This window comes from Malaclemys terrapin, chromosome 3, assembly GCF_027887155.1.
Source record: "Malaclemys terrapin pileata isolate rMalTer1 chromosome 3, rMalTer1.hap1, whole genome shotgun sequence".
NCBI lineage: Eukaryota > Metazoa > Chordata > Testudines > Emydidae > Malaclemys > Malaclemys terrapin.
In genome coordinates, this window is record NC_071507.1 from 105,147,525 (window position 1) to 105,219,613 (window position 72,089).

The following is a 72,089-nucleotide window of genomic DNA, read 5'->3' on the forward strand; positions in this document are numbered from 1 at the left end:
TGTGTTTAACCTTCTGTGTCGTACAAATAAATCTTTTCAGTTTTATATATAATTTAAATAAATCATATCAGGACTTTTTCTGTAAACAGTAGAAAAATTAGCCTACTGTAGATTTTCTAAATATCTTATGAAAGAATGAAGAAAACTGTGTATAGATAATATAGTGATGGATGCTCTAGAAATAATAAGTATACAGATTTCATGGGTTAAATCTAACATGGAGAGTGATAATGATGGAGGTCAGTAAAAACTGGCAAGTAGTCAGTGGGTATCTATTGATGTGGAAAGGACCAGGGCTTTAAACTTGTGCACTCAAAGCAGTCTATTGTTTTGAGTTGGGTGAAGCAGGGAGCAGCAGTTTCAGAAAAAGGAACAAACAAATTCTTCAGTCTGGAGCTATATTAGGGCATTCTAAAGATAGCATGTGTGTTGGAATGCTGGGAAACTCCCTGGAACCATTTCTGTAATTTTTGGGATTGAATCCTAGACAAGATGATCAAAGTCATTGTATGTTGGGTTTTGGTCTCTCAGAATAGCTGGAAGTTAGACTGTGTCTCAGACATCCCTTTGCTAGGGTCACTCTGCACCACACAGAGAATATGGAGCAAGTCTATATGTCAACTTCCTCCCATCTCATTTTCTCCCCCGCTGTTTAACATTGAGTAGTTAGATGTTGACTGTCACTTTTCCCATTTGTAAAATTGAAATAATATTCACCTACCTCACAGGCATGCTAATTAGGCTAAATTAATTACTGATTGTACAAGGCATTAACATCCTTAGATAGAATGCCCAAAAGAAATGCAAAGTATTATTTTAATATTTATATTGGGAATAGGCTTTGCTTCTTGCTAACAGCAGGACTAACAGTTGGCATCACATGGTATCTTCACCTCCTGAAACTCATCTTCTCCTTTATTTCATTAAGTTGTCATGTCTTTCTCTCTTAGGTACCACATAGGCTGGGCTCTTTTTAGTGACATTGGGCTTTATCAGAGACCTGTCCTCCTTCAGAAAGTTCTTCCAGCTATCGGGGTGCTCAGTCTCCAAGTGGTTAAAAAAGAATCTTGTTTATAAATAAATAAATTAATTAATGGAGATATCCTATCTCCTAGAACTGGAAGGGACCTTGAAAGGTCATCAAGTCTAGCCCCTTGCCTTCACTAGCAGAACCAAGTACTGATTTTGCTCCAAATCCCAAAGTGGCCCCCTCAAGGATTGAACTCACAACCCTGGGTTTAGCAGGCCAATGCTCAAACCACTGAGCTATCCCCTCCCCATGATGAAGATAGGGTACAGCTAGATGCAGAGTCAGGGCTTATCTTCAATGCCTCCTGGCAGCGATCGGCTTGCACCTGGTCTGATGGGTCCTTGCTGGCAGCAGAGATTCACAAACTGTCTTCCTCACAGCAGCTCTGTTGGAAGAATCTGCTAACTCTGGTGCACCTTTTCTTCTGGTTGCCTCTCCTTCCAGTGACAAACTCTGCCTTTTTAGTATCTGTAGGTATAACTATTTAGTGCTGATTGATTCCAGAGCTGTTCATTAGCCTTTTCCTGATTGGGAAGTGGGGGGAGATGCACCATCACAGACACCAATGGAACAAAAATAAAACCCCTGGACAGGATACTGCATCCCACATCAGTCAGTCATATAAATGTTAACTGTACCTGCTTTAACTCTTCCCTAAGTTAATTTACCATTGTTTTAGAAAAAGATTCAGATGACCCACAAATGACCCAACTTGGGGCATCAATACATTTTAAAAAATGTAATTTTCTTGCTTTCAGTTACTGCTTTAAATAATCTTATTTTTACCAGATTATATGGGATCTAGGATCACCCAATCTAAGACAGGCCTAGATAAACCTTGCTACTTATCTAAATGAAAAGCATTTTTGTCTAACAGCCTATCTGCTATCCAATTAATGCTGCTGTTAGCATCCCCATCATTGGTTTGATGCCACCAAGTACAGATTATTGCAATGTGACTGTTTTGGCTTCTTTCTGACCTCTTGTCCACACTATAAACCAAATGTTACTCCACTGAAATAAAACTAGTATGAGATCAACTAAGGCTCCTGCTCTTAAACAATCTGTGCTTGGTTTCCTCCACCTTACCTCAGTTTAGAAGCTGAGCAATTCCCCCAAGGTCAGAGGAGTTATTTCAGTGTAAAACTGGTGGGAGAGCTGAAATAGGCCCTCTAATTTGTTTTTGTAAGCAACTATTTTTTCTGGCATAGTGATACCTACATAAGATTCTTTCTTTTTCAAATTAAACTTGTTAATGTTCCAAAACATCTGCTGCCATTTCTTAACATACTGTACCAGCAATAAGCCACAACAAGATTTACATTACATCGCTATTGGTGCACTTTCAGTTCATTGAAAGCCCTTAACTTTAGGCGCGGGGCCTCAAACCATACCTAAAATATATCAAGTAATGCACAGCCTAACCTGCCATTGCTTACGGCTGCAAGATTCAGGAAACAGCCGGCATATTTGCCCACTTTGAGATTTCCAAGGCTATCAAGAGGGGCAAAAATAAACCATTCTGACATGAACAGGGAAGCTCAGTGATAATCATCTCCTTCTTTCTTGCTTGCTGTTGTCTATTTCTACAGTGATTTATCATCATAATCCAGGAACTGCCACCTACTCTAATGGAAACTTTCTTCATAAAAGGAAGAATAAGAGATGTTGTCATAGAGTTTAAGGCCAGAAGGGACCATTAGATCATCTAGTGTGACCTCCTGTATTTCAAGGCCCTTGAAGTTCACTCAGTTACCACTGTACTGAGCCCAGTAACTATGTCTGACTAAAGCATAATATATTTGGCTAAAGCTTATCTTCCAGAAAGTCATCCAATCTTGACCTGAAGCCATCAAGAGCTGGAGAACCCACCTCTTCCTTTGGTAATTTGTTAATTGCCCTCACTGTTATAAAAATAATGTGCCTAATTTCCTATTCGAATTTGTCTGGCTTCAGCTTCCCGGCGATTGGTTCTTGTTATGCCTGTCTCCTTTAGACCCTTTAGTGCCAGGTATTTTCTTCCCATGAAGGTACTTATACACTGTAATCAAGTCACCTCTCAATCTTCTTTTTGATAAACTAAACAGATCTTTAAATCTTCCACTGTAAGGCATTTTATCCAGCCTTCAAATCAATTTTGTGGCTCTTTTCTGCATACACTACAATTTTTCAACATCCTTTCAAAACATGGACACCAGAACTGGATTCCAGTATTGATCTCACCAATGCTATATCTAGAGGTAAAATCACCTCCCCACTCTCCTGTTAATACATCCAAGGATTGCATTATCCCTTTTTTGCCACAGCATCGCACTGGGAGCTCATGGTGAGATTAGGGGTCCACTACATCTCTAAATTCTTTTCAGACTCACTGCTTTGCAGGAGACAGTCCCCCACCTCTGTAGGTATGGCCTGCATTCCTTCTTCCTAAATGTATAACTTGCCATTTGGCTTTTTTAAAATGCATTTTATTTGAATGGGCACAGTTTACCGAGTGATCCAGATTGCTCTGGATCACTGTCCTATCCTCCTCATTATTCACCACTCTGCCATTCTTTGTGTCATTTGCAAATTTTATCAGCAGTGATTTATATTTACTTCCAGATCACTGATGAAAATGTGGAATAGCATCGGGCCTAGTACCAATCCTGCAGAGCCTTACTAGAAATACCACCATTCGCTGATGGTTCCCCATTGACAAGTACTTTTGAGATTTGTCAGTTAGCCAGTTTTTAATCCATTTAATATGTGCTTTATTGATATTGTATAGTGCTTTTTTTTTAACCGAAGTATCATGCAGTACTAAGTCAAATGCCTTTCAAAAGTATATAACATCTACACAGTTACCTTTATTAACCAAACTCATAATCTCCTCAGAGACTAAAGTCAGGTTTGTTTGACAAGACCTACTTTGCATAAAATCAATTGCCTGGCATTAATTATAGAGCTATAATATTGCTAGGATTTCTTTTGTTCCTTTTAAACTTTATAAAACACCTTCTTCTTGTCCGTAGACCTGCCAGCACTGGATTTTCTTCTGATGTCTGTGAACCTAGACTTGGAAGGACCACCACAAGGTTCTGAGAAGGAAGTTAATCCTCTATGTACAGATAAACTGTTGACCCATTCCACGAAGGATGCTCATTTTTATGGTGTATTTTTGTAATATGAAACTTAGGGTGACCAGATGTCCCGATTTTATAGGGACAGTCCTAATTTTGGGGTCTTTTTCTTATATTGGCTCCTATTACCCCCCACCCCCTTCCCGATTTTTCACATTTGCTGTCTGATCACCCTAGTGAAACTAGACTGAAAGGATCAAGTCATTTCACATAGGTCATCAAACAGTCTGAGTTTCAGGCACTGTCATCCTGAACGAAAACTGGACTACCAGCAAAAGGTTCCTTATAACTGTGAATAACCCTCTTAGCCATCTAATCCTTCATTTCAAGTCTCTAAGTTTGTTTAAAAAGACTCAGTTTTAAAATGAAAGCAATAGGCATCAGCAATAGCATGGTTCTATAGCCATATAAATAAGAAGAAAACAAAGAAAGAAGAAGTGGGACCACTAAACACTGAGGATGGAGTGGAGATTAAGGATAATTTAGGCATGGCCCAATACCTAAACAAATACTTTGCTTCAGTCTTTAATGAGGAGCTTAGGGATAATGGTAGGATGACAAATGGGAATGAGGATATGGAGGTAGATATTACCACATCCGAGGTAGAAGCCAAACTCGAACAACTTAATGGGACTAAATCGGGGGGGCCCAGATAATCTTCATCCAAGAATATTAAAGGAACTGGCACATGAAATTGCAAGCCCATTAGCAAGAATTTTTAATGAATCTGTAAACTCAGGGGTTTTACCGTATGACTGGAGAATTGCTAACATAGTTCCTATTTTTAAGAAAGGGAAAAAAAAGTGATCTGGGTAACTATAGGCCTGTTAGTTTGACATCTGTAGTATGCAAGGTCTTGGAAAAAATTTTGAAGGCGAAAGGATATTGAGGTCAATGGTAATTTGGACAAAATACAACATGGTTTTACAAAAGGTAGATCGTGCCAAACCAACCTGATCTCCTTCTTTGAGAAGGTAACAGATTTTTTAGACAAAGGAAACGCAGTGGATCTAATTTACCTCGATTTCAGCAAGGCATTTGATACGGTTCCACGGGGGGAATTATTAGCTAAATTGGAAAAGATGGGGATCAAAATGAAAATTGAAAGGTGGATAAGGAACTGGTTAAAGGGGAGACTACAACAGGTCATACAACAGGTGAATTGTCAGGCTGGAAGGAGGTTACGAGTGGAGTTCCTCGGGGATCGGTTTTGGGACCAATCTTATTTTTTTATTATACCAATAAATTTATTATACCAATCTTTTTATTACTGATCTTGGCACAAAAAGTGAGAATGTGCTAATAAAGTTTGCGGATGACACGAAGCTGGGAGGTATTGCCAATACAGAAAGGGACCAGGATATCCTACAGGAAGTTCCAGATGACCTTTGTGGCAGAGCTCTGACCTTGTCCCCATGGGTCCTGTGCTTCTAGGCGGTATATGCTAGCCTCAGTGGCTCTCTGTGACCCTCCATGTAGCCCTTCTCTCTCTAGGGCCAGGGTTACAGACTACTGAGCCCTTTTCATCATAAGCCAGCAAGGAGGTTGGTGAGAGAATTTCCACAGTCTCTGTTGTCCCTAGGGCTTGTTTTAGAACAGTTTAGCCTCCTGTCCTGACAGGGGCCTGACTTCCCCTCCCAGGAGGTGTTCCTGTAGTGGTGGGTTCGGGGGAACCCGGGCCCGCCCTCTACTCCGGGTTCCGGCCCAGGGACCCTAATGGTAGCAGCTGTTGGCAGCCAACCTTTCACTGCCAGAGTTGCTATATTTCCCTGGGCCACTTCCCCACAGCTCTCCTGCTTCTCCCTTCTTCACCCTTACCTTAAGGCTCCCTTATCAATAACTTGAGGGTGTCTTCGTTAACCAGTCCTTCAGCCGCACTTCCTCTCCTCTGCCTGACTGGAGTGAGCCCTTTTTATAATATCAGCGGGGCCTTAATTAGAGTCAGGTGGTCACATTAGCTTAATGACCTCACCTGACTCTTTGCAGGTTAATTGGAGTCAGATGTTCTCATTAGCCTGGAGCAGCCCCTGCTCTGGTCAGTCAGGGAACAGAAAACTGTTAATCCAGTGGCCAATATATCTGCCTTCTGCTATTCTGCTGTACCCAACTGGCCTGGGTCTATCACACCTTGTAAACTGGAGTAATAGTAATAGGATGAAATTTAATAGTGAAAAGTGCAAGGTCATGCATTTAGGGATTAATAACAAGAATTTTTGTTATAAACTGGGGACGCATCACTTGGAAGTAACAGAGGAAGAGAAGGACCTTGGAGTATTGATTGATCACAGGATGACTATGAGCTGCCAATGTGATATGGCTGTGAAAAAAGCTAATACAGTCTTGGGATGCATCCAGGCGAGGTATTTCCAGTAGAGATAAAGAGGTGTTAGTACCGTTATACAAGGCATTGGTAAGACCTCATCTGGAATATTGTGTGCAGTTCTGGTCTCCCATGTTTAAGAAGGATGAATTCAAACTGGAACAGGTACAGAGAAGGGCTACTAGGATGATCCGAGCAGGGCCGGCGCTTCCATTTAAGCGACCTAGGTGGTCGCCTAGGGCGCCAGGATTTGGGGGGGGCGGCATTTTTCAGCCCTCCACAGCAATTCAGCGACGGGAGGTCCTTCCGCGCTCTGGGTCTTCGGCGGCAATTCTGCGGCGGGTCCTTCACTCACTCCGGGACCCGCCGCCAAAGTGCCCTGAAGACCGGGAGCACAGAAGGACCCCCCGCCACAGAATTGCCGCTGACGACGACCAGGAGCACGGAAGGACCCCCGCCTAGGGCGCCAAAAACCCTAGTGCCGCTCCTGGATCCGAGGAATGGAAAACCTGTCTTATGAAAGGAGACTCAAAGAACTTGGCTTGTTTAGCCTAACCAAAAGAAGGCTGAGGGGAGATATGATTGCTCTTTATAAATATATCAGAGGGATAAATACTGGGGGGGGGGGGGGGAAGAATTATTTAAGCTCAGTATCAATGTGAACACAAGAACAAATGGATATAAACTGGCCATCAGGAAGTTTAGACTTGAAATTAGACGAAGGTTTTTAACCATCCGAGGAGTGAAATTCTGGAATAGACTTCTAAGGGGAGCAGTGGAGGCAAGAGACATATCTGGCTTCAAGACTAAGCTTGATAAGTTTATGGAAGGGATGGTATGATGGGATAGCCTAATTTTGGCAATTAATTGATCTTTGACTATTAGCGGAAAATATGCCCAATGGCCTGTGATGGGACACTAGAGAGGGTGGGATCTGAGTTACTACAGAGAATTCTTTCCTGGGTGTCTGGCTGGTGAGTCTTGCACACATGCTCAGGGTTTAACGGATCGCCATATTAGGGGTCGGGAAGGAATTTTCCTCCAGGGCAGATTGGCAAAGGCCCTGGGGGTTTTTCACCTTCCTCTGTAGCATAGGGCATGGGTCACTTGCTGGAGGATTCTCTGCACCTTGAAGTCTTTAAACCACAAGTTGAGAACTTCAATAGCTCAGACATAGGTCAGGGGGTTGTTACAGGACTGGGTGGGTGAGATTCTGTGGCCTGCATTGTGCAAGAGGTCAGACTAGAAGATCATAATGGTCCCTTCTGACCTTAAAGTCTATGAGTAAGACTCACATACAACATAATAAGGGAAAATCCCCACTTCGTCACAGGGGAACCTCAGAACCCAGGCTCAAGCCTGAATGGGAACATCTTTGTTGCTAATTTTAGCCTCATAGCACAGGTCCCACAAGCCCAAGTCAGTTGACCAGGGCTCTTTGACTCACTGCTGCAGTGATGGTGGGTTGTTTTGTTTTTGGGGGTGTTTTTTTGCAATGTAGATATATGCCATGCTGTCTGGAGAGCTTCACGACCATGAGTGCCAACCTCAGGGCAGACTGTCAAGAAGGAGGGCTGAGACTCCAAACTGGTTGTATATTCTGTAACTAGATTCCACCAACCTGTTAATAAATGTGAACTCAAGCACTATAACAGTCTTACCATGGAGTCACAGACAGTCCCTTGGGCATTCCAGTCTATCTTGCCACCCAGGCAAGCTGGACTTAGTAACAGTTAGTTGCTATACACCAAAGATCACAAACAATTCAGGTTGCTTCCAGTCTCCAGAGGCCAGTCACGTACCACAGGTCAACTGGTACTGTAGTTCTCACACCAAAGACAAACACTTGTAGCTAATTCTACAGCAAACTAACTAAGGATTTATCAAAAAGAAATGAGAGTTGTTTACAGGTTAAAGCAGGCAAACATATTACACAAAGGAGTTCCAGTCTATAGTTTCAAAAGTTGACAGAGTAGTAATCTGTCAGCACTGAATGTCTTTTTGGGCTAACTCAGGTTGACCCTGGGGATCTCTGCTGCTGTTTCATAGTTCTAGCCCTGTCAGTGTCCAAACAGCAAAGAGATGAAGATTTTTGTCATTTTTTAACATTCAAGCTGATGGGATGAGCCCCTTTGCATGTTGCCTCTTCATAAATGTGAAGGGGAAATTAACGAAGACTTTGTATTGTGATTTCCCACTTAGTTTTGATAGGCCTTGTTGATGAGCAGGAGATGATCCCTCCTGATAGGTTCACAGTTCCAGAGCAAAGGTTTTTTACAGTTATAAAGCAAAAACTTAAATATGATTGTATAGCATGTCATCAAGTGAGATTAATGCATGAAGCAACATACAAGCATTTCATAAAGTCTAAACACTAAACAGTGTGAGAAGTTCAATACCTGTTTTAATCATATTAACACACAGGTGAACTGGACTAGTTTCCAGCAATGACTATGTCAGTACTTGACTGAGGCCTAAAGCCTTGGCAAGAGCAAGCACCTGGTCTGTCAGTGTCACAACACACCCTTTGATAAAAGGTATTTTGCAAGATTTGGGTTTTGGAGAAGCAAAAGTGTGTGTGAGACAATAAGGTAGCTCAAAGCTGCTCACATGTTTGCAGTGGGCAAGGGAGTTCAAAAAAACCCCCAAAAGACAAAAAAACATGATTTCATTTTGTAAATCATGATGGGAGGGGTCTGATGATTTATGAACTTTCAGGGTGTATGTTTGAATCCCAGTTGAATCTTATTTCCTGGCTTCTATTACAAAACGTGGGTGAGGGTTTTGAAGGCAAGCAACTTTGTCACTGCCTCCAGTGAGTATTCTTTTTTTAAAAAGCTCTGAAAATGATCATTTTAGCACTAATGCAGCCTGGCATGTGTGTTTTAGAAAGAAACCATGCAGCACTATAATTTTATATTAGACAATGGATTACAATAGACAAGTAAAATATTAGAAAATCTTTTTCTTTCAAATAGAACTTAGTATTAGTCTATTTTAAACTCATGATTAACTATTTTAGTTTTTATAAGAGGTTTTATATACAGAATTAAGACCCTGATTCAGCAAGGAACATAACATGTACCTATCTTTAAGCACGAGTTGTCAATGAGACTACTTAGCCTTAAGCATCTTGCTGTATGAGGACTCGAAACACTGCCCTGATGCATTGATGATATTATATATATTTATTCACTCCAAGTTGCACAGAAGGAGACAAGAAACCAAATACATGAGACAAATTCTGATCTCAGTTATACCAGTGTTAGTTTGGAATAACTCTGTTGAAGCTAATGGAAATATTGGAATGGTCTAATTATTACTCAATCCTGCCTTGAATGCAGGGGACTAGACTAGATGGCCTATTGAGGTCCATTCCAGTCCTATACTTCTATGATTACAAATTTAGACCACTATAACTGATCAGAATTAGTCTAAAATATCTAGCAGGTTTCTCTGCAACATGCAGTTCTCTCCCCAGTGATTTAGGCAAGAGGTAGTGAAATGACTCCTATAGAGATTTATTTTAGTAAGAGGGGATTCTGTCTGTGTGACATCATTCTATTAAAAGTTTAACACACTGGGCCAAATTTTGTTTTAGTTACTTGATGTATATCCAGAATAGCCAGTGGAAAAAGAACTCGGACCAATGTATAAAACATTGAATAGAATGATGTCACACACACTGAATCCCCACTTCAGTCAGTGGAAGTACTCTGGATTTACACCGGTGTTACTGAAAAAGAATTTGCCCCACTATGTTAAATGACACTAAAAAGGCAGTAAAAATATTTTAAAAATTATAAAACTCTAGAGAGATTAAACTAGGCCAGAACATTTGGGCAAGATGCACATATTTTAGTAGCTCATGAATCCCTTGAAATAAAACCATAACCAGACAGCAAAACCTAAGTTCCCCAAAGCGGTAATTCACCAGGGGAAATCTTACTTCCTGCCCAACACTAAGTATTTGTATAATCATTTAACTAAAACACCAATAGCCAAAAGAATCATCATGGTTAATCATCAAGGAGTGGGGAGGGGAGATGGGGGGATGACACTTTTCTACATGTCACGTTATTCAGACAGCACAGGCTGGAGGAGGGGGTAGTCTAGGTAACATGACGTAGGTTGTCTTTCAAGATGAGACATATGGAGTTTTTTGAAAATTAACATTGGAACAAAAGGCAGTCACCATAAAACTCCCAAGTAAAATTACCTGATCTTATTTCATGTTTCTTTTTGAAACCCAGAAGTTATCAAAGAGGATACAGCAGGTTACCTAAAGCTACTGCTTGAGAAAAACCCTTCGGTCCCCAACAAACACTAGTGTCATGACAGTATTTATCATTAATGAGGGAGAAAACATGCACTAGGACATAAATTGCTATATCTAGTCATGCTAATTTTTAACCCCTTCACATCTACAATATGTTTGCTGTCTGACATGTAACTCTAGCAAGATGAGAAACTGACCAACTGGTTTTTAAAGCCTCTATTTTTAATCCCCTTAAAAAAAAGCCTTGTCAGTATAACACAAACTGAAATTGTGACTGTTCGGTGGTGTGGTTTTCTATTGTGTTATAGTGAAGTATGCTGGAGTAAAACGGTATGATTCCTGTTCCCCTGGGGCCCTCCCCAAACTAAGATATGCATCTCACACCTCCTCACTTAGGCACACGCATAAGTTTTTGCAAGATCAGCACCTAACTTAGTGCGGGGTGGTTCTAGTCACACTGTATAAAGTTAAGCTCAATGTAAGGATTGGGGCCTTACATACTACAGTGCTGTATACCTTAGAAATACTTAAGCTAGCTAAATAGACACGGCTATGCCAATAACCAACATTGTAAATAAATCAAACTTCTATGTTAGGTACTTATATGGCTCCCCACATATCATAGTATCTGAGAACCTCACAAGCTAATAATGTATTTACACCACACCTCTGAGGTAGAGAAGTGTTATTATGCCCGTGGGAAAGTGAGGGTATGGCTACACTGCAATTAAACACCCAGGGCTGGCCTGTGTCAGCTGACTTGGGCTTGTTAGCCTGAATCAGGTGACATGGGACAGCAAGGGGTATTTGACTGCAGTGTAGACATACCCAAATGGCCCAGAACCTTAAAAGCATCTAAGTATTTAGCTGCCTCTTTAGGCACCTAAGTCTACCATTTAGACACCACTGATATTTTCAAAGCCGCTTCTCAGTGGCCCCCTAACCCTAGGCACCTAAATCCCTGAGATGCCTATGTTTCTGCTGATGGGTGGCTTTGCAAATGGTAAGTCCTGACACTGCTCCATAGCTAATGAGCTACTCTGAGCCCTAACTCAAGTCAAAGCCCCAGAGGCCAGGAAGAGGGATTTTCAAACTAGGCTGGGGAACAACTATCTTACCAGCGAGGCCCAGTCCCATAGGCATGATCAGAGCACACCTAACATCGGTTACCTGCCCAGTCCCCTCATCAGGAGGCGGGCAATGAGTAGGTTGAAGGGCAGCAGCTGGGTACACAGGCACACCTAGGGCAAGCCTGGGAGAGGTACTGAGTGAGAGCAAGAGACAGAGAGATAGTTTCAGCTGCTAAGGTATAGGGCCCTCCAGGAGAGGGTTCGCAGCTGAGGATCATGAGCAGAGGGAGGCACCTAACTCTGGCTCATCAGTGCACTGATTTCAATGGTAATTTTGAAAATTCCCTCTGAAAAAAATATGAAAATCAGGCCACTCATGGCATTTAGTTTCCTAAAAATTAATATAGATGTCTAATTTTAGGTGCCCAATTAGGCTATAATGAACATAAACAGGTAATTTAGGAAGTAGCTACCCTGCACGTTATGGGCAAGAATCTCAGGTGTGTGAATAGGGACAGCTCTTCTGAAGGCCATGGAGCTATGCTGATTTACACCAGCCGAGAATATGTATCATCTGCAGCATACAGCCAGTGGAAACCCCTTACGTTGCATGTGGGATCACACTTTATTTTTAGAGATCACTGTATGTGCCAGGGCCAGGCGGTGGGCAGCTAGACCTAGGGATTAGCATCAGTCACAGACCAAGGACACAGGAGCCAATTAGCAGGAATTAGGCCAAGTCAAGATACTGGGAGGGTAGGTTACCAGGAGGCCAGGATCGGATGACAGAACTGGAGGACAGGAACCAGGAGGCAGTTACCGAGAATCAGGCCGAACCAGGATACCAGAAGACAAGAACAGGCAGGATGCAGCCCCATGGTTCAGAGAACTTCCAGTTTCTGCCTCTTTCTTAATTAGGGGCTGTGGCCCAATCAGGAGCCTTGGAGCTCTCCCAGAGTGTAAGGGTAGGGCTTGTGCCCCAGTTGGGCTTCATTGACCCTGGTCCCAGCTGCTGCCTGCAAGCTGCCAGGTGGAGGATTGGTGTGTGAAGACTCCCAACACCCCATGTCGTGACCCCAACACCCTCCCGGCCATGGATCTGGGTTCAAGACCTGATATGTCATAATGACTTAGTATTTATGGCCACCCATTTGGGAAACTGGAAATCAGTAATTTACTTCTAGATTTCTATTAGCACTCACTGCTGTCAGCGAGTTGGTGTGCTGCTGTCTTCACAACCAAGAAGAGGGGATGGTTGATTACATTCTCATTGACTTGAATAGGGGCACTTGTATCCTGCAGCAGGAGAATTAGGCTTTGGACATAAAGATTTTTTTCTGAAATAATTTTTCCATACTGCTAGTGTGTGGGGAAGGGAAGGAGGGAGGGGGCGGGGGGCGTTTCTTTGTAATGAGATCTATAGTCTGTAAAGCACCGATGGAGATTTCAGAATGAAAGACTGCTATGGTGTAAATTACTATTATTAGGTAGTTGGGATTAGGTCAGGCATACCATTAGATTAACTCAGTCAGACAAACACACCTCACTCATTTCCGTTTGATTGTATTCCTGATTTTCAGAATCCTTAACTTCAGAGACTGCTAATGGATTAACGACAGTCTCTGCACCGAGGTGTATGGGGACTATAACAAGACAGGCTAATTAAATAAGACATTTGACCACTGGCTGAAGGTGATGATGGGAAGTATTGACACAAACCCGTTTACCCCTACTCCCATGGCTCCATGGCCCAAAGTAAAAAAATGTGAAGTTTTATGCTCTTGTGTGGGTGTACTACCTCAGCCATGATCTGGCCCTTATACTGCAAGCGCTTCAAGATAGGGGCCACCTCTCCTGAAATTATTTGCCTGGTAGTACCACAATGTGGCTGTGACCCTGAGTGGGGCCTTTGGAATATCAGTGTTAAAGAGTAACTGTAGTTAAGTGAAGTCTATTTCTTTCATGAGTCACATGTAGTTTCATGGTTTCATGCTGTCTCACTGCACTGTTTCCTCCCTCTGCCTAAATGGTCCATTACCCTAGATCAGCATGCTGAAAGCTGTCTTGCAGCCTAGTGAAATATCAACACCAGCATTTCTTCTGTGACCTAGGCTAAAGGATGGCATGTGACTTTCTTCTTTTCTGGACCAGAAGTTATCTACTAGCATAATATTGCATCACAATGAATTGCCATGTCTGCTGGTGTTTAACCTCAAGGTCACAACTAACATGCTGACCATTCATTTTCCCAGCTTGACTCACGTTAGAATCACTGTGTAGGTAATAGGGCACCCTGGCCCTACCAAAAATAAAAAATGACTTGTGTCGCACTGTATTACAGGGATTTATAAAGCTACAAAAGACGGGTTACTTTTTTTGGTAAGAAATCTGGCCAAACTAGGGTTTTTATTTAGTCATCTAACAGCAGAGATCTTTAGTAGTGGTCAAAAAGGGAGAAACCCCAACTATTTTCATCTTTTGCAGTACAGGAAAGAAAAAGCATAGAAGCCCAAGGAGAAATACTAGGTGCTCAGGCAGAGGTCATGAAGCTTCAGATGATCAAAATCTCCCCCCCCAGAAGATTAGGGAAATACCACGGTGTGTAAAATATATTTGCTTTGTCGTTCCCCCACAACGAGATCACACAAGACAGAGTATGTGGTCATTTACATAAGAGACATCAGAGTGATATAGAACTTCATGTGACTTTAGAGTTATGAGTAATGGCCCAAAAAGCTGCAGAGAATATATCATGGGGATTTAATGCTTTCGGTTGAAAGAACTTCCTCCCCGGGCTGAGAAGTTCCAAGCAACATGACCAACTGTTCTGAGCTTTGCTTTCATTACTCACCATGGGTTCAGGTCCTGAACTCTCACAGACTTCAATGAGAACTGAAGCTACTCAGGATCCACGTCCCTATGGATGTTTGCTTCACGTGCAGTATCCTGAAAGGCTGGAGTGCTTTTTGCAAGGGCACAGACTTCAGTAACACTTGAGTATGCTCAGCAGCACTTTGCTCCTCAAAGGATTGGGCTACATGGTCCCAATTCAGGAAAGCACATTCTTAAGCCTTGTTCAGGACTACGCTTCAGGGCAAATTTAACTTTAAGCACATGCTGCACTGCTGTCCTGAATAGAGATGCTTTCCTGGATCAGTGCCGGTGCACCTAACTATATGTTCTTCTCCCACCAATCATGGATGTAAAATATCAAAAGTTAATCCTTCAATAATTTATTTCTTTATATTGGAGAATTTTTTTTCAATTATACATTTACTTAATCAAAGTTAATGAGTAAATTATTATACTAAAAATATTCCTAAAATGTGCAAATTTCAAGTTACATTATTTGAATAATATAAATATCTTAAGTTTCACATTTATTGTACAAGTTCACAAATATATATAGAAAAAGTTCAATAACACACAATAGCAAACGATTCCATTTGAAAAGTAGATCAGAGCAGCTGTCGTACATGCTGCTTCCTCCAAAATAATAGCAGCAATAAAAGCTGAAAAACTGAGGGATGGGGTGGGATGAAAAGCAGAGGGAAACAAGAGCAATTCTGGTACAGCAATCAGACAAGTTTGCTAAAGAAAAATGTAGCTTGAGAAGTGGAGGCCTGAACTCCAGGAGTGAAATCGTGGCCCCATTGAAGTCCATGGCAATGCTCCCTTTGATTCCAACCTCAAACAGCAGCAACAAAAGCCAGGCCATACCATTCCTGCAAATGTAAATCCCAACCTCATTCTAAAACCAGGAGGGATACAAACTCGCAATCATTAGACATGGACAGCAGCTACAGGAGCCACAGAAGTGGCCATTGTTGTGTACCATGGAGCTTACTTTTAAAACCTTCCTTACATTTTGGGGTTGGTTACAAAGTAATCTCTAACATATGAAAGAGTAAGCGGCAGAACTGGTCTCTCAGGGCATGGGCTGGATCTCATGAATGTCTGTACGTATATATTACAACCAGGATACCCTGCTGCTGTAGAAAACCAAGTGTTACAAAAATAAAATAAAGTCCTTCAGCTGAACAAACAAATACCCTGGAAGACATCTGAGAATATATCTGACCAGCAACTGCAGAGATAATCAGGGCCCAATCCTGAGATGTGTTGTGCCCTTTACTCCCAAAACAGGAGGTGACAGTTCCCAACTCTGCACAAGAGGCGCTCATCATCTTGCAGGATCGGGCCCTCGATGCCAGAAAAACGGGGGTGGGTGGGGGAGGAGGGGAGGCGCAATAAAATAAGAAAAGAGCAGCTTGCACAGCCCTGACTGCTACTGTGCTTCCTCCTACACCAAAGCAGACAGGGTCAGTTTGGCATCAGCATCAAAACCTAGGGCTGTTTCTCATACCTTGTGGTGGCATTTCCATCCCTAGGGGATGGGGAGGGGAGTGTTCAGACCTCCCTTCGCATAAATGCATTTGTAGCCAATGGTCATGGGCTTTCTCGTTGGGTCCCTATTATTTTTGTGTTTTGGAAAGGGAGGTACATTGGTTAAACATGTTGACCGGCAGGCAGCGAGTTGTCCTTCATTTCTGACTTCTTTCTGCCCAGAGCTCAGCAAATGCAGAACCAACCAGAACACTCTACATGCAAGACAGAGCTCTTAGATGAAGGCAACCAAGCAAAAGCAAGTTTCTTAACTACATCCTCACCCCCAGCTTGCACCAGACTCCCCTGGACGAGAATGGAGTCCTCTCAAGAAGGGCCAGCCTCACCTTGAGCAAAACACTGACGTAGGCCAATTCAAGAAGCTCTGCATCTCAGACATTGGTTGAGTGTCCTTGCACTCTGAATGGTCAGTTCTGACAAGGTGCAGGGGAGGTATTAGTACAGAGGCAAAGTTACAAAGTCCTCTGTATTCAAATGCTTCATTCTGCCACAGTACGCACTCTAGGGATTTTGAAATCCGAGAGGAGAGGGAGTTTGGAGTCAACATTATAGCAGATCATTCCTGCAAGATTCCTCTGTGCAGAAAGCAGACTGACTTCTCATTGGTCCATGTATGCAGTGTTTGTATTAAGTGGATATTCATTCATACCCATGGACATAAATATGTACAAAACCAGACAGCTTATTTTCCCCCCAAAGCCATATATATGTCACACCATTCAAATGGACCTTGCCATGGCTGGCCTCTTAAGTGTTTTGGACATAGCACCATTTCAGCGAGGTAGAAGCAGATGTTGCTTCCTTGCTCTTTGCCGGCACTTCTCCGCTAGCCATACATCTCTTTGAATTGGTAGCATTCATTGCAGTAGCCATTGCACTTATTATTGCCATAATGATCACAGCCAGTGGCTCGGCAGCACTGTTTCGGAGGCTCTTCTGCAGCTGGCCCTCTAGGATTCCCAGACTGAACTCGCTGGCACTCCTGACACAGCTCATCGTTTCTGCAGGCTAAGTTGTTCCTACAAGAAGCCGTGGAACACTTTCGCTTTTGGCTCCCCATTGTTGATACCAGTAAGTCTCTGTGTTGCCCAGTTCTCTGTAAAGGTTAAAAAAATTGTCAGTTGCAATGCTGGCAGCATAAGTGGCTTTTAATTGCCTTGGACGCTGCTATGTTTTGATATTTAGCCACTTCAGGTTTGTTCAGTATATAGTGGCCACAAGAAGTGCTGCAGCACTATTTACAAGAGCTTTCCAAGAATCTGATTTCCAAAGCACCAGTCTTTTCAATTTCTAGGTAGAGACTTCCTTCTTCTCAGAATACAGTAGAACACAAAGCTCCAAGCTTGTTATGGGCCAGGATTTATCAGACAGAATCTTAACAGGCTTTCATTTATTACAAAAAGTTTCCTCCCTGAAAACTCTCTACTCAACACTTCCACCCCGCCCCCCCCCTCCAAATTAACTAAATAAAGGTGGTGCTGGACATAATTAAAGCTGACTAACTTGCCTGATGTGGTTTCACAGGGGGAGAAGGGGTGAAGGGGGAGATCTCCAAAAGCACTCAGCACTGGCCCATCTGTTCCTAGTGAACTCGATGATAAAACTCCCATATACTTAAATCTGAGTAGAGTTAGGGCAACACTGAACATGGTTGAAAAATCTTCTCCCCCACCTTGGAATCAATATGAAGCAAGGCTAACTCCTATATACAGTAAACTTGATGTGTTGTACTAGATTTTAGAAACTGCAAAATGGTTTGGCTGTGTTGCTTCTTTTATTTTCATTTTTAAATGAAATCTCAAAGGAGTAAATTTGTTAGTCTCTAAGGTGCCACAAGTAACTCCTTGTTCTTTTTGCTGATACAGACTAACACGGCTATCACTCTGAAAGGAAAATCTGTAGCCACTGATGCTGTTCTTCTAGGACTGCTCCAAGGCTTTTCATGCTAATGGGACAAAAGCTCTTGCAAGATATTTTGTGGTGTTCATCACCACAGTGTCTGCTGTAGACGTAACATGGGAAAGACTTATACACCTCCCTGGTGCTCAGTTCTGGAAGGCAGAATAGTGACTGAGGCTACATCTTCACTACGGGGGGGAGGTGTCCATTTAAGATACGCAAATTCAGCTACGCGAATAGCGTAGCTGAATTCGACGTATCGCAGCCGACTTACCCCGCTGTAGGGACAGCGGCAAAATCGACCTCTGCGGCTTCCCATCGACGGTGCTTACTCCCACCTCCGCTGGTGGAGTAAGAACGTCGATTCGGGGATCGATTGTCACGTCCCGATGGGACGCGATAAATCGATCCCCGAGAGGTCGATTTCTACCCGCCGATTCAGGCGGGTAGTGTAGACCCAGCCTTACTCAAAATTTTCCTTTTCAGAAAGTGGAGGTGCAGTAACATGGGGATTTTCTATTCTACAGTTGAAACTGTTCACTAAGATATATTAGGTTGAAGGGTACAGGGTTCAACACTGGGGGAAGATTCCCATATGTTCACTTACTTCAGATTGTCCCACTAGCTGCTGTTCAGTCCTTATGGCTTCACGGAATCGCTGAGTCTGTGCTTCAATAAAACATTTCTGACAATACCCATCAAGCATACTGCTGCCCAGGGTGCCACATTCTCTCCCCAGGCAGGAAATGGTGTTATGGAATGTGGCAGCAGAGGTCCCAGGCTGACCAGAAGCAGAAGAATTCCTTTGAGACCTTCTCTGATGAAGTAGTGAGGCACTGCCTACCATACAAAGCAAGGAGAGAGAGGTTATTTGAATGAGCACAACACTTTTGATGACAGAAAAGGAAACACAGAATTCTTTGGTCTCCAAAACAAGTCATCTAGCCTCAAGTAGGTATGAGGCCACCCCAAATATTCAGAACAGATTCACCTTTTTTTAAGATATATAAATAATGGTGGCTACTAATCTTATTTTTAAATCAAAAGTTGTTGAAGCAATTCAAAGTTTGCCTCCTTCTGTACTTTTAAGTTAGATCACAGTTGCTAAAAGGACCAGGAGCATAAACCTGACCTCATTGAAGTCAAGGGAAATTTTGCTGTTGACTTCAATGGATCCAGGATCCCAATATTCCCCCTCAATTTCAGTGGAATGTTAAATAGAAATGGTAGCGCAAAGGACCAGCAATGAATGGGTTACATTTCACTGGTTTATTAAAAAGCCTACATATACAGATTGTGGAATACATCATACACAATAACAGGAAAAAATTATGTTGTGAATGACCTCTGAAAATAAACTACTAGCACACAACTGCTACCACATGATTTACCAGGGAGCTTCCATAACTTGAAAGTATGTGAAAAAGTTTCAGACTATAGTCCACTAGTGTCACCAGTGAGCTATTCTGCAAGACAGATGCATTATTTCCCCTCCTACATTCATCTCTCAGGTACTACGCCTGAGAGTTCTTTGTTCATTTTAGAGAAGAGTAGTAACAGGGTAAGGACTGTATCCTTTGATTTAGCTACAGAATATTGCCCATATGAGGGCCTGACTTCACATAAAACACAGCACTAATAAAAAAAATGGTTAAAAGAGGTACATTTGAATAATGTAACTTCCCAAACATGACCACTACTAAAGTGACTGCTGATCTTCTAATATAACCACATTTCTTACAGAGACTTTCTTACTTAACTTGCACAGGTAACGTCAATAGCTACATCAAGGATGAATGTGGCCCTTGCATTACTAACGAAACCTGACTTTAGGCAGTGACAATGAAGTGGTATTTGACTGATTCCTACAACTCCTAATCACTCTGACATTAAAGCACTTTAATTATAGACAATTCACACCAAAACACAACTGAAAAGTGGTTTAGGGGGTGAGATTTTCAATAGCAGTCAGTGCTGGCCCACCTCTCCTTCCACAGTAGTCAATGGGAATTTTACCATAGACTTCAGTGGGAGCCAAACTGGGCCAATCCTGAGTGCTTTTGAAAATCCCACCCTTTTCTTGTACCATGGTTTACACAAAAATAAGTGTGTCAAGGATATATTCTCATCACATAATGCCTGCTCTATACTACAGTTGGCCCATCCTTTTTATTTTTGTATTAGCACCACCTCCTTCCAACACCCCATCTCCCCCACAAAAACACGCTGTATCTTCAGAGACAATGACCTGAAGCTAAGGTGTTAGGGAACTAAAACTAGCTTCACTTACCATTGTTTTCCTTGTACTCAAAGAAGCATAGAGTGCAAAACCCTTCATTCTGAGGAGTCCCAAAAAACGTGCAGCCAGGTTTTCTGCACTGGCTACTTCCATTCCTTTCCAACGAATTGTGAGGAACCTGAAGCATTTCTGAAGAAGACAGCTCCTCCAGCTCGTTGCTGGGTGCTGCATGACAGGAATGCTGGAGGAAGCTCTGGGATAGCTGTGAAGGGTCGGAGTGAGATCGCCGATGGAATGAAGGCACGAAGACAGGATTGGCAATTGCCGGCTCTGTAGTCCTTTTGAGACAAGAGGTGCAGATGCCATTAAAGGTCCTGTTTGTGTCCTGAAGGCAGATTTTACATGTCACACTGTTTAAATGTCGCAGGTTGTCCAAGTTGTTAGAGGGACTGAGCTGTCTGGAATTGTAGCAGCGTTCACAGAGTCCATTGTGTTGCACATTTAATGTAAAAGGGCAATCTGGAGTCCTGCATTTCATAGCGGTGGTTTCACTATACAGAAAAAGGCTTGGAGCTGTTGGAGGTGCAGAATGAGGCCCTGTCACTGGGTCTTCAGATAGCCCTCCCCCGGGCTCACAAAACTCAACCCTAGATGGGCCTGCTCCAGTCGTCCGTGACTTTTCAGATGCTGTTTTGGCGCTCGGTCTCCTTGGTTTATTTCCCTGTTGCCTCCGCTCAAAGCACTCATGACAATAGGGCTGGGTGTTCACAGACATAAAGAAGGGGCAATTGGGAGTTTCACATTTCACCTCTACAAGAGACAACTGGGGTAAGGGCAGTTCCAGTATATTCCCGGTGTAGGGCTCCCTCGTAATAAGCGTATTGTTCTTTTGCCATTTCTTGTACTCATGCTGTACCAGTTGAAAGTAATCTTCCACCAGATTTATCTCTTTGGGTAAGTTGCCTTCATCTAACCTGAAGGCCAAATAAGAAAACAATCAACATGTATATCAGTGTCTGAAAGGGACAAGGAGTGGGCATGGCATTGAATACAAGCAACATTGGATGAGGAAATGTAAATTTAAGGAGGTAAAGAGATAATTATTACATATCCATATTGCTGAATTAAAAATACATGATGGTAAATTGTAGCTTAGAGTGACCTATTTTGAAAGTTAGGTGTCTAGTAAAGTTAAATGGAGCCTTTCACCTCTAAATAAGCGGTTTGATACAATCCTAGTTGATAGTATTCTTAGAATGCTGGCCAATGTGGTTTTCAGCATTTAGTAGTAGGCACATTACAGCTAATTTGTGATGGAGTAAATTGATGTTAAAAAACTCCAAACTCTTAGCTGCCATTGAAGTCCAGCACTCCAGGGTTCAGCTCAGAGTAAACTGGAAGTTTTGTAGGCCCCACCAGCCCACTTTGCAAACAATTTCCATCTCTAAAGATGTTGGTATATATTTTATAAACACCTACTCCCATTTTTGCTTTGATATCTAAAACTGGAAATTCTGCTTAAGTGAAATGAGCAGATGGTGGCTCAGAGAAGTTCCTATTTGTCTAATGTCCACATCACAAAAAAAAACCCACACTGCAATTATGTTAAAGGCCACAACTGAGCAAATGTGAAGAAGTGATCCATTCAGTACAGGGTTGGGACACGAGCCCAGCAAAACTGGGGAAGTGGTCTTACTACTGCCCATGCTGCACCTGGGTGGGGGATTTTAATTTTCAAGGCTGTCAATCCAGAACCTTTCAGGAGCAGAAAGAGCTCTTCCTCCACAAGGGGACAGGAGTGAAAGGGAGGTTGCAGGGAGTCTCTCCCTTATGCATCTGTTCAGGAACTGGGCAGAATGTTGCTGTTAGTGTGCCTTCAGAGCAAGGAGAAGGTTAGCAGAGCCAAAAGCCCTCTACACCCAAAGGGGCATATACTAAGCATAAGAGGGTGGGCATGGAGTCAGTCTCCTGCTCCTCCACACTACACCCCCGCAGTGTCCTGCCTGCAGCTGCACTGCACAAGCAGAATGCCGGAAGCCACATGCACTTGGTCACAACACCTGCACACTTTCCCCAATGTAATGAATGTGCTTCAAGGCACAATTTGCCCAAAAGCTGTTTAAATAAGAATGTGAGAGTTTAATTATTATGTCTGAGTTTTCTCATTTTCAGTCACACCCCTTTAGCTACCTGGCTGACAACAGGACTAAATTTATTAACTACCTTCTGAAACTGAAAACTGGAAATTTCAGAATTTAAATTTGAGCCTGCTTCAAGCTAGAGTCTTATGCCACAAAAGGTACATTATTGTTATTATTATTATTATTAATTGGGACATGATTTCATAATGGTGTATATAAATATTCATGTTGCTGAGAAAGAAATAAAAGATTGAATACATTATCCTATAAGACTTTTATCAGCAACAACTATAAAGCTGTAGGAAGAGAAGAACACCACTCACTTTGCAGCATAAATTAAATGAGTTGTACCATGGTCCCAGCCTTGCACTGGAATCTCTATCAACATCAAGTATTCTTTCAGTAGCTTCTCCTTTCCCATCTCCTCAGTGTCTGTCAGAAAGTGCACCTTCAAGTCTTCAAACCTGCCTCGTTCACTGCTGACCAGTGGGACAGCCCGGATTTCTGTGTGAAACAAAACGGGTGAGTTTTACCAAATGGGAATAACCGTGAAATATGATAAGCAAAATATCATCCCCTCATTTTGTCTATTCTGAAATTCAGCAATAGTGCCTGTAAAGAGCATGCATGATTACATCTGTGTTCCCAAACAGTCAGATGGAATGAAGATGCTCACTGGGGCATGCTGAGAACCATTTGGTGTTTCAATGTCCTAATACATTTTTTTATACTTAACGTGGAGAGGACAGTAGGTTTAGTTTCTTGAACCTTATTACAGGACAATTTTCCCAGTATGGATCTAGAAATGTATTGTCCCATCCACAACAGGATAAACAAAAAACACATGGACACAGATGTCACTAACCCCAACCACATGATGTAGATGGGCCCTAAAAAGTGCTTCCTCTGCTGCAGGGCACACAATTAAAGTCAGTGCATTGCAATAAATTTCAATACTCTGCAGCAAAGGCAATGCTATAGATTGAACCCATCTATAGTTAGCCATCCACTAAATGGTGCTTTAGTAGCAATAGGTACTTTGGCTCCATATGATGCAACCTTTGATTCCTCTCTGGAAGCCCTAGCACAGTGGTCCCCACTCCCCTTATCTGTAATGTAATCTGTCTGTGCCCGCCTCCTGGGAGTCGGGACTGGGAGCGGGGCCAGGGGCTGAGCCTGTGCCTGGAGCTGCTGCTGGGGCTGTGACCAAGGCCAGGAGCTGCAGCTGGGAGTGGGAGCCATGGTCGTGAGCAGGGCCAGGGCAGGAAGGCAGGAGCAGGAGATGCATCCGGGAGCAGGGCCAGGGTCAGCCCAGCATTGAGGCTGGGAACTGAAGCCAGGGCCGTGGCTAGGTGCGGGGCTGGAGCTGGAGGCAGAGCAGTGCTCCCTCCCCGCCCCCCACACTGGCTGCCCCAGGCCCCTGTGTGCTCCCCAAAAATGTTCCTCTGCACCCCCTCCAGGAGGCATACCCCACAGTTTAGGGACCATTGCCCTAGCAGGCTATATATATCATGTAAACTATTTATATTTTGAAGACTCTGTCGAACATTTAAATAGGAATATCTCATTTACATTTGTTGTGTTCATTTTAAAGGTAACACTCGATCAGACAATATTTTAAATGTTTTACTGTCAATAAGGGGGGGGGGAAGCAAATACACAAATACCAAAAATCATACAAATCCTACATACAGCCCAAGTAGATAGTTTAAATACAACCAACCTGGCCCGCTGTCCTTCAGAGTGACCAATGGTGTGAAATGCATTCTGTCATAGCCCAGGACAATAGGATATCTATAGCATTCTTCAGCTGGCCAGTGGAGAGGCAAGTAAATTCCACCAACGTTCAGAGGGGCAAAGCTTGAACCGGACTCCAAGCTTCTCAGCATTTTATCTATTTAAGGAAAAAATACTGAATATTAGTAAGGTCAAATTCCTTTCAACTATGACAAGTGTAATGTCTTAGTTCTAGGGTTTTAAAACACTGCAACAGAACATTTACAAAGACATATATATTTTGCACTTAATGATACCGTCCTTAACATTAGATCATCAAAGGCAACTGGCATGGAGGACTCACCTGCAAGAACTATGATCGGCCTTCTGAGAATGTTAACAAGGACAAATATATGGATTTCTTCCAGTGCATTGTACTGAAGCCCACTTCGGGCCACTGATGTTTCTGGGGATGTCATACTGATGAGGTTCTCCCATTCCTCTTCCCAGTTCTGAGGAAATAATTAAATATTCGTTAGCACCAGCTCACAGACATGTAGATCAAGAACTGGTTGCAGCACAGCACGTCAAAACCTGTCCCCAAGATATTTATCTTTTTCCTTTTCTTCCAAAGAAGAAGTTACTCAAGCTATCTACATACAATCCTTTTTATTTTCTTAGGATTGTTGTCATAATTGTTTCTCAGCCTATAGTCCCACCCGAGCAAACCTAACCAAGTCTTCACACTCCAGTTAGCTTACCCCAATGTCATAGCATTATGCAGTCAAGTTAATTTACCCTGGTGTTATAGAGGAGTCCTGTTTCTACAAAATCCTGCGATTTAACAGTCTCTAGTTGCCAACGAAGCTTAAAGTTGCGTGTATCCACTTCCTGCAGAGCGAAGAACAGTGTTTTCCTCAGGACCAGGTCCACATCTTGAACACCCCACATGTACTGAGATGCAGCATGCAGGAGGCAATTACCATCACCTATGGAAAAGTTACTGGTTAATTTTAAAAAAACAATTCCTTAAGAAGTAGAAAAAGGAGCAACTGGCCCATAAAGCACAATGAACAAATTCCAAATTATATAGTTCAGACCTGATCCTGAATTCCTCTCAACAGCCTCCACTAGTGGGGTTCCTAAGGTGGAGATTAGAGCCCCTCTCTTTAGGAAAACCCTGAGGGAGGGACGGAGGGGATGCCAAAAACTACCACCCGTTCCCTCCTCAGTTGACTCTCCACTGGATGCAGGGGGACAGGCTGTGGCAGGGAGGTATAAATCCCACCTTTCTCCAATGTGGGTAAACTAGCCCATTATATTTAACACTGATGGGCAAAAGGATGAAAAATTACAATAAAGCAACATGAGCTAAATTTTGGGGTTATCTGCAAATACCTCATACATAATTAAATTTTTCTTAAAGGATAAATCAATCATAAATTTAAACAAAACTACAAAGCTTAAGAGAACATATTAAATAAACCCAGTAAACACAGGGATTTCCTCTGCTCCACAAGCACTATTTACACTTGTTTAAGATGCAACATAGAAGACAGGGATTGAAAACACACTGGTCCAGATTTGGGGAATGTACCAAAAATGTAATATTGCCTAGCCGGGAGGGCCAGTCTAGGGCTCAACTATAATGGATGACACTGCACTGCATTTTGCTTTGATATTTATGACAGAAGAGTCCTGTCAAGAGGAAAAGCAAAAAGAAAGTTGTAAGTGACCTACATGAAACAATCTCTGCTGCTTTTCTAGGGCACCTCTCACTCTAATACTGAAGTGTATTGTTCAATGTCAGGTTGGTGAAAAATGTCAGAGACTGGTTTCTTTTTGAAAGACAGAATAAAAATGATAAATAAATAAAATAATAATTTGGTCTTTATTTACACATAGCCCCTTCCATTTAAGGATCTCAAAATACCTTACAAACATTATTGACTGAAGCCTCAACTCCACGGAGAGGCAGGAAAGTATTATCCCATTTTTCAGAAGGAGAAGCTGAGGCTCTGGGTCAGGGGTGGGAAAACTAGGGCCTGTGAGCTGCATCCGGCCCCTCAGACCTTTTAATCCACCCCCCGGGAGCGGGGTTGGGAGCTTGCCCTGCTCTGCCTGCCCGACGCTCCCACGTGTTCAGGTGGGACCTGCATGAGGGCACACATGTTACTGCGGCTGCACAACCCAAATGTACCATCAGAGCCTGGAACGTGCAAGCCCACGTGCCTGCTACTTGTTAGCTTAGGTGCTCTGCTGTTTAGTAGTGTTAATTTTCCATTGTTGAGGATAAAACAAAGAGTAGTTGGCCAGGGAGTGCCAGCTGCATTGTTCACATTAATTAAAGAGGGCGTGGAAAGGAGGCAAGTTTGGTTTAATTATTGTGATACAATTATAAATATACCATCACAAAGAAGTAAATAAAGTTTGTTTGAATATCTCTGAATTGTTAATTTCATGAGCATTCATGGCCCACCATACAATTTCCATACCCAGATGTGGCCCTCAGACCAAAATGTTTGCCCATCCCTGCTCTGGGCAGTTAAGTGACTTGCCCAAGGTAAACACAAGAAAGTATGTTAAGAGCTGGGAATAAAACCCGTTTTTAACCCCTCCCCCAATCCTGGGCTTTTAACCACATGCCCCTTCTTCCTCCCCAAGGGTATCCTGAAAGGAAGACACAAAGAAAATATTCTTGGACACCACTTGGATTCAAGCCTGGGATTTACTGTTCACTACAAAGGTCCTTAAGTCATCTAAGGACACGATGACACATTAGCCTCCTTGCAATGTTGTAGTACAAGGAAATTAACAAAGCACCAAGAATTTGTATTTGTGGTATTTAAAAAAAAAAAAAAAAATCCTGAAGATATCAACACGAAATTATTTCAGATTATTTCCAATGTATCAGTTTGTTAAATACATTAGGAGCGTTAAACCCCTTCCCATTCTCATGACTGCTGTTCTCCAAAGGCCTAATCAAATCAAAGCCATGCACAATTCCCGCACAAGATCTTGAGCACTCTATGAATCCTTTAAAAAGAACAGGAGTACTTGTGGCACCTTAGAGACTAACAAATTTATTAGAGCATAAGCTTTCGTGGGCTACAACCCACTTCTTCGGATGCAAGAAGTGGGTTGTAGCCCACGACAGCTTATGCTTTAATAAATTTGTTAGTCTCTAAGGTGCTACAAGTACTCCTGTTCTTTTTGAGGATACAGACTAACATGGCTGCTACCCTGAAACCTATGAATCCTTTGTAAACTTGTAATTGGTTACAGACTTGCTGCATAAATTTCAGACCTTCTGAATAGGGTGAAATTCATTTTCTGATTTCCTAACCTCCTCTTGCAAAATCTCTTTTAAAATGAGACCACACATTTTGGGCTCAATCAGGGGAAAAATACACAATATTAACAGAAAAGTCTTCTGCCTGAACTAGAAGAAATTTGACATAAAAGTAAGACAATTAATACATCCTGTTAAAATTTTCCCTTTGCAAAATCGAGAGCAAAGATAAGATTTTTTTATTTTATTTTAGCACTTACTTTCAGTTCTTTATTGAGAACCACCAGTACAAAATTCCCTATGCAACACTTGGAATTCCCCAGGGTTAAGTTATTTGACTAGCAATTGAGCAATAGCTATTGTACTTCTTGTTCTGATGTATTCACATTTGAACTATGAAGTACATACTGGACTTTCCAAGTGGGTGTGGTTAGGGTGAGCTGGAATGACTGCCTAATCATTATACAAGTGAAATCTCTACAGCCAATAGACACTGGAATTTTTTTTTAAAACATGGTTTCAATTTTTATACCTCCTACTCCCTTCCTCATTTACTCCATTCTCATATCCTCAGAGCATACATGGTGAATCACCCAGATATATACTCTTTTGTACATATTAGGTAAAGTTAACGTTACCAAAATCCTAGAAGAAGCATTTGTTTCCTTGGCTTTCAAAAAACTGCAGCCGTAAGGAGTTCTAAATAGCAAATCTGTCTTTGACTAAAAGAACTGTCATATTCACTCTGTACACTTCTAAAGGTTAAGTAAACCAGCTCCCTTAAAAAAAAATTTATGCTATGTGAAAAACTTGTTCCATTCATTAAGACTTAACATTGTTTCCAGGGAAATTAAGAGGTTCCTGCAAGCCCTACTCCTACTCTGAAGCATCCTTCCCTCCAACCCACACTGTTTATCTTCTTTGTCCTGAACAGGCCTTGTGTGGTGGTGATTTTGCATAAACCACAGAAGGTAACGAGATGCATTTCTTCTTACCCAATCCCTTGCAGTACCAACAGCCCCTCCTGACCTGGGAGCAGTGGACTGAACTCAATGCAATTTAAAAAAAGGGGCAGTTTTAACATTCCAGAAATGCCTCTAGTACACATATGTACAGGTGGTATATAAGTCACATCCTGAAACCATTGCATTATTTCCATTTCAAATAATGTCCTCCACTCCTGATCCAAGCCAGTAAAATGTATTCAGTGGGTGCTGTGCAGCTTCTTGTTATTTTAATAGCAGAATTGGGCCTAAAATGTTTCTATTCATTTCAGGGAGCAATCCACTAGATTATACATTTTCTTAGTAAATCTGTTTGACTGAAATATATTGTGGGTGAGGTAATATCTTTTATTGGACTCCCTTGCCTCTCTAATATTCTGGAACCAGCATGGCTACAATTATACTGCATAAAATAGATTGTGTGATACAACACTTGTGACAAGATTACTTATTTAGTGTTTGCAAAATGCTGCAACAAGTGCTAAATGTGGCCTCAGTCCTGCGATGAGCTCCACATGCGCGGACCCCATGCAGAGGTTCACAGAAGTCAGTGGAACTCTGTGCAAGTACAGTGGACAATCTATGTGGGGTTCATTGTGGCATTGGGGTTTCTGTTACAGACCTATATTGTTTTCTTAGTTGTCGTGTTAGTTACCACTAGATGATGCTTCTATGTTCATGATTAAATTTGTATTAGTCTTTGTAAAATTTAATCATACGTAGGAAGAGTAGCAGTAATAGGACACTGTAGATTTTGAGAAAGAAATATGAACTAGCAGGACTGGGTAGTGTGCATGTATGTCCATATGAAAAGAAATGATTGAGGAACACGCAATATTTCACAGCTCACACTCTCATATCCATTAGAACTTACCGCTAATTAATTTAAATACAAGTCTCTTGCTCACAAAATCTTTGGACTCTAGCCCCATGATCTACTATATTTGCCCTGTTTTCTTTAGGGGATATTATAAGACACACATTTATGAAACACCTCTCCCAAATCATCCCTAAGGCCCTGAAATAATATAAAAATATATTAAAAGCAGCACCACGTGCTACTTTTCTTTAACTCTCATTTAAAATCAAGGGAAATTATGCACCTTTGATACATGTATGTACCTGTCATTAATGAAAATAGGAGCTATGCATAAGAAGTGGGGGAAAAAAGAAAGCCCTCTTATCCCATAATGCAATTTAGCATTAGTTAGCTTAATCAGGGGCTGACTCCACAGCCAGAGAGCTAAAGGCTGGAAATCTAAGACACTCCAACTGATACAGTACTTAGAGTTATACCAAAAAATCATTAGCAACTGAGTTCAGCCTGCAAACTACAATGATGAGGGGTCATAATACTATACTAACTACTATTTCAGAATCAGGTCCTTAGAAGGCATCATGGAAAATGCCAGCATTGTAAGAGTTGAGGTCCTCATCGATAAGGACATATCACTCTACCATACCAAAGATTTATGGTATTATTAAACATCCATGAAACTTTCAACCTGTTGATATACCAGTGACGTACACTGTGCATCCTTAAGAGATTAAGAATTCGTTTGGCATATTGTGTTAATAGGATTTTAATTTGTGTTGCTAAAATAAAAACAGACATGTTTATTTTAATAAAGCAACTATGTTTTTATCTCAGTAATGCAAACTACAAGCCTATTAACACAATGTGCTACATCCTTATGACCCTGTCTTAATACTAGTGGAGTGACACACACATAACTTACCATTAGTCTTTAACGGCACAAGTTTCCTAACTTCCCTGCACCAGTTCAGCTTCCTCTGATGTTCCAGCGAACTCTGGGTGGATCGGTCAATTAAAGCTTTCTGAAGGATCTCCCGAAACGGAGGACAAAACTGGCACATTCTGAACATTTCTACTGTGTATCTGTACATCGTTTTAAAGTGATGAATTATTCCATTGGTGGGTATGACAAGGTCTTCAGGAATTCTCTCCCTAATCTTCACGGCTTTCAGCATATTGCTCAGATACAAAGCTTGGGGAAGAACTTGTTGGCAAGCCATTTTCCGAGAAGAAACCTGAAGGAAAAAAGAAAAAAAGACAATTCTTTTAGTCTCACTTAATGTACATCACAGGACTCTTGCTAGTATCGAGATTTAGACTGCAAATTCTTTAGGAAGAGATCTTGTTTGCAACTCTGTCTGTAAAGCACACAGTCCATGGTGAGCACTATAATATGAAATCCATACCCAAGAATCTCCTAGCATTACTCGGTTATAGATCCTCAACTACTAATCACAATCTCTTTACTCTGTCTTCTCTTTAATAAATAAAAAAAAGAATATATTCATAATGAAATTACAGCACTTTTAAAAGGAGAAGTTTAAATGGAAGTGGGGTGAAGAGGAGGGGAGATCAAAAGGAGGGGAAATTACAAGAGCTTTGTCTAATTAACAATGGAGCAGGGTAATCTCCAGTGAACCTGCTGAACTTTAAGCATACTTTAAGCTTTCAACTTAACCACATGCCAGAGAAAACAGATTCTGACCACTTCAGATTTCCACATGAGTAGCAGAGCATGCATAAAGCAATGTGATGCACAGTGCAATATTAAAAAGTGCCCAGACATCTAGAATAGTAATGTTAGCACCCAGCCCAGGCTTATAACTTCATATGATGTTTAAAACTAACCAAGTAGCAAATGAAACATTTCTAACAAGGCAGGCACCTGGTATTGAATAAGACACCTACATAAGAGGAACATTCCTTAGGTTATGTTAATGCTAGAATTATTGCAGAGGCACATGCGTGTGTGTGTGGGGAGGTACAGAATTAGAGGCCCATTATTACTCAATGGTAAATCAACAGAGCTGAAGAAGCATTTCCACTTTGCTCAAAAAAACCCAATATTTTTTCCATTGTGGGGCAAGTAATGCTCACCGCCGTTTGCCCTTTTCCTCATCACATTGGATAAGGCGAGGAGAACATAAACCCATAGATATGAATGGCATTCCACTGGGGACCCGACGTCTCACGCTTATTCTAGGCAAATCAGGTCTTTTCACAGTATCAGGCTAGAGCCAAGTGTGAACACAGAGTACATCCACATGCATGTACTTTCACTGGTTCGCTCAGTGCTCACCCCCATTCAATGTTTTAAAATTAACCTTTTTCTAGGAAAGTAAATACATATAAACCTTAAATGTTCTAGCACTTGAGAACTCAGCACGTCTTTTCTCATCAAATGTCCTAAAAGAATATGACACCTATATTGTGATTTCTAATTTTGGGCCAAACAGAGAGGGGCCAATGGCAAATGAAAACCAAACTTCACCCGTCAGGAAATTCTCCTCTCTAGTGATAAGAACCTGGAGGGGCACAGAGCAAGCAGGGGGAAAGGTATTACGGTCTCACAGATACACCAGGAAGGGAACCCCGTATCTGAAGAGGCAAAGATACCCTGCATGGAAGACTGCTTCTCCACATAGCTACATATATTGGCCTCCCTCTACATCTGCCTGTATCTGGTAGCTGCCACTGAGATAGTCCCCCTGCAGCTCGTCAATAGCTAAGAAGAGAACTGCCTAGCAGTTATTATTGCCCCAAACTGCTCTGCCCAGAGCTGCTTTGTACATCCCCTACCAAGAATCTGTGACGGAAGACCTCGGTGGGCACACTTATAAGAGCTTCTATGGACTCCTGGGTGGAAGTGGTGGGGTGTCTGATGCTGAAAAAGCTGTATACCCCATTTCTGCTCAACCCGCGGGAATTCTGTCCACACAGGATCTCCTCTGCTCATACAAATGGGGGTGGGAGATTCGGCCATTTGTCAGGGCCATTATGTCTTGGAACATGCAAAGAAGGCACCTTTTATAAGCAAAGACTGCGTATTAAAAACATACACACTACTGGATGTTTTTATAAGGTATATATGTTAACTAACTCATTTCCTATCTTGTCCATTTCCCCCAGTCCTGAGCATCAGTGGAACTGCACCTATTTTCCACATCATACTAATTTTTAAAGTTAAGAATGGAATGAGACAATATAAACAAAATATAAAAATGTCATCAATTATATACTGTAATCCCAGCTGCACTTTTCTTTACCCTCTTCAGCAGCTTCCAATCCCTGATCCATCAAACCCTTACGTACGCAAAAGACTCATTGAGTCAATAGAATTTTTTGCATGAATAAGAACTCCTCACCTGATTATGTGTTGCAAGCTTGGGCCCTGGAAATGGATCTTTCCAATATTAAGAAACAATGGAACATGAAATTTGTTTATCACTAAAGAAGGTACATTAAATCTATGGATTATTCAGAACTAGATTTCCACCTCCCCTTTATTCTAAGTGCATTCTCCCCCACCCCCCACTACATGTGAAAACTGCTGTCTGTGCCAGTTATGATTATTAGATGTCAATTTAAAAAGAACGATTCTTTAAAAAAAAAAGATAATGCTTAAAATAGTACAATTTAAAAAACAAAACAAAAAGCAGTTTACACCCAGATAAGACAAAGAAACCAAAGCACAGAAAATTCTTCAGGTGTTAAAAAACAAATAAAAAAATCTGATCTAAGTCATTTGTAAGAACTCTGTGAAATAAAGCAACGAAAATTATTTAAAAATCAGTCTTTGTATTCAATAATACTTTTCATATTTATGTAACTGTACACAGAGCATTGGATGGGACTCAGGAGATCTACGTTGTATGCCTGTCTCTACCCTGGGCCTGATGAGTGACCTTGGGCCAGTCACATCACTGCTCTGTGCCTCAGTTTCCCCATATGTAAAATGGGGATAGGATAATGCTACCAACCAAAGCACTTTGAGATCTACTGATGAAACGTGGTATATAACAGCTGGGTATTATTAGGGTAATCTTGCCTGATACTTAGTACCCTCAAATTTCATTGACTTCAGCTGGGCAGGGATGGTCTTTGTGTGGGCCTTGTACAGTGCATGGCACATTGTCAACGTTTAATAAATAATAACAATTTTAAAAGAATAGGAGGTGAGGGTATTTTACATCTCACACAAGGCAATCAACATCTAGCTGGATCTGGCTTGTTGGTGCACTATGATGGTCTGATTGTGAAAGAAACAAATGGGTGGTTGTGTAATTCACCTAGCAGATTGAGGGGGCATTGTTTCAAGGTGAAAAGTTGGTTTTCAGGCATCAGCAGGATTTGTAAACCTAACAGAAATATAATAGCAGAGAAAACAGAATAAGGCCTCCCTAGGCCACTGGGTGGCAGGATGTGGGATACCAGGTCCAAACAAAATGGGCTGGCCAACAACTTCATTATAAGTCTTTTAGGTAATGAGTGTATAAACCAACAAAAATGTAACATCTCTGATTGCTAACTACTGTAACACTGATTTTTTTATTAGTTTTTATCCAAAGTAATACCAAAAATTGTCATTGCTGATATATATCAACTGTTTTTAATCTTCATAAAGTATCATAGTATGCTTTACAGCAAGTGGTGGAATAAGGAAAGAACACTTTACAGAACTGGGTACAGGTAAACAACCAACTATGCTCGCCTTTCCATGCAAAATTCCTATTAATTTATACAGTGTTCAGTTATCCTGTCTTGCCAGTTTCCTACCTAGCTCATGAGCATGATACGAAATTTGATTCACTGATATTTATAAAGTACAGTACAAATTAGTAAGTGTTTAGCAACTTCCATTCTAGGGGCTCAGATAGAACATGCTATGTAAGTGAAAAGTATTATATATGAATGCACTCTGTAAATAAGGCCAGATTCTTATTTTTAAAAGAAACCCAGAACTACTAAGTAATAACAAGGAGGTGCTTTTTTTTTAAAAAAAAAAAACACAAATAGAAGGTTTAAGCATATGTTTACATATATTATACTTCTGCTGTAAGGTTTTAATAGAACAGACCCTGGCTCTGAGTTTGCAGACCAGCTCTGTACTGCATAATTTGACATGTATACATGCAGGTTGTTTTTCTTCAAAATTTCTCACTGTTGCAACCTAGCAACAGTGTAGACAACCCACTGTGTTGTTGAACTCTACCCAGTGCAGGCCCAAATGACAGTGGCAACCTGTCTACACTAACACTCCACCAGTGGAACTGCACTAGTGGTGTTATAATGGTGGGAAATTAGAACAAAACTGATAGTGTAGACAAGACGATAATAGCCAATCCACTTCTCCCCATCCATCGTTAGTATCCCATAACCCACCAAATAGTTATACAAGTTTTTAAAACAATCAGAACAATAGGTCTTTTATAACTACTTAAGTGAGCTGTCATCAATAATTATGTAACTTACACCACCACAGCGGTGTGTCAGTGCATAACTACACGTATACCTGCCCCTCCGTCTGTCTGTTCTCCAAATCCCCCTTCCTCCTCGTATTTACGTTCTGGAATGGCCAGCGAAGTTTTTAAAGTTAAGAACACAGCAAACTTCCCGAGGTGGGGGTCGGGGGGGGGGCATTAAAACACAGCTCTATTCGATCTGGGCGACATCCTGCTGCCACCGCGCGAGTCTTCCCTCCAGTCACCAAACGGCCCTCTGAACTGCACCCTCACCCACAGAAACAAGCCAGAAATCCGCGCCAGGGCATGCTCCGGGGCCACCCCCAAAGCCCCTCGGTGCTCCGGAGCAGCCATCACGGAGCCGGCAAGCAAAGCCGTTGCAAAGAGCAGCACAGAGCCTGGTACCTTTCTGCAGAAGGGCTCCTCCAAACGCGCAGCGCGGCGGATAAAATCCTTCTCAAATCCAGTGCACCAAGGTTAGGGCAGAGCCAAGCTTGGCAGCCATGAATACCCGACCAGACGGGGTTGCAAGAGAATCAGGCTCCTTAGCAGCGCCTGATTGGGCTTCCCTCAGCCGCCCCCTCCCTGCTGCTGCTGCTGCTGCTGCTGCGCTGGCTATAAACTGGAGTAAAGACTCTTGTTTTTTCCTTTCTATTTTACTAAGCAGAGAAAAAAGCCCCAGCAGAGTGGGGATTTCCACCCCCAGCGCCAGGGACTTTCCGACATGTGACACGCCGCTGAACAGCTGCCGCCTTCCTGCGCTGCCGCAGAGAGGCCCCTAGGTGGCGCTGCGCGAGCAGTCCGGCCCCTGGCACCGCACCGCACCGCGCCGCGCCGCTGCGGCAGATCACATGGCCCCGCCCCCCCCATCCCAGTACGTCTGAGCCGGAGAAATTCCTCGCCGCTCGCAGCGGGGCTTGCCCCGTGTGAGTCACCGCGGGGCATTTCGGCGCCGGGGCTGTAAGTTTTTGGGCATTATTCCTTTTTTCCTCCCCGCGCAGCAGCAGGGCGGTGATTAATTGGCCAGCGGGCTTCAGCCCTCCCTCGCCCTGCAAAGCACAGCTGCCTGCCGGCAAACCCCCGGGGGCAGGCTATGACCTGTGGCTTGTCCTGCACCCCGCACACACACAGCCGCGTGCTTAACTAATGACAGGACTAATTAAGTACAAACATGACGCCGTCGTTAATTACTTGTCAGGTGCCCTGTAGGTGAAAAGTGTCCCAGCCTCTGGTCTACCCACCAAAATTGTCCCTGTTTATACGGGTATAGTTAAAGCGGTTCAGCCTTCCCAGTGTGTATGTAATGGTGTTAATAGGGATTACACCAGTTCAAGAAGGCACCCTCATACAGGTATAACTGCATTTGTGCTGGTTTAACTACCTTAGTACAAAGTTACACCGCTAACCCACAGATACACCCATACAAATGTACCTCTAACTCAGGCCTTATTTGCACCATTAACTACCCGGGGTGAATAATGGCAGTCGGGTGCCCTAGGCGCTGTAGCTCTGCCCGCATGGCCCTGCCCTTGCACTGGTGACTTTTCCTCTCATTTAGAGTGGCACTGATATGGGGGAGTGGGGGCTTTCTTCCCTTCCAGAAAGGCAGGGGGCAGCAACATGGGGCCCTCATCTCTCCCTTGCCAGGAATGACACTTGTCCCCCCTTTCATGATCAGTGTGGGTTCCCTCTCACCCGCAAGACAGGTACAGATGGCGATGGAGGTTCCTAGTATTTACCCCACCTGCTGGGATGTATCTGCTTAGGTGGGCCAGGACCACTGCACTCTTCTCTTGCCACACAAAGCTCTCTGCTGGCAGGGTCCCCCAGAAGAGTAGGTTGTGGAGTTGACACTCTATTAAGATGCATGGGCATTTCACCCCATTCATAACTATTGTTTCACACTGTCTGCACATTCAAATAGCGTCTCTACTTTGGTTATACTTGGTTCACATTTTCAAGCTTTGCTTGGTAACCCTGATAGAAACTACACTTGACCAGAGCTCAAAGAGCCAAGAAGCACCTCTATCTCGATATAACGCTGTCCTCGGGAGCCAAAAAATCTTACCGTGTTATAGGTGAAACCGCGTTATATCGAACTTGCTTTGATCCACTGGAATGTGCAGCCCCGCCCCCCAGGAGCACTGCTTTACCGCGTTATATCCAAATTTGTGTTATATCGGGTCGCGTTATATCAGGGTAGAGGTGTAGTTGTTTCAATGAAAGGTTAGATTCTGATGTAATCCCATGACTCCAGGGGGCCTTAGGCGTGGGCCTATAATGCTTTAATATGCCTTAATCTGGGTTTGCATGTGAATTTTTCCATTGTAATTGACCACAGAACTGCAGGACTACTTGCATAAGTAAAGTTACTCATATGAGGACTGGGGCCTAACACTGTAAATTCATCAAAACAGAGATCTGTAATTTGTATCTTTTTGTAAAGAGTCAGTTATATTTATCATGCTATATACATATCATGTTAATTAATAAGCACCAAGTATTTTTTTAAAGCAATACTCTCAAAACTGTGTGTTGGAAAAGCCCAATTGCCACCTTCTAACATACCATAAACAAAGCAGCCACCCATTATTGCTGTTTGTGTAAGTGATTTGTACAGAACAAACAACAGGTTCCTGCTGAGAAAGCTGACAACCTAAAGGTACACACACGTGTAACAGAATCCCGCACAATGGAATGTCATGTACTAATAAAGGGCCTGATCTCCCAAAGCGCTGAACTCCTCCCTGGGTACTGAGCACCCCCCATTGACTTCTCTGGGAGCTGGGGTTGCTCAGCACCTTGGTGTATCTGGCCCAAAATCTGGAATATTATCACAGAAAAAATGGATATTTTTAAGGAGGAAAGTGGGACTCAGGCGTCCATATGCCCCCCCCCCTTCTCTCTGCCCCGTGTTCACTGAGCCAGGACTGTGCTTGGGAAAAGGGTGATCCCCATATAGATTAAACTAACTGATTTATTTTTACTTTTTTCACTGCAGTTCCACCTTTAAGGTGCCCTGCTGCCTAGTGTAATCCGCAGCCTGGAGTTATTTGCACAGGCTCCCTACACAAGGCATGGAGAGAGTTAGGCGCCTAAGAATAGGAAAAGCCAGCAAGATGAGCAGGGAGCTGCCTAACCTAGCCAGTAGGAAATGCCAGTGTAATGGATGGGGCTTAAAACCTGCCCTACAAAGAGACGTAGGTGCCTAACTCTGGGCCGTCGTCTATTTGGGATTCACAGCCACGAACCCTCTCCTGGAGTTATGCAACACAGTCCTTTCTCAGAAAACGCTGAGGAAGTGGTGGTGCCCCCTCCCGCTATAACCAAGTCCTTTGCTCAATCACTCATAATGCAGGAAACCCAGGTTCAAGTCCACCCTCTGTGTGCTTTGGAAGAGGGACTTGAGTTTATATCTCCCACATCCTGGGTGTGTGCTCTAACTCCTGGGAAATAGGGTAAAATGGGGCTCCTCCTTCAGCTGTGGTTTGTGCAGGGTCCAATCTGGTAGGCAAGCCCCATAGATGAGAGAGGCAGGGGAATGCCTAATTTGAGAAGTTCACTGGGCTCATGCCCACCAGCAGAAATTTAGGTGCCTAGAGATCTTTGCTAGTAGAAACTTAGGCACCATAAAGAATTTAAATGCCTTCAGGGTTAGGCATGAGCAGGGCTTTGGGGGAATCTACATTTTGGATTTAGGCACCTAAATGGTAGTTGGGTACTTAAATTCCTTTGTGGATCTAGTCCTAAGTGATTTACCTGGTAAGCAGGGCAGACCTAGAGGTGTGGTTTATCTAATGTACCTGATATGTGCAAGAAGCAGCAGCAAGTGGCACTGCTCCCCTTTGATTTTAGTCCTGGAGGGAAGGAAGAGTGAAGATGGGTATGAGTAAGGAAATTATTTAGACCCTGTCAGGTATTACCTGTCTGTTGTGAATAATGGGAGTGGGGGGCTCACAGTGAAGTCACTGACTATTAGGAAATACCTGTCAAGACAAGAGGTCATTATTGCTATTACAAACCATGACTATATCTAAACATGTATAATAATCTTCTCAGCCTTGATTAGCTTAAAGGTGAGCTGCACATAGCTATGGACAGGCATTGTGTTTATAGGACAGGTCTTTTCCTAACAAAGAATGACTGGTGCAGTAACCAACAGCACAGCAGGAATTCTTTTGGGACTATCTTTTTGTTCTGTTTCTGTACAGCTGACTGAGATGAAATTACTATAAGGCAGGTGCAAAACTGGTTGAAAGACCATACTCAGCAAATAGTTATCAATGATTCATTGTCAAATTGGGGGGGGAACGTATCTAATGGGGTCCTGTAGGGGTCAGTCCTGGGTCTGGTACTATCCAATCTTTTGCTAATGACTTGAATAAAGGAGTGGAGAGTATGCTTATAAAATTTGCAGATGATACCAATCTGGGAAGCACTTTGGAGGACAGGATTAGAATTCAAAACAACCTTGACAAATTGGAGAATTGGTCTGAAATCAATAAGATGAAATTCAATAAAGACAAGTGCAAAGAACTACACTTAGAATGGAAAAATCAAATGTATAACTACAAAATGAGGACTAACTTGCTAGGCAGTAGTATTGCTGCAAAGTATCTGGGAGTTACAGTGGATCACAACATGGAATCTGAGTCAACAATGTGATGCAATTATGAAAAAGTTAATGTTATTCTGAGGTGTATTACAAGAGTGTCATACGTAGGACATGGGTGGTAATTGTCCTGCTTTGCTTGGTACTGGTGAGACCTCAGCTGGAGTATTTTGTACAGTTATGGCTACCACACTTTAAGAAAGATGTAGACAAATTAGAGAGAATCCAGAGGAGAGCTACAAAAATTATAAAAGCTTTAGAAAACCTGACCTATGAGGAAAGGTTAAAAAAAACTGGGCATGTTTAGTCTTGAGAAAAGAAGACTGAAGGGGGACCTGATAACAGTCTTCAAATATGGTCAGGGCTGTTATAAAGAGGGCTGCAGTTGATTGTTCTCCATGTCCAGTGAAGGTAGGACAAGAAGGAATGGGCTTAATCTGTAGCAAGGGAGATTTAGGTTAGATATTAGGAGAAACTTTCTAACTATAAGGGTAGTTAAGCTCTGGAACAGGTTTCCAAGGGAGGTTTTGGAATCCCCATCATTGGAGGTTTTTAAGAACGGGTTGGACAAACACCTGTCAGAGATGGTCTTGATATACATGGTCCTGCCTCAGTGCAGGCGGCTGGACTTGATGACCTTTCAAGGTCCTTCCAGCGTTACATTTCTATGATGTTATGACCAGAGCTCCTAGAAACTATGGTATACAAATAATTATTATAATAATAATTAATAATAAATTTGGGTTATAATAGCCTTCTCATTAGCCAGCCCGTCGAGAGACTTTTTAATGCCCCAGACAGTCTTGGAAAAGGTGTGACTCACCTCTAAGGGAGAAGAGGGTGAGAGGAAAAAGAAGGAAATTCCTTCTATTACAATACCACAGCCTGAGGTCATGCTTGAGTTCGGCATCCATGACTTCCAGGGTTCATGTGGCTGCTTCACTGCTTGTCCTGACCAAAGAGCGCTGATGAGACATGCCTGACTATGAATGGGAGAAGGAGGGAGGAAAATCCCTAAAATATCTGTCAGACAGAGAACTGGTACTTACTACTGAGTCAGTTACTACTGGTAGAAATTACCCAAACTCACCGCCGCCACTTAGCAAGAGCTAAACTGTTTTGCTAATTTTCCATTGTACTCATTTGAATACAATAAAATAAACTCAGGATTCCCAGTGAGGCTTTTGGGGAGCAGTCAGCATTAGAGGATAAATTAGAATGTAGGGCATTCCTTGGTCCCTGATCCTGAGCTTATATCACTGGATTGTGCTTTGCTCATCTTTTTGCCCCCCCAGCACACTGTGGAAGTTTGGGAAATAGTAACAATTCTAAAAAATAATATCTTTCCACTTTGGTATCTGAACACCTAAGGCTCAAAGGCCTCTGAGAGTTGCACAAAAATACATAGCTAAAATTTTACACTTTGGACAAAGAAACATGACTCAGTATTAATAACCAAATGCAATATGCGAGCCGGTGTAGAAAAACCTAACAAGCCACCAGCAATAAAGAAGCAGCGCAACACACAACAAAAATGTTTTTAGCCTTATCTAAAAAGATGCCATGAATGGATTTTGATATCTAGTCAGAGAAGTGGAATGGTTGTGTGGCTAAGCTACTTGACTGGCACTCAGTTCTGAGTTCTATTCTCAGCTCTGCCAAGGCTTCCTCTGTGACCATGGGCAAATCAGTTAATCTCTTAGACCCAGATCCTCAAAAGTATTTAGATGCCTAAGGCCCATTGATTTCAGTGTAACTTAGAGCAGGTCTGCACTCACAGCGTTCAGGCACTGCATGCCCCCCAGCCTGGGTATAAATAACAGTGTAGATGGTGAGGTCCTGCTTAGGCTAGTAGGATTCAGTTAGTATTTGCCAGAACCCTAGAGCATATACCCTGTGTGGTTCTCTACATGCCCGAGCAGCGTCTCCCATGTCTACACTGCTGTTTTTAACAGCGTAATGTCCTGCTGCTGGAGCCTTTCCCCTCAGCAGTGAAAGACTCTGGCAGTGGGGAAAGATCCTGGCAGGGGGGAGGCTGCCAGAGTCTTTCCCAGCTGCTTGCCTGCTGCCAGAGCCTTTTATTGCCACATATACTACACACCGCAGCTTGCCTTTTATTGTGTGTGTCTACACATGCCCTACATGCCTTCTCAAGTGTTGACAAGGCCTTAGGTGCCTAAATACTTTTGAAGATCTGGTGCCTCAGAGTATGTCTACACTTCGAGCTGGGGGTGTAATTGAGGAGACATACATACACTTGGTTTTTTTTTCTCTTACTTAATTGGCCTCTCAGAGTTGGTAAGACAACTCCCACCTGTTCATGCTCTCTGTATGTGTGTATATATATCTCCTCAATATATGTTCCACTCTATATGCATCCGAAGAAGTGGGCTGTAGTCCACGAAAGCTTATGCTCTAATAAATGTGTTAGTCTCTAAGGTGCCACAAGTACTTCTGTTCTTTTTGCAGATACAGACTAACACGGCTGCTACTCTGAAACCATACACTTGATTGAAATAGCAGGCAAAAATAGCAGCGTAGTACAGCAGTACTAGTGACAGGAGGGGCTAGCCACCCTGAGTACATATTTGTCCAAGACACTAAGCATGTACTTAGGTGACTATGCCCTCCCACCCGTCCCGCTGCTGCAGCTGCACCCTACTTTTAGCACACTAGCTTGATCAGAGTTAATGCAAGTATCTCTCCTTAAGCAGCGAATTGCACCATCAGCTCAAATTGTAGACATTTGTAAAGTGACAATAATATTTCCTTTCTCCTACTTTTATCTGTCATTTCTGTTTGTTAGATTGTAAACTCTTCAGTGTAGAGGCTATTATTTATTTTTTGTATTGTAGTAGTATCTAGAGGCCCCTGCCCCATTGTCCTAGGCCCTGTACAAACATTTTTAAAAAATCCTCTCTGCCCCCCCAAAAGCTTACAATCTAAATAAGCTAACTTTCTCCGATTATGAGCTTTTGTATATCATAATGGGACCCTGATGTAAGTTGTGAGCTTTAACCACTGCTGCAATACAAATAAACATTTGAAGGGAGAATATTTCATGGTTGTGGGTTCGTGTCAGAGATGAGCCTATCTTCTCAAAATGGGATGATTAGCATTTCACACCCCTCAACTGCACAGAGCAACTGACTGTCCCTTAGCTAGAGTGGGCCAATGTTATTTGAGGTTTTATATCCGCTTACATGCTGGGGTTCTATTGCCCAGATCACAGTAGGGGGCTCCAAAATAGTATCAGGAATTCCAAGAGAGAACTCTCACTTCAGTGAGCTGCTTTGCTGCTGTGGAATTGCACTTCCTTAATAAGAAAATGTGCAACTGAGGCGAATTATAGACAGTCTCATCTAAAATGTGACCTAGTGTTACCACTGTTTTGTTTTCTTCTGGGTTTCCTACCTACCTGTTCACCAGACCTCATGAGACTTCAAGACCTCTCATCCTGTGGCTATGGTCTATGAGACATCATCAGATCAAAGATATAGGGTTAGGAATTATCAGCAAATCAAGCTATTAGGCAGCCCAAAATTGCCTCTGGAGTTGCCAGCTCTGTGAATCTCTTGTGCTATGTAGCCACAAAGACCAGCCCTTCTTCTGAAGGAGGAAGTTCCTCCTTGGCAGTGCCCATATTACATGACCACTAACCAAATTGTGTAGGTAGTTAGGTTAATGGAAATGGGGTGCAAGGTCACACACATTCAATACATTAATATGGATGAGGGGTCTGCAATAATTGACTCATACCAGTTAGTCATAGACAAAAATGTAAAGGGATTCCATGGCATGAAAACACATCTTCCTGGAGGAGAAGAGGGATCACCGGGCCACAAATTCCTCCCTATCAGTGGGAAAGTGGATGAGGAGGAAGCATTTCTCAACCAACCACGCCAGCCCAGCGTAGAAAATACCGTGATCAGGGGGCAGGAGTTACCTTGAAAAAGCTAGCAAGGGAGGAGAGTCCCCTTCCTCAAACTCTTGTTTTTATTAGACAAAAAGGTAACCGGAGAGAGATCCATCTGTGTGACTGATAGGATCATTTCAGGGAGTAACTCCAGCCTTACGGTTGAAATAATTTGTGAGGTCGAGGCAACCCAATCAGGGAAGAGGATTGGGTCCCGGATCTAGCTGGGCAGTTGCAGAGCTAATAAAGGCCTTATTTGTTCTGTCTCCCATTCCCCGTACAGCTCCACAAGCATAATGAAACAGGCTGAGTTTCCTTAGACAGGTCAACTCGTTGCCTCTTTAGCATTTTCAGATTTCCTGGTCATACTAGCCCTGGCCTTTAGCACTTTGGCTGAATGTCCCTGAGTCCTTTCCAGTCACCTTTCAGGGTGAAATCTGGTTTCTCTGGCAGCTATTATTCTGTGCTATAACAAATGCAGTTTATATAACCTGAATGTGAAGATTCAGTATCACTTTTTCTTACTTTTTTCTGATGTTTCCCATTGTGTTTTCATTTCTTAAGCCATCATTAAGCTCCCCTTTGCAATGTTTTATTTTTTTTATTTTTTGTGTGTGGTTCAAATAACACTATTTTAGGTAATTTCCATATGCTCTGTGAACATGTGTATGAATGACTCTGTATCATTCCTTACTAATGCGGAAGAAGCAGCGGAGCCTCTATCAGGATGGAAACAGCCCCCTCTCCTCATCAAAAATGGAATTGTTTAGGGCCTTCTTCATGAATCCGAAGTGATCACATTAGGGTAACCATTAGTGGTGAGTCACTTCCATGTTCCCCTTCCTCCTATGTAATTTACAGTTTTCCCCTGATTCATCTTGCTGCTTTTCCTCTTGGCCGGGTGCAACTGTTTGTCTTTTGCTAATGCACTCCAGATGAAGATTATCTTGTTATTGGTGCTTTTTTAAAGAAGCACACAACATTCATAGAGTTTCCATTTAGAAGGATCCATTATCATAATCCATTCTGATCACCTAAGTAACCCTAGCCAAAGAACCTCACCCAATCATTTCTGCGTCCTGTAAACCCACAACTAGACCAGGGTGGAAAATTGTTTTATCACCCTTCAAAAAAATTTAAGATTTCAAATAACTCTCCCATTCTAGATCTTGATGAAACTGAGAGAGAGAGAGAGAGACCCGTCCCGAATAGCCAGGTGGTTAGGGCAATCATCTGAGATGTGGAACAGCTCCAACAGGTAAGATTGAAAAGGAGCCACCTGGTTAAGCACTCCCCTGGGAGGTAAGAGACCCACGTTCTAGTCCCTCCTCCAAATCAGGTTGAGTAGGGATTTAAACCTGGTTCTCCTACAGGCCTATACCTAGACCACCAAGCTGTTGTCTCTTCTGGGGGCTGTTGCTCTTTTTAACCAGAAAGTCCATTCTGAACCTAAGAGACCTTCCCAATGGAAGTTTTATCAAAACCAAATCTTCCCACCAAACATTTCCATTTCAACGATTCAGCATTTTCCAACAAAAACAATCTTTTCAACAAATTCCCAACCAGCTCTACCCTTAACTTCTGTTTGAGCTATAGCCTGTCATTTCAAAAGAGATTCAGTCTTGATTTAATCAGTGTGCAAAGAGTTCTCTGACCCAAAAAACTTACTCTAAAGCAGGGGTCTCAAACTCAAATGACCATGAGGGCCACATGAGGACTAGTACATTGGCCGAGGGCTGCATTACTGACACCTCCCCCCGCCACCCTTGGCCCCGCCCCCACTCCACCCCTTCCATGAGGCCCTGCCCCCATTCCAACTCCTTCCTTGAAATCCCCACCCCAACTCTGCCCCCTTCCTGCCCCCAGGGAGGGCAGGAGGGGTGTGGTGGGGTCTCAGGGCAGGGAGTTGGGGTGTGGGGTGCAGGAGGGGTGTAGGGTACAGCAGGGGTTGGGCTGCAGGAGGGGTGCGGGGTATAGCAGGAGGTTGGGCTGCAGGAGGAGTTCGGGGGGCGGGCTCCGGCCCGACACACACTGGGGGCAGGGCAGGCCGCCTGTCTGCTTGTCCCCGCACCGCTCCGGGAAGTGGCCGGAACCTGTGGGAGGAGTGGCACAGAGGTCTGTGTGTTGATGTTGCTTCAGGCACCACCCCCAGCAGCTCCCATTGGCCGGGAACGGGGAACTGCGGCCAATGGGAGCTGCTGGGGGCGCTGCCTGAAGCAAGAGCAACACATAGAGCCCTGTGCCCCCCTCTTCCCCACGTTCCGGCCACTTCCCGGAGCAGCAGGGGGCAGGGCAGGCAGGGAGCCTGCCTTTCCCCCGGTGCTCATCGGGCTGGAGCCGCTCTAGGTAAACACTGGTGGGGGGGCCGCGAGAAGCTCGCGGGCCGCAGAAAACAACCCTGAGGGCCGCATGCAGCCCGCGGGCCGCGTGTTTGAGACCCCTGCTCTAAAGCCTAATTCAAAGTAAGTCTAGGAGATACAGACAGTCCTGACAAGACCAGCAAAGCAGTGTTTTGCCCTAGGACTGGTATCATTTTGGACCCAAGAGCTTGTATTTTAACAGGTTAAATAAACCTGGGTTACGTTCAAAGTTCAAGTACGTGGATACATTTTATGGCAATAAGGAAACATAATTCATTCCTGTCCTTTGGAAAGACATTTCCTGAATGTAAGGCATATCCTGTGCATGGTGGTGTCCAGGAAATCTAGCCTAGCATGTCATATGGAGAGAACTGAATTCATCCTGAATCAATGCAATCAGAATTTTCCCAAGAAAAATCCTTCAAAGAAGGATGTTTGGACGTGGATGGGAATTACAGCACTTTGTTCCCAAATGAAATAACAAGAGTGCCATGGTTTTGTTAATTTATACGAAATAAACCTTTTGAGGGGAAATCAGATATTTGCTGTACGTATATGGGTTCAATATAATCAACTCCAGTGGGCCTGATTCTGACCTCACCTGACCAAGTTTTATGCTAGCTTAAGTCTATTGTGTTCAATGGAATTTCTTCTGATTTGCACCAGTGTCAGAAAGAGGAGAATCAGGCTCACCATCTTGACAGTGATAGTGTTTATTGCTGAAACTAATAATATCCTTTATTCCAATCTAAAATAGAGATTTGTGTGTAAGATCTTGCCATCCCCAAATAGGGAATGTTTTGGTAGTTTTGTTACATGCCCCGACTTCTATAATTGCTGCTGCTACAAACCACAACCCACAAACTGCCTGCTATAAATTACTATTAGCCTGGTGCTCTCCTCTACATATGTGGGTGGAGGGAAGCAAAAGCTGTTGAAGATGGTTTTGAGAACACAGAAGATGGGAGCATCTTCTCAGCATGCTACCCCATTCATGGGATCCCATGTTATTATTATCATCGTCACACCTATGAGTCCCAATTATGGACCAGGATCCCACTGTGCTAGGTGCTGTACAAACACAGAATAAAAAGCCAGTCACTGCTGCCTTCATCACTGCTTCACATGGTTGGCAATATCTGGGTTGAAAGAGGGTTTATTGCTCTCCTTTCAAGTATTCCTATTAATTGCCTTTAAATCATCAAGGTCCTCATGATGGAGTATCTATCCTACACAAGGCCTGAAGAGGTAAAATAGACCAATTAACTTTATAGGTTGTACCTGGAGGGAAGCCAGGGACTGATGAGACTAATGAAGCCCAGCTGGGGGAGGAGTGAGGCTAGGTATAAAGAGAGGAAGTTGTGGTAAGAGAGGGCTGTTGGGGAGCTCTGGAGTCACTCCTTAGAGGGGAGGGGAGGAGAGTCAGCTAGGTATAAGGAGGCAATCTAGGGGAAGAGTAAGCCCTGGAATCCTACCTGGGACTATAGACTGTGGCAAGAACCTGAGATGGGGTGAAGTTGCCACACAAAGCGGAAGCCCAGTTGTAACATCATAGGCCGCACCCATGAAGAAAAAATAAGGGGTGCTCAGCACCTCCGGGGTTAGCTGGGGCTACTGCTCTGGTGGCCCTGGGGCTGGCTGGCAATCAGCTACTCAGCATCTGGCCCTATGCTCATAGCAGCTCTTCAGCGGTTGCCTCACCCTTTAGCTGTTGAGTGGGGCAGCCCCACTACTCGCTCCTCTCTGCCCCCTCCCTGTCCTTAAGGCAGGAGGGGGCAGGAAGGAGAGGCAGGTGGGAGGTGCTCAGCAGAGGGGGTCTTGGGGGAGGGGGCAGAGCAAGGGTGGGAAGAGATGGAGTGGGGCAGGGCCCTGGGGGCAGAGATGGGGTGTGGCCTTGGAGGGGGCGGAACCAGTGTGGTGCACCCACTGGCAAAATAAAATGTCAGCACCTATAGGTAGGGCCAAATTCAAGGTCCATTTTTGTCAATTTCATGGTCATAGGATTTTAAAAATAGTAAATTTCAGAATTTCAGTTATTTAAATCTGAAATTTCACGGTGCTGTACTTGTAGGGATCTTGACCCAAAAAGGAGTTGTGGGGGGGTCACAAAGTTATTGTAAGGGGGGTTGCAGTACTGCTACCCCTACTTTGCTGCTGCTGCTGCTGGTGCCAGCACTGCCTTCAGACCTGGGCCGGTAGAGAGCGGCGGCTGCTGGCCGGGAGCCCAGCTCTGAAGGCAGAGCCAGCAGCAGCACAGAAGTAAGGATGGCATGGTATGGTATTGCCACCCTTACTTCTGCACTGCTGCTGGTAGGGTGCTGCCTTCAGTGCTGGACACCTGGCCAACAGCCACCGCTCTCCAGGCACCCAGCTCTATGAAGGCAGCACAGAAGTAAGGGTGGAAATATTGCGACCCCCCCCAAAAAATTACCTTGTGACCCCAGTGAAACTCCCTTTTAGCTCAGGGCCCCCAGTTTGAGAAATTCCAGTCTCCCCTGTGAAATCTGTATAGTACAGGGTAAGAGCACACAAAAGGCCAGATTTCACAGCCTGTGATAACGTTTTTCCTGGCCATGAATTTGCAGAGCCCTATGTATGGGTAACCTGACGGGGGTTGGAGGGCAGAAGATGGGGAAGAAAGGTAGGAAAAAGTCATGGGAATCAGCAACAAGGTCAGAGTTTGAGTAGACCATGGTTGCTGGGCATAGGGTCCCTGGGCTGGAACCTGGAGTAGTGGATGGGCCTGGGTTCTCCTGCTGGCCACTGGGAAAGTGGCACAGGTTGGATCAGAAGACTGAGACTGCAGATAGATTGTTTGTCTGGTGGATCTTTGCTACCCTGGAAAGGGAGGATTATAGTGATGTGGCTGGAGGGCTGAGCCCAGAGAGAGGGAGAGCAATAAAAGGAGGGGGCATCAGTCTGGCTGAGAGCCAATCCCCAGATGAGTTGCCAGGATGCACCCCAGTGATGAGTAGTAAACCCTGTGACAGTCCTACAGTATAAAAATGAGGCTTGCTGATTGTTCTATATCAATGATACCCAGCAAAAGCACCAGTCTGACTGTTTCCTGTATTTTTAGGGAATAGAAGAATTCCATTTCAGAAGATATTCCAAACTCTGCGCTGCAGGGAAATTTTTGTACTTTTTGAGTGGCTAAAGTTATTTGGCCTTTGGCATTGAGCTATAATTGTTCATTGTTCAAAAAGGCATTATAGGTTTTGTTTAATTTTGTAATCAGAGAGATGAATTTAGACCACTATTTAGAGTAGGAACATTTTATTTAATACACTGGATTTCTGTGCCTTTCCTATTACTAAATTAGATCATTTAAGCTGGAGAGCTTCTAAAATGAAACTCAGTCCATTAATTTTCAGCAGGCTGAAAATTCGTTTCCACTTGAAGTCTTCTTTCTATAGAAGAATAGCTATTGCGTGTAAGAAGATTTAGCAGATTTTTGTTGTTGTTGCTTGACAATTGGTATGAATCTAGGGATATTTCCCATTGTGGCCTGTTTCAAGGCTGGTCAAAAGTTCAGTAGTGGAAATACAGATACAGTACCTAAGACTTTATTCCAGTAAGTGCTTGTCTGCCTCCTGAAGCAGCAATCAAACAATTAACCTAAAAGGCCAGTGCACAGCAGTTTCAAGTTGCATTGCAAGTTGTTCTTTGTACGTACACTTCCTCTCTTCTGCTGATGTCATTTTTCCCTTTTATGTTTATATGTATTACAAAAACAAACATACCCAAAAAACAAAACACCCCCCCCAAAGTTTTTAAAACAGATACAAAAGAAAAACTAAGTAGATGATTAATTTTCCAAAACGTTGTCATGAAACTTTATGAAAATACATGAGACATAAACACAAGGTTTTCATGGTCATTAAAGATTCCATGGAATTTTTTTACAATGGTAGGGTTATTAACTTTGCAGTCTTGACCAAACTTCAACTTGGGTAATTACAGTACATCTCCTACCTAGGTTCCGCTGGCAATTTCAGTTGGGTCACAGCATTTTTTCATTTCCTGTCCTAATGTAATGTCCTTGTGTAATTTTGTGCACTGTTTAGCAGCTTCCTCATTCCACCGAAGAGGAGGCTGTGTTTTAGTGGTGAATGTAGCTCAGAGGAAGAGGGAGAGATTATTGATTTGCATTACCTGGGGACAGACAGATACAGATAGACAGTTTTATGTAACGTAAATAAGAAAGAGCTTAGCAGGGCCAAGTGGAGGGAAAATAAAATGACATAGTATAGTATGCCACCAAAACTAGGGCTGTCTGCAGCATATGTATGTCTGTAAGGCACTGTGGGAACATGGATGACATAACCTTCAAGAGGTGGGAGTCATCAGGGAGCAGCTCCTAAATGCAAAACTTTGTGAGATCAGAATGGATTTCCTGTTTAAACTGATTCTAAATGAATTAGTAACTTAGCCAAGAAGAATATACAATGTAATTCCTGTGTTTGTCAATGGTTTTATCATCACCAAACAAATACAGGGACATGAGGGTGGGGAGGAAACAAAGGAGGCCAGATGCCAGGGTGAAAGAAGCAACCGAACGTGAATGACAGGAATAGGGATCCTGGAGCTCTCCCACACTGAGGGCTGACACTCCATAGTTTGGAGAAGTCATCTCCATAAATTTCCCAATGACACTTTTCCCTTCTGATGCACTCAGCAATGGGTTTTCTGACCCTGCCCCATGAACCCTTTGACACCTTGTGATTTGTGAAATGTTGTGTGCATTCGTTCTACTCAAAAATGATTGCTACTATTACTACAGTAACAAAAATGATCCAACCTGAACTGAACTTTCACATCTCTCCATCACTGCTTCTGCATCAGCCCTCATCAACCTGAACAAGAAAATACTCAATACCTGAACTCAAAAAATTTTTGAGTATCACATGGGTTTAAAAACATTGTGCTCAGTGATGAATGTGATTCAGAGCTAACACACAGCCAAGGCAATAACCTGATTCATTTCAAAGTGACAGAAAATAAGTGTGGTGATAAGCTTCAGACTCTTCTTCTGATACCACCAGATCATCTGTTCAAGGTACTGTTTCTCAACTTTCATATGGCTCAAGAGGTGCCCTGTCATATAGTCATTAAAGGTGTGATTGTACAAATTATACACACCCTGGAGTAAGTGGTCATGTGGAGCTGAGATACACTGCCTCTGAGGCAGAATTCCTCCATCATTGTTACTAGGAGTGGTAGTAGCAGCAAGTAGTGCCCAGAAGCCTCATCATGAACCAGGGCCCCATTGTGCTAACAGTGTACAAGCACTGGACAAAAAGACAATCCCTGAGCTCCTGCCGCTACACACCTTCAGTGGTGCAATCGCAGCATACTCTCACCCTATGTGCTGCTCCTCTATGGGCTAGAATGAGGCCATAGGCGGGCCTTCACTTGTCTCCTTTTGTGGTTGATTGCATCCCTCTGGATGTAAGGAGGGAGCAGTCTCTGTTTCCCATCTTGCATTTTTGGCTGCCTCTTATACATCTTGCATAAGAAAGGTTTCTTGTGCTTTCCTGACTCCTGTGCAGCTGTGTAAATACGAGCTACAATCTGGCCTTAACAAAGTAAGGATCATAGCAGTCACCCTGTTTTACAGTGGAAACATCTTATAGAACAAATGACATTGCAGCAGGTTCTGTTTACTTAGAGTTTAACCACAACAGCTCTTTTACTCCAGACTCCAACTCTCACTGGCTGCCACCGTCATTTTAAAGCACTGTGTTGATTATTGTTTGGAGATGCCTGAGACAATGAATCCCAGCGGGGTAAGTTAACATGTCAAAAAATGATTTGCAGCCCTTACTCGCAATTATAGGCCTGGCTAGCAGCGCCGCTTATTATTAAGGTTGCCCAGCACTTCCCATTATAAAACTGGCTGATAACTTTGCCAAACTTTAACCTTTTGTACTGAAATTTTCCATATCAGGTGTCTGCCTCAAGCTGAATTTTTTGGAAAATTTCAGCCAAAATCGTTCAGCTGTTCCTGAGAATAAGAGTAGGAGAAATTACATTGTTTTGTCCATGTAAAAAAATTCTGGTAACCTTTTCTTTGAACAGCTTTAGTTCTTCTTTGCTTTGGATCAGAGGCTTGAAATTTGGCAGGGATGTGTTAGGAATGTACCTTTGGCAGGGTTGGATTTCCAGTTAGGCACAGTAGGCACGTGCCTTGTGGCACCGGCATTCTAGAGGCACCTAAAAGTTAAAAGTGGGTTAAAAGTTTAATTTTTTATGGAAAACACAAAGGTCAGCTGTAAGCGGACGGAGATGGAGGCACAGCTATTGTATCTGAGAGGACTGTGCATGAACCTTTCCCCTAGAGCCACTGATTATGATCCTTCCAAGCCCAGGAGTTACAGGGGTGAAGCTAGCCTTTCCCTATAGTGGCTCCTCCCAGCTGCTCTGGACTGGGGTGGGCCTGGGCACTAGGACTGTGAACAGGGACCCTGTCTCTCCTGTGCTTTTAATGACCTATTCTGCTCCCCTGCTGTCTTGCTCTAGCACTGTCTATATCAGTGTTATCTGGGATTGAGCAAGACTGAAGCCTTGAAGAGCACAGAGAGTTTGTGGCAATAGAAAGGCAGGTCAAATACATCTAAAATTAGGTACTTACCTTTTGTGTACTGGGTATTTGACTGTTCTCCACAGTGATTACCATGTACTGAGAGAATGCCTCCCGTTCCCTTCATATCCCTTCAGACTAATCCATAAAAACAACAGGAAATGCTGAGTACCTGCTCAAAACCACTTGGAGGAAACAAGGGGAACATATAACAGGGGATCTGTGAACAAAAACTGTTTCAGTCTAAGGCTGTCTACAATACAAATTACTTCATTATAACTTATATCACTCAGGGGTGTGAATAATTCACACCCCTGAGCCACTTAAGTTATACCAATCTAAGCGCCGGTGTATACAGTGCTGTGTTGGTGGGAGAGTTCTCCCTGCGACAAAGCTACCACATCTTGTGGAGGTAGGACTTATTAAGCCAATGGGAGAGCGGCTTAACCAGAAGCGCCATAGTGGCACAGCTGTACTGCTGTAGATGATGTAGTGTAGACATAGCCTAACACAGAGTGGGGAGAGGCACTCTGCAGTCATTCACTTCTTACTGGGTACAGAGCTTGCCAGGACAATTTGCAGCAGCCTCATCAGCAAAGTGCAGAGCCCTCAGACCACTGTCAAATCTGGTCAGAGGGCAGTCGTCAGCGAGGTGTCTGACACTGTCTATCTTTGGCCTCAGCCACATGTGGGGTCCTCTCCTTGGCCCCAGGTGTGACAGCTGGTTCCTAAGTAGCTAGACAGCTCTGCAATAGACTGAACTTTGGGGGGTGGGATACATACGTTATTAGACAGGAAAGGTGTCGGTCCTAGTTCACATTTTATGATTTTGTTTTGTATTGAAACCATTTGTCTCCATCACTCTCCTATGTCTAGTAGAATTATCTATCCTTTCATAAATATACCTTTTGTTTCATTACAAGAGCTGTATTATAGAAGAGCAGTGGGTTATGGTTAAACTGGGGCACAATGCTCCTTTGGGGACAGAGCATCTGGGATTTCTGTGAGTAGCCAGTGTCATGGGGTTGGATATCAGAGGAGCACTTCAAGGGACTGGGGTGCACCTTTTGTTAATCTGCAAGGCAAAGACAGGGCTGGAGTGACCCAGAAGAGAGTGCTTCAGTGACTGAAAGTCTGGTGGTGCTAGGGAACTGACATCTGGTTACCACAAGCAGTACTCACTCATGCTTGAGGCAGCACGTAACAGGATGACTCACAGGCCTGGGTACTCCAGGAACTGTCAAACTATATACTGCAAATTCTATGTTCTTCAGATTCTAAATGCTTGGAAAGGTTATTGTGATCCTTGGATGTATAAACTGGTGAATAGGAATACTTTAGTTTACCAACAAGAGGTGACTTGATTATAGTATCTAAGTACTTTCACAGGGAGAAAATACCAGGCACTAAAAGGCTCTTTAATTTAGAGGAGAAAGGCATAACAAGAGCCAGTAGCTGGATGCTGAAGTCAGACAAATTCAAATTTGAAATAAGGCATAATTTCTTAACAGTGAGGGTGATTAACCATTGGAATAAACTACTAAGGGAAGAAGTGGATTCTCCATTTCTTGTCATCACATCAAGACTGGATGCATTTCTGGAAGATATGCTCTAGTGAAACACAAGTTATACTGTCGTATTGGGAGCATAAGCTTTCGTGGGTAAATACCTCACTTCTTCAGATGCAAGCCTCACTTCTTCAGATGCAAGAAGTGAGGTTCTTACCCACGAAAGCTTATGCTCCCAATACTTCTGTTAGTCTTAAAGGTGCCACAGGACCCTCTGTTGCTTTTTACAGATTCAGACTAACATGGCTACCTCTCTGATACTTGACAAGTTATACTGTAGCCAAACACAACTTATTGGGTTCAATATAGGGTTAATTCTATGAAATTGAATGGTCTGTGATATACAGGAGGTCAGACTAGATGATCTAATAGGCCTATGAATCTATGAAATATCACTTGGTCACTTTGCAGATACACATACACTGAAACATCCCACTGCCAGATAAACTGGTCACAAAAACCAACCACATATAATCTTTGCATAATAAAGGCTTGAGTGAGATTTTCAAAAGTACTTCATTTTCAAAAGCATCTTAGGCCTTGTCTGTGCTAAATTCTGTTACTTAACTATGCTGGCATAGTTAAAGCTGCAAAAATGCTCGCCATATTTCACAACCTGGTCAATTCCCAGTCCCTGATTGGATATCTGTTGTGGTTGGATCCGGTCTAGGTAGTGACGGATAATAGTGCTTATGCAAGTAGAGCTCATTGTAGTTCAGGAAATGAAATAAGGCATACTGGTATAAAGCACCTTCTGCTGGTACAAGTGCATATACACTGGAGCTTTTGTGGGCATAACTGTGTCAGCAAAAAATCACACCCCTAACTGACTTAGTTAAGAGCCTAAGTGGCACTTTCATTGAGGCTTAGCTACTTAAGTGTCCTTTGAAAATGGGACTTAGGCTTCTAGGTCACTTAGGTGTTTTGAAAATTTTACCCCTTGTCTACACACAAACGTATAGCTAATGTGGTACAACCCCACCCTAGTGTGGATGCATTTATATTGGTATAAAGGTGCTTTATATTAATATAGCTATTCCCCTGTGGGTAGGGAAATAATCTATACGGGTATGAGGTATCTTTATACTGATATAACTGCCTCCATACTAGGGGTTCTATTGGTAAAATATTTTAGTATAAAATCGCACCCCTAACTGGTACAGCTATACTGGTATAAAAATTGTGTAGCCCAGGCCTTAGAGGCTAACTCATGCCATTGTTATTATTTTACAAAGACTTGATACTCACTGTAGTTCAGGGGTCTCAAACACGCGGCCCGGCGTTTACCTAGAGTGGCTCCAGCCTGACGCGCACCGGGGGAAGAGCAGGCTCCCTGCCTGCCCTGCCCCCTGCTGCTCCGGGAAGCGGCTGGAAAGGGGGGCACAGAGCTCTGTGTGTTGCTCTTGCTTCAGGCAGCGCCCCCAGCAGCTCCCATTGGCCACAGTTCCCCATTCCCAGCCAATGGGAGCTGCTGGGGGTGGTGCCTGAAGCAACAGCAACACACAGACCCCTGTGCCACTCCTCCCACAGGTTCCGGCCACTTCCCGGAGTGGTGCGGGGAAAGGCAGACAGGCGGCCTGCCCTGCCCCCAGAGCCTGCCCCCCGAGCCCCTCCTGCAGCCCAACCCCCTGCTGTACCCCGCACCACTCCTGCAGCCCAACCCCCTGCTGTACCCCGCACCACTCCTGCACCCCATTTGAGTTTGAGACTCCTGCTCTAGTTAGCTAGTGGGATACTGACATTTATAGGATGTCTTGGATGAAAATTGCAATCTATTTCGCTGAGGTGGATTCTAAATCCATTGAATTATTTTCCTACAAGCATAGGCATTAGGATATAAATTCTCTTCCCACACCATATAATTATCCACTCTACTTAATATGTAAGAAGACACCATTCTATTAAACATTTCAGGAAGAAGAGTTGTTTTAACTCCCTCCTGGAGCAGCAGTATCAGCACAGCAGATCTGATTTCTAAAGAAAAACAACCACCGCCAAATTAGGTAATGGACAATTTCAAATATAATCTTGTAACTGAATAATGTGTGCAAATAAAAAAGACCAATGTCCTGTTTAGAAAATTATATGTAGGCTGCATTTTAAAACAATACAACCATTTAAAAATTAAAATAACTACTTTCTGACTAAGGTTTTCAAAAATGACTCGTTAATTTTGAGTGCCTCCATTTTTGGATGCCTAACTTAGGCAACTTTATAGAGACCTGATTTTCAAAGGGTGGGCTGTTCACTCACCTCTACTAGCCACTTCTGAAAATCTTGCCCCACAAATACAATCATACATTTCAGTGTCTGCATTTGCCAGTCGACAGGCATTGCCTGTGGGATGTTAGGACAGTCTGCTCAATGGTGTGTGTATATGTTCACTTGTGAATGCACGTATTGTGGCTTACATATCATGACATGTTATGCAATAACTCCATTCGGTGGAGTTACATGATAACATATTGTAGTTTATGTGATACTGCAAAGTAGTGTGTGAGGTCATTCGCATTACCACTGCAGCTACAGACAGCAGGTGCTTTTCTCTTAGTATGCACATATCTCCAGAAGGAAAATTGTTCAATAAGAATTGCTCATCTGAGAAATGAGGTCAAACCACCCCAGCCTTTCCTCTTGCTTCCCCAATATATGAAACTACAAAATGTTTACATGTATGACAGTAGGTCTCCCAAAGTGATGAATTTTCTACTCCAGATTTTTAAATCTTTGTCAGCCTTCCCTTCCCCTCTCTTCATCACCGTCAGTGGCCAGAACAGATCAGTTGTTGCTTAGGAGCAACTGCTGACACACCACCATTTTTCTTCACCCCGGTCACACGATGGGTATCACCCAAAGAGTGGCTTATCTGGGTCACTTGCTGGCATAGCTGTTTGAGGGGAGGGCAGATAAGATTTAAGTCGCTGGTACATCATGTTTATTCCTTAGCTGATTCATGCAGTGAAAATGCACATTATATCATGGGCTTAGCTGGGCTGGGGAAAAAGTGCATATGATATTCTTCACATCATTTTGTGCTGACCTATGACATCTGGCAATCAGAAGCTACTATTTTCTTAGAAATGGATGTCCTTTGGAAGTGGTAAGCATTGTGGTGAATATTTCAGGCCACCAGCATGAGTATCTATCTATATATATGGCCTTGCTTGCTTGCATTCTTTTTTTACACAATATCTACTTTTTTTCTAAAGAGGGGAATGCCAGACTTGACTAACAAAGACAAAAGCAGACTAAACGTTTCCTTGACAGGAAGCCACTAGCCATAAGCTTAGCAGCTGGGGAGGGAAAACCTTTAAACGACTTCAAACTTGCTTATGCCAATTTTACTTGCACAAAAGTACAATTTTTGGAAGACAGTCCACGGGAAAGCCAATTCAATTGGAAATTGAAGACTTTGATTCCTTCAAAACATGGTTAGTGTCTCCCCCGTGATTATAAATGATACCAGTACTATGACCTAAAACTGCAGTAAGCATCTCAGACAATGATTCAATTGTAGCTTGGTGTAAGATCTCCATAGACCGTAGCTCAGTTGCACCTATCTACATGAGATATGAAATAAGCTGAAGAACTCTGTGCAATTTCTCTTCTGAGAATGGTACTAGACAAGTTTTGAAGCAGAAATATACCATTGAAAGGCAGAGTAGACCTACTACACACAAAATGAGATCTTTAAATGTACGTAGTCATTGCAGTTTATACATTTAATGCTAATATTTAAATGAACTATTTGAGTTCTCTGCTAGGTATGGCCAAATTATTCTAACAACACCTAGAAGCCCCAGTCAGAGATCAGGGCCCCTTTGTGCTTGGTGCTGTACACATATGTAGTAAAGAGATAGTTCCAGACCCAAAGAGCTTGCAGTCTTGAGACCCAATCCTGCAAAAGATTTACACGTGTGCTTACCTTTGTGCAGTGTGACTTCAATGGGATTACTCACAGTGTGTAAAGTTGAGCATATGTGTTAGTCTCAGAGGCAGAATAAGGTCTCCTAGGGCCCTGGGCCAGAGCAAGTGGGGGGCCCCCCCCAGTGCTGAAACCATGGCCCCGCCCATGACCCTGCCCCCATTCCGCCACTTCCACCGCAGCCCTGGCCCATTCCGTCCCCCCCACTGCAGTTCAGCCCCCGTTCGCTTCTTTCTGTCCTCCCCCACTGCAGTCCCAAGACCAGAGAAGCTTTGCCCCCCCCCCCCCCCCCGGCCATGGTCCTGGGGCTGCAGCGGGGAGCAAGAGCTTCTCCAATCCTGGGACCACACCTAGGGTCTGGGTGCTGGGGCTTCGCCCACCCAGCTCTGATGCCAGTGACCAGAGTTGTGGCTCTGGGGCTTCCCCCGCGTCACCCGGCGCTGCTGCTGGGGACTGGGGTAAGGGCGCTGGGGCTTCTCCCACCCTGCCCGCCTGACGCTGCTGCCAGGGATGGGTCGGGGTACTGGGCTGCCCCATGGCTTCTGACAGGGATCCAGGCTTCCGCCACCCCATGGCAGATTTATGCTGGGGGCTGGGGAGCCCATTTTCCAGGGGCCCCCAATTGGCCGGGGGCCCTGGGCACGAGTCCCATGGGCCCATTGGATAATCCGCCACTGGTCTTTGTAGGATTGGAGCCTTGGTAAATGACAAGATATAACCAGTGGGTAGAAAAAAGTGGTGATGGGTGAGGGAATGGAGACCAAGGTGACTATGAGCATGTTTTTGAGTAGACTAGCTCTGTGCACTATATAACAGTCCACTAGATAGCTTGACTGTTATTTATAGGCTGTGTTTTTTAGGCATCACAGGAAAAGTGAATCTTCAGGAAGATGAAGAAGTTCCAGTGAAATAAGAACCACCACAATTGCCATAGACCTCCTAAGAAAATAAGGGCCAGCTGTGACATGCTCCGAAGAGCACACAAAATACGATTGCTTCCATTGGATTCTGTGGGAGAGATCCTTAGGCCTGGCCAAACTACGTACAAAGCATGGGTGTGTGTGTGTGCGCGCACCTTGCACGACTCAGATCCTGGGGCCACTGTATGCATGGCCAGTCCCTTAGCATAAGTTAGAGCAGACGGAGGGCTGTTCTTGCTTAAGCCAGCTGCTAATGGCCCAACTGGCTGAAAACTCAGCTGGGTACTAAGGCGGCAGAGAGGTATCCCGTCCATGTTCCCTTCTTGCAGTCACAGCCCCTACACTGTCAGCAAGCAGTTGGAGGCCTAGAAGCCACTATATCACCAAAGGAGACCTCTTGTACTGGAGTGATTCACCTGGGGCCTGGATGCATTAGCTCTATGGCCAGATTCTCTCAGAAGAACAGCATCAGGGGATCTAGCTACTTGAGTTACTTGTTCGGGACAAGCCCTTCTCCTCCCCCAACACACGGACCTGGGGGCGTTTCTGCACTAACAAAGAGTGATCTTACTTTCCATTAATAATATTGAATATTAATGTGACTTGATCTCCTTCACGAGGAGTGAGTGCTTGTCTAATACTTAGTGCCTATTGTGTCTTTTGGTTTTGGAAGGCTACTGGACTAGGACATAGAAAACCTAGGTTGCATTCCCAGCTCTGCCACAGTCCTGCTGGGTGACCTTGGGCCAGCCACTTCATCTCTCTGTGCCGCTGTGTCCCCATCTGTGAAATAACGATCCTGTCCTCCTTTGTAAAGTGCTGTGAGATCTACTGAAGAAAAGCCCTGTATAAAAGCTAGATATTATCATTATTAATTCATTCCAAATTGGTGTAAGAGGTTGACAGCAGAATATGCTGCCGCACTCTGGCCTAAAAAATGACAACATCTCTGTTTTATTATGCAGAAGAGTTCAAACTCCATGTGTTGCTACACTAACAGCAGTACTCCACTTTGGCCAGCCAGAGAGAGGGACTGAGTTACCGCAGTTACCTTCAGTTTGCTTATCTTCTTGAGGAAATAGCAACTTTTATAGATGTGTCTGACATTTGAGGCAAATTACGTTCTCTAGAGAACTGAAAGTGTTTTTTGCATGCAGGTGAATTTTATTCTTTATCAAATAATCACACAGTTTATTACTGGGGATAATCCTTACCTATTCTGTTGCCTTTAGCTATGTACCATCTTGGGTTGTCCGATCTTGCCAAACATCAGAAAGCAAACTGGTTTGGACCTGTTTAAGTACTCGGATGGGAGACTTTGAAGGAAATTCCAGGGTGCTACAGAGAATAATGTAGTAATGGAAGCAATGATTCAGTAGGTAGTATTCTTTTCTGAGTCAGTGCTGAACCAGAGCCCCTGAATGGTGCTAAGAGGAATTAGTTGCAAGTGGTACTTTTCAGATGATACTTAAAGTTGAGTTCTTGACATTTATTAACATTAGAAGATGCCACAGCACTTTTTACATGAGTACGTTATTATTAAGCATGCTCTCCTGGTCACCTAAGTTTGGAGCTAGAAGTAGTTACAAGAAAGCCGTTTTGCACTGACCCCACTCCCCATCCAATTTTTAAGAGGGAAGTCAATGATGTTTCCAATGAAAACGATTTAAGTGTTTATAATGAAAACCAGTTTTAATTAGGTATTTACTTTATAAACACCTAATTAAAACTGGGTTTCTGTGTCTATAGCCAAATTCAAGCATGGGTAAATGTAACCCATTGGTGAGTGTCTGTCAGGCCCCACTCTATGCCTGGTCTACAGAGGACATGACTGATTATGCTGTTAGCATCATTAATTCAAGCTACAGCTATGCCTGCTTTTTGCTCTGGAGATCCCTGGTTCAATGGCCCGTCTGTTGGCCATGATGGAAAATGTTACAGAAGTAGAGGCTCGCCTAGGATTGAAACTACTGTGGACTTCTGATGCTCAGGACAAGCTTCCTTTGAGCAGAGGAAGTGTGTGTAACCCACTGATGAGTGTGTGCTACAAGTCACCCTTTGTGCTTATCGGTGGAGGTTACAAGTCTGTTATATCGTCTAGCACAGCTCCTGTGTTTTACTCTGGTGGTAGCCAGTTCAATCCATGATTCATCAACCAAGATGGCAGTTGTTACAAATTGATATTCTAAGTATACTTTTAATAAGTCTGTCTGAAAGTATATCTTTCTATGCATGCTATAAAAGATTGGGGCATCCTTCTGGATGAAAAGCACCGCAGAAATATAGGATGTTAATTTCCACTGTTTTCCAAACAACTGAAGCAATAATCCCTAATGGAGTCTCCTGAAATTACTTGATTTCTTCATTTTAATAACGAAAATTGTAAATGGCCTATGTCTCATATATTGTGTGACAGTCAATTTTTTATAAGATCATGATCTAAACCTCACTGAAGTAAATGAGTCTTTCCACTTATTAGGGACAGAGCCTATACATTTTCCTGTCCTAAAGAGTTACATTCTGTGTCATCTTACTAGTGATACTTAAACAAAATCAGATCTTCAGCTGGTAAAAATTTGAACAGCTCACTTAAAGTCAACAGAACTCTGCTGATTTGCACCAGCTGAGGATCTGCCGCCAAATTTTAAAATTAAGTTACTGCAGGCCTGGATATTGAAATCCTGTATTTAGCCATAGAACAGATACAAGCTTTCCAGTACTGCCCACTTCTCCGCACTCAATGCAACTCTATCCTTATGGATCAGTTTTAAGAGTCAGAGGATAAATCGGTCTCCATATACATTCATTCCTTTTCCCCCCTGTTGAGACTGCCATGAATATTGTATTATTTGAACTGGTATCTATGATTACATAATAAGAAACACTGTCCCACTGTATATTTACCTAGTACTTAATACTGTGTTTCTATCTCCTGCTGCTTTTTCAGGAGCTATGTAGTAGTTTCACAAGAACGAATTACAACATACCTGGGATACTGATACCACTTTTCATTTCCTAGGAACCATATCCATGTGTGGAAACTGATATTTTTGCAAACATTTATTAATTTGACCTATGGTGAAATGAAGCCATTTTCCATCAGTGAACCTTGAGGACTACACAGTGAAATTAGCACAACTGTGCAAATGTGTCATTTCCATTTAAAATATGTCACTATTGCTACAGTACAGATGATGTTTGAGTTCAGCTGGTCAAAAAACTCAGAAATGTTTTAATGCAAAATTATTGTGACTTTTTTTCATCAACATTTAGAATTTTTGAAAGATTTGGACCACACTTAACTAGTCAAAAACCAGCTGTTTCAAAAATGTTTGACTAGCTCTAATGTCACTTTCCCATTTGTGGAAGTTTACTTCGCTTAGAACGTAAGAACGGCCATACTGGGTTAGACCAAAGGTCAATCTAGCCCAGTATTCTGTCTTCTGACAACAGTGGCCAATGCCAGGTGCTTCAGAGGGAATGAACAGAACAGGTAATCATCAAGTGATCCACCCCGTGTCACCCATTGCCTGTAATGTAAGTAAATTCAAAACAAGAACAAAAGCTGGTTTTGTCCGTTTGTATTTTTTCACACGTTGACGTGTGATTTTTTTCCCCATCACTCATTTTGCCAACAGTGACCAAGAACTTATTTCACGTATGGCAGATCAGACCTAAACCTGATCTCATATACTCAGTTTTCACACCACTTTACCTCTATTGACATTGCTTGGCTTCCTGATTTACATGGTAAGAGAAGCTAGAATCATGCTTCTCTAGTTTGGTGATGGGGTGACTTGCAATCTGTTAAACTTCACCCTTCATCGTTGATTAGTTTTTCATCCGTTCTTTGTGCATGTGGATGACATTTGCGGTGCTTATCACAGTGCAACGCAACAACGGTGCATTGTGTGTCATCTGAGGGAAGGGAATGTCCCCTCCCAAGGTATTTTGGTTAGGGCAGAGTAGGAGAAGTAGGTGTGTGTGAGGGCAAAGGAGGGGGCTCAAGTTTCAGACACTTTCTGTTAGCAGGAAAGAGATTGTGGGTGTTCTTCCTCCCCCCTCTTAAACCTGAAGGTTTTTTAGTGGGCTGGAACATGTGGTGTCACAGGCACAAAAATAAAGAGAGCTAGTAGGTGGGTTGGTGGCTGGGGAGGGGGCAGTGGTGTGGGTGAATCTGATCGTTCCTTTTTTGGCAAACAGAGAAGCATTGGTCATTCCAAATTGTAGGTTGAATAAGTTTGCTGCCCTTATCAGGAGTGCTGTTATTAGTAATTGTGTTGTATGCACATAGCCAGGAGAGGGACATGCCCACTGTAAATAGGTTTTGGGTGCATTTGAGGTGAAAATAAAACCGGAAGTAACACCATCTATATCAATGGAATTACTCTGGATTTTTATAGAAGGGTAACAGATCAGAATCTGGGATCGTTTCAGTTTGTCTGTTAATTTCTGAGCTACTAGGTGTGACAGTGGTGCCATTTGCCAATCAGAGAACATAGAATATCAGGGTTGGAAGGGACCTCAGGAGGTCATCTAGTCCAACCCTCTGCTCAAAGCAGGACGTAATCCCCAACTAAATCATCCCAGCCAGGGCTTTGTCAAGCCCAACCTTAAAAACCTCTAAGGAAGGAGATTCCACCACCTCCCTAGATAACCCATTCCAGTGCTTCACCACCCTCCCAGTGAAAACGTTTTTCCTAATATCCAACCTAAACCTCCCCCCCACCCCGCAACTTTAGACCATTACTCCTTGTTTTGTCATCTGCTACCACTGAGAACAGTCTAGATCTATCCTCTTTGGAACCCCCTTTCAGGTAGTTGAAAGCAGAAATCCCCTCTCATTCTTCTCTTCTGCAGACTAAACAATCCCAGTTCCCTCAGCCTCTCCTCATAAGTCATGTGCTCCAGCCCCCTAATCATTTTTGTTGCCCTCCGCTGGACTCTTTCCAATTTTTCCACATCCTTCTTGTAGTGTGGGCCCAAAATTGGGCACAGTACTCCAGATGAGGTCTCACCAATGTCGAATAGAGGGGAATGATCACGTCCCTCGATCTGCTGGCAATGCCCCTACTTACAGCCCCAAATGCCATTAGCCTTCTTGGCAACAAGGGCACACTGTCGACTGATATCCAGCTTCTCTTCCTCTGTAACCCCTAGGTCCTTTTCTGCAGAACTGCTTCCTAGCCATTCTGTCCCTAGTCTGTAACAGTGAATGGGATTCTTCCGTCCTCAGTGCAGGACTCTGCACTTGTCCTTGTTGAACCTCATCAGGTTTCTTTTGGCCCAATCCTCTAATTTGTCTAGGTCCCTCTGTAACCTATCCCTACCCTCCATGTCAGACTCTGCTTCATCCCTCCTCTGGGTCTATCCTTCACTATATCTTCCACAATGGGCTGATTCACTGATAATAATAATACCCAGCTTTTGAACAGCACTTTTCATCAGTGGGTCTCAAAGTGCTTTTCAAAGGACTTAAGTATCATCATCCCCATGTTATAGATGGGGAAACTGAGGCACATGGCAGTGATGTGACTTGCTCAAGGTCACCCCCGTGCAGTTCTCCCCCACATAGGCAAATTAAAATATCTACAGTTTATTAGAATACCTTAGTAACCACACTGCTTCTCTTATTTACTATTGAGAAAAAGTTTCCTGTCCCCTCAATGAAAGCAATAGCAGCATAAATGTATTTCACCTTACTGCACTAACGCGGATTACCTCCTAAAGAAATATAAGCCCTGTTAACCTTCACAAAAAACATAGAGAAGCTGCTTTTGTAGGGCTGGTTTAAAGTAAACATTCTCTTTTCCAGTTGCTTCTGCAGCTGACCACAGACCTCCAGTTCACAAGCACCAGATCAGCTGAAGAAGGAAAGAAATTTCCCATCCAGCACAAACTGGAAGATGGTCAGGAGGATTGCAAAATGTCCCTCAGAGCCACACATGAACAGTGTGTCCCATAGAGTCTCAAAACTGGGCCGAATGTTGGGGAACATAAGAGGAACACGCCTCATCCCCCTCAAAAAGAAATGCTGTTCAAATCCAGCAGCATTGGCACTTCTTTGGAATTCTATAATTAATGAGCTGGTGAGATGGAATGTAGGTGGTCACCCTGGCCAGGTCTACCTTACAGACTTATATTGGTATAACTGCCTCACTCAGGGGGATGAAAAATTCAACCTGTCCCCCAGTGTAGACAGCGCTATGTTGACGGGAAAGCTCCTGTTGGTGTAGGAACATCTTCACTAGAGCGCTACAGCTCTACCAGTGCAGCTGCGCCACTGTAGCGGTATACATGAAGACAAGCCCCAAAGTATGATCACGTAGTAGGCTGGTGTTAATGTTGAATTGGTGGCTCAGTTAATTAGTGTGTTAAGATGTTTGCTTTTTAATTGAATAGTGAGCCAGTTCTGCCCAGACCTGGTTGACTTAGAAGCATGGGAGCCAGTGGTTGAGTCCGCTCACAATAGACTGGTGACAGTATAGGGGGGAACTGGGTCAGGCTGTGGTAGTTTTAGTCTGCATAGAACAGCTAGGATGTAAAATCAGCACCATAAATGCCAAAAAAATGACAAAACTGTTTTAACCCAGTTTGTATTCAGTGTTGTAGCCATGTGGGTCCCAGGATATTAGAGAAAAAAGGTGGGTGAGGTAATATCTTACTGGACCAATTTCTGTTGGTGAGAGAGACAAGCTTTCAAGCTACCCGGACATGAAAAAGAGCTCTGTATAAACTCAAAAGCATGTCTCTCTCACCAACAGTGGGTCCAATAAAAGAGATTAACCTTGTCTCTTTAACTTAGTTTAGTCATTTTATTTGCTGCTGCTTCTCCAATTAAACTTCAGCTATTTTAGTCATTGTCTAAAGTTATCCATGTGTAAATTTCTGTACTTCCAAACTGCAGGGAAAATACCAAGATTACCATCCCAGGTCCCCTACATTACCAAAGTTGCCACCAGAGAGCTACCATCCCATCTTTCCCTCTGGATTTAGAAACTAGTTTTTGGTCAGCCCTCTCTCCCCCAAACCCAGCACTATACAGTGTCGTCATCAGCCAATAGAACATACTGAATTTTGCTTTTAAAAAAGATGTGTCCGGATTACTGCAACTGAATGAATAATTCATTCATGAAAATGATGTCTTAAAAAGAAAAGGTTTCATCTGTTATTCTTGGAAAATGTTAAGTGAGTTTCTTTTGTGATGGTGTTGTTGTTGTGGGGGATTACAGTGCCTGTCATGAAGATCAAAGCTTTTGCTACTTGGTGAAAGTTTATGAATGGGGGGTGGATACATGTATGCATGTCGTTTTTCTCAGGATAAGTTCTGACCTACTGTCATTGATAGTTTTTGCAGATGTTCTGTGAAAGTTCTTCTAATCCGCAGTGAATGACTCAGTGTCAGCTGACTGAACATATACAGGAAGTGAACAGCAAAACTGGAAAGTACAGAGTGAATTGAATGTACTTTAAAAAAAAAAGAAAAGAAAAAAGAACATGCACCATAGCTGATGGTCTGTATGTCACAAGGCTAAAAAACCCAGTAACATTCAGTGCTTCTTTTGCAATTTACTCAGGACTAGATTCCGCCACCACATTCAGTCTAATAAGAGAATAAGCTAATTGATTCTGCAATGATTGACAGAAAACTTTTATCACTGACGTAAATGATCTTTACAGGCTAAGTGGGAAATACAGCTTCTTTGACAGGAAGGAATATAAAACACTTACTCATTGCATTTGCACAATGGCTTTCATGTGAGGATCTCAAAGTACTGCATGAACGTTAATGAATTAATGTTCTGTGGTACAGGGAACTCTTGTTATTATTTTACAGCTGGGTAGTGGGGATTAATGAGCTGCAGGAGGACATTCACTGGCACAATTGTAAATAGAACTCAAGAGTCAGAGTTATGGCAACCTAGTGCCCTGCTCTAATCACTAGACCATAGGCCTTCTGCATTACACTTTTACATTCTGCTGTGTGTTCTTCCTTTTATTAAAGGCTAAGGACAACAAGTTCAAACTTGAATGCCTAAAGTTAGGCACCTACAACAAATTCTTATTTAGGCACCTAATAAGTGGCTTGACTTTCAGTGGTACTAAGTCAGTACTCTGAGGTGTCAAAGTTGTAGTAACGTGTTGGCCAGAGCATTGTGGGACTGCAGTGGGAGGACCAAAATCACCCCTTCAGCTGCTATGTTAGCACTTACTGTCTATAATGGCCCTGCAGGGTGACACAATGGTGGATGACATCATGCCTAGTCCTTCTCAGAAGTGACATTGCAATGGTGGTATGAATGCCTCTGAACAGATGCCAGCACTTTAGTGGATGGACACGGGATATTACAGACATACTGGGGGTTTGAAGCAGGGGTTGCAATGCCACCATTCTTTAGCATAGTCAGGACCTATAACTTTAGAACCATAGTAAGATAAATAACATAGAAGAGCTCTGTGTAAGCTTGAAAGCTTGTCTCTCTCACCAACAAAAGTTGGTCCAATAAAAGATATTACCTCACCCACCTTGTCTCTCTACATTTTAAGAGGCAGATATAGTTTGCATCCTCAAAGGATGCAGTGCGGCCTTGTGGAGAGGCACTGGACTGGGACTGTGGAGACTTACATTCAGTTCCTGATTTTGCCATTGTTTTGCTGGGTAACCATAGGCAAGTCACTTCCCCATTCTATGCCTCAGTTTCGCCATCTGTAAGGGGGGATAATGATACGGAGTGCTTTGAGATCTACTGATGCAGAACACTGTCTAAAAGCATGGTGGTGGTAATGGTCACAAATCAGGCTAGAGTTGTTCTGTACAGCTGTGGTCAAACTCCGCCCAAACACGACATCTGCTGAACGTGGTTTAAAACAATTTATTTATTTTTATTTAAAATAAAGATGTATAAAAAGCACCTGTCCTGAGGCCTCGTCACCTTTGCTGAAAATTCAAAATAGTTATCGCCATATACTTCCCCCTGCTATACCGTGGCCCTCAGAGACCACAGAAGCCCATTCACAAACTCCACAACTTGAGTAGCATAGGAAGTAGGGCCAGAGATGTGAAGGAGTGGAACAGTATGGTCCCTGAGGGAATGTGCAGATTTCCAAGTGGACGTCTCTGTGGGAATTACCGCTGGTGCAGTCGCATTACTCTTCACCATCCACACCCAGCCCGATTGACTGCTAAAGGGCAGGCGCAAAGGACATAGCCAATGGCAGCAAGGTTCCAGTGCCACTGGGGGTGGGGGGTAGTGTAGGAAGCTAGCAACTTACAGGGGATGGTTTTCTGTGGGGTGGCACAGAGGTGCACAGGGTTCTACATGGCATTACAATCAGAGCCATTGATTTTGGTAGCTACATCTCCTCCCACTCCATGGCGGTCGAGACCTGCCCCCACCTCAAAGGGGCAATTTGCTGGTTATTGTCAATGTTAACTCAGAAATACCTGAGTGCATATTTTCCCTTCTTGTGGGTTCAGCTGTAGCATAGTTGCATGTAAGATCTGTTGGAAACCTCATATTGTAATTCCCCTCAGTTGACCAGAACCCATTAGCTTGAGTAGTAACTTGAGTAGAGTTATGGGTAAAAGGATATAGGCTGCTCAAAAGGTTTTGCCTAGCCCTGGCTACTTCCATAGAATGTGAGCAATATGAATAGGTAAGGTACAGTGCCTGATGCGCTCCTGTTATTCCATGCATTGCAACACCCATCCGTCCTGGTGCTGGAAGGAGAGTGTGGACATGGCTGTGCGAGCATGTTCACATAACATTCCTATGCAGTTTAAACTATGTTAGGTCAAACCATTAATTAAATAATTGTTCTAGTAGGGAGTTTGGGTGAGGAACTGGCTGTGGACTTTAGGGATGAGAACACCCTGGCCTTCCCTTTTTCAGTCGTACTGAATGAGCTCCAAATTTTAAAGTTGGAATTTTTCAGAACACAGACATATTTTTTCTGTGGTTTGCAGCATATGACAATCAAGTTAAGTTACAGGAACTGGCAATTTGCCTATCATGCTATAATCTTTAAAAAAACCAACTTTGGGGGACTTTGCTGACGTTTTGTACTCAACAAAATAGGAGTCTGATGACGCAGATGAGTGAGTTTGCGAAAGGCACTTACACCAGTGTTCGTCTTCAGTCCTGGTATGATACGCCTTTGTCTCTGCTCACTAGGGACAATTGATAGGAGATAATGGGGCAGAATGGTGTATATATGTTTTGTTACATTATGTGTTTATATTTTATATAAAAAGAATAAAAATAAAGTAATTTTGCAGAAAGAATAGTGACATTAATGGTTGATCTGGGGAAGGGCAAAGCCCCTGTGAAAATCAGGCCACAAGGGTATGATCCTGTGAGTCCAACTCAGGCAAAGTTCTTATTGACTTCAGTGGGCCCCAAGTAAGGTATATGCCATTTTGCCTTACCATGTAATTTGCATGCCGGATGTGTGGTTACAAAGCCTGTTCTACTATGGGCCAAATGCTGAAATTTTTGTGAGATTTTTGTCGGAGTAAAGATTGCAAGATACAGCCCTGTGTGTGCCTTTTAACATGTCTTCTGGCAGAGCGGGTATGTACAACTGGTGCATGTAAAAATTAAATAATAATACTTTACACATCTGCACCATTCAGTGTCTGGAGGAGTTAGCATAAAGATGTATGTTTATATGGAAAATGTCAATTACCAGGCAACACTAAAAGAGATTATCGCAGAACAGAAATGGATGCACAGAGAAATACAATTTCATTGTTCCCAAAAACAAACAAGCAAGAATTTGCAAGATAATCCCTATAATTAAATAAAGCTAGAAATGAAATGGGCCCTGAGCCATCGAGAACCACTACAGTGTCTTAATCAGGCCATGGAGACAGAGAAGGGAGTGGTCACAGATTGGGTGACAGATCTTTAAAGATCTCGTTAAATTCACATTTGATAAAAAGGGAACTGCTAAAACCGTGCTGATACAGGATGTGGATTGGAGTTCCTCATCTTAATTGTGTTGTCTGGATTGCAATGGCATGAGGCTCTATTAATCATAGTAAAAATACCTAACCAAAGATTGAGGATAAGAAAAAAGTACAATTCAGAGGAAACTCCCTTGGGTTAATTCCACTGTTCCCATTTGATCATCTGTATGTCTGAATTGAAGTAGAAGGTTTGCTTATATAGGCTGATATATACCATGATCTGTTGCTCTACTACCTTCTGTTTCTGGTGGCCCTGATAAGAGACTAACACGGCTGCTACTTTGAAACCTGTGAACAGAGTGTAATTCTGGAGACCTTTGAGTACATTTGTCCAAGAGAAAAGACCAGCTACCAAATGCTCCTTCTTTCGTTTTTGCTCTATTGCACTGACACAATCAGCACTTCCAGTTGCAGCCAAGGAAATGAACTCTGCTGGTATTAAAATAGTTTCCTCTTAACATGAAAAGAAAGATGAAAAATACTGTATATAGCTTTGCCTTAGAGAAGTTGTAGACAGAGTTCAGCATTTTGTTTAAGCTGCCAGCTCAGATGTAAACTTGTTTTAGGTAGATAATTTGTGAAAGATGTGAGATTGACAGCCCTACAGGCTGAAGTTGTATAGCCACAGAACAAGGTGCAGCATGGGCAAACTTTTCCCTATTGTACCGCCAGTGTGCTTCAGCACTGGACTAGAGAGGCCATATTTAGTGAAAAGCGAATAAGGCCGGTTTACACAACATGCTTAGGTTGATTCAAGGCACCTTACAGTGACCTAGCTGTGGATGCATCTTCACTTAAACTTGGCTCCCACCAACATAAGTGTCCTGCTACAGCGATTTAATAACACCCGCTCCCTGAGTGGCGTACAGTGGCAGTCAATGTAATTAGGTCGACGCAGTGATAGTTTAGACACTGCATTATTTCTGTCGACTGTAACTGGCCTCCAGGAGCTGTCCACAATGCCCCACACTGACTGCTCTGGTCAGCATTGTGAACTCTGCTGCCCAGAGATCAGGTAGACAGGAAGGCGCCCCGCCCCTTTAAAGGCCCACGAAATTTTGAAATTCCTTTTCCTGGTTTCCCAGCTCAGCGAGAACACCTAGCATTGTAATCTCCATTGTAGAGTGTAACTGCCCAGCTGACCATGCTGGCTACACACTGCAGATGCCTGGAGTGCACAGGAGGTGTTGGGGAGAAGAGGCTGTGCAGATATAGCTCCAATCCAACCATAGAAACATGGACATCTACAAGCAGATTGCTCAGGGGATGCTGGACAAGGGCTACAAAAGGGACCTGCAGCAGTGCCATGTGAAAGCCAAGGTGCTACAGCAGGCATACCAGAAGGCAAGGGAGGCCAACAATTGATCCGGTGGAGAGCCGCAGACCTGCCGCTTTTACAAAGAGCTGCATGCCACGCTTGACGGAGACCCCAAGAGCATTGTGGATACTTCCAAGGAGCCTTAGTCACAGGCCACTGCTGTGAACCGCGAGGAGGAGGAGATGGACGAGGAGTATGGAGGACAGATGATCCAGCTGTGCAGCAAGCCAGAATGCGTTTCTGACTCTGCTGCAGTCCTGACAGGCGAGCCTGATGGAGGGGAAGGAACCTCTGGTAAGGATGCAGTTTGCTTTGAAATGACAGGGATGGCACCCCCCAAAGAAGCAGGACACATCTATTGATTTACTCTTTTTTACTGTGCTAGAAGTACCAGTGGAACAACCAAGAGAGGTACAGTTGCTATCTGCTTTTCATTTCCCTATAGAGTTAGGCAGAGAGGACCATGCAGAGCAGTTTGTTTATGTACACTAGGGTGTCCGTGAATCCTCGGTAGAGATCTCAGTGAAACTTTCATGAAGGTAGTTTGCAATCCTCTGCCAAAGGTTTCTGGGGAGGGCTACCTTATTTTTTCCACGGCGATAGGACGCTTTCCGACACCACTCACCGATTACTTCAACAGGCACCATTGCAGTACACAGGCTAGCAGCATACAGTCCCAGGCAGCATTGGGCCGCCAGCAGCAGCTGTGCTATCTCTGCCTCTGTTACCCTCAGGAGTGAGGTATCAGCTAAAATCACCACCACCTATGGAAAGCGGTGCCAGTACTCAGTTACATTGCTCTAACTATTAGCCAATGAGCTATTTATTCTCCCCTCATTTCCCCAACCCTCCTAAGAGCTGTGCTCACCATGGCTGGTGCTCTGGCTGGCACCGTGCTCTATCAATCCCAAGCAGAAGTGAGAATGGGGAGCACAACTTTTGGGGAGCAAGGGCAGTGAGTACAGTATCTTTGGTTTTGATTTCCATCATGAATACACTGACAGTGGTACCTCTGTGTGCTGTATCTGCAGCTGCTGCCATTGTGGCCTTCAGGGTCTCCCCCTCCACATCCGCAGAATGCCTGAGCCAGATAAGGACGAGAAAGAAGAGGATTCAG

The 72,089-nt window shown here is 43.3% G+C and overlaps 1 protein-coding gene across 1 annotated transcript; it reads right to left on the reverse strand.

Moving 5' to 3' along the window:
- Positions 1-16,053: 16,053 nt before the first annotated feature.
- On the reverse strand, positions 16,054-35,396 carry TNFAIP3 (TNF alpha induced protein 3). Its single transcript, XM_054024198.1, has 9 exons — positions 35,204-35,396; positions 30,259-30,571; positions 25,022-25,212; positions 24,588-24,735; positions 24,231-24,401; positions 22,831-23,011; positions 20,418-21,340; positions 18,735-18,967; positions 16,054-17,324 (listed from the first exon to the last, which is right to left on the reverse strand). Exons 2-9 carry the CDS (start codon positions 30,554-30,556, stop codon positions 17,055-17,057), a joined length of 2,415 nt encoding a protein of 804 aa, XP_053880173.1. The 5' UTR covers positions 30,557-30,571; positions 35,204-35,396; the 3' UTR covers positions 16,054-17,054.
- Between the last annotated feature and the right edge of the window lie 36,693 nt (positions 35,397-72,089).

Excerpts from the sequence above, each read along its gene's own strand:
- TNFAIP3 (XM_054024198.1), bottom strand. The coding sequence starts at position 30,556 with ATGGCTTGCCAACAAGTTCTTCCCCAAGCTTTGTATCTGAGCAATATG. Across the intron at positions 24,402-24,587 it reads GCCGATCATAGTTCTTGCAG|ATAAAATGCTGAGAAGCTTG; the intron begins GTGAGTCCTCCA and ends TTCCTTAAATAG. Across the intron at positions 23,012-24,230 it reads TCTGAAGGACAGCGGGCCAG|AAATCCGGGCTGTCCCACTG; the intron begins GTTGGTTGTATT and ends TGTTTCACACAG.